Source organism: Amblyraja radiata, chromosome 11 (genome assembly GCF_010909765.2).
Source record: "Amblyraja radiata isolate CabotCenter1 chromosome 11, sAmbRad1.1.pri, whole genome shotgun sequence".
Lineage (NCBI taxonomy): Eukaryota > Metazoa > Chordata > Chondrichthyes > Rajiformes > Rajidae > Amblyraja > Amblyraja radiata.
In genome coordinates, this window is record NC_045966.1 from 62,768,704 (window position 1) to 62,837,868 (window position 69,165).

Here is a 69,165-nt window from a genome sequence, read left to right on the forward strand (position 1 = left end):
AATCTTTCTTCAAAGGGAAAAAAAATTCCAGCCCGGCCAATATATTCATAAATCGCCCCTGGATCCTCTCCAGAGCAATTGCACCCTTACACACACACACACCCTTACACAAACACACACACACACGCACGCACCCTTGTGACGGAAATCAAGGAATTGTAGCTTTGGAGGTGATTCATTCTCTCAAAGTTAGACATCCTGACAGATTGCCTCTCGCAAACCGCAGAAAAACGTATTTAGCTGACAAAGCAGACGTGCAGTTAATTAGTGAAAATAAGTCAGCTGCTTTACAAAGTAAACATGACCTTTGAAGCTATTTTGAGCTACGTTAATGAAACAAAGGACTAGTCACAAGGAGCCATCCTAATTGAGCAGTATAAATACTAGTGCTTTTCAAGCCTTCAGGACGAGGACGGCGGCAGCAGCTTTCGACAGGGGTCTTAAGGAACATAACTACCTAGAGTAGTTCTTCCATGCTACACTCCTAGAGAGGTAGTGAAGGCAAGTCCTGATACAGGCAACCTAGTGTTATATTTGTATTTACCCCGTACGGCTACCCTGCTCTCTGATATAGTCTCCTAGAGGGGCTGAGGCTCGGTAAAAGTCGGGGATCTTTTTAACTAAAAAAGTGTGTTAAATTCACAGTGCTTTTAAACACTGTTTGTTAGGCTTCATACGGACATCTGAACGGTAAGATTTTTGATATATACACGTACTGTATGTAGAGTAAGGATGTGCGTATGAATTGTACCAACTGCTTGATTTATTATACCTTTGACAAATTGAATAAAAACCATTGTTTGATTTAAATTCAGTCAACGCCCTATCGTCATCTTACTACTTATAGTGTAGCAATAATATATAGGATATAAGTAAATGCGAGGAGCAACATTTAACACTTAATAGCTTTTAAATTCCCGAGACGTCGACACGTATCAACGGCGAACGACCGACGACCCAGACCGGAAATAAGGTATTAGTTTATCTTTTGCGCTTTCTATAATGAATACGGTCTTAGTTCTATTGACATAACTAACCGGTATACAAGGAAAAAGGACTAGTCAAGATCCCGGAAAAAGGGGGAGTTAGTCTTAGTATTCTAGTGGGTTCCTTGTCAGGATCTAGGATAATTGTATAGAAATCTGTAGCAATTGGCGCCCAACGTGGGGCTCTTTGGAGTTAATTTGAAGAGCCTCACTAAAAATCCTAAACTGCCTATAAGTAGGTAAGAAAATAGGTACACAGCCGTTAAAATAGGTAAAACAGAAGTATAAGGACCTCGAAGAAATCAGTACTGAGTCTAGAGTTTAAAAGTCGATAAAAAGACTCTTTAGATAAACCGGGGATGGCTGCTCCAGCCTCTCACCCTGCTGCATGGCGAGACCTGCATGCTCAGGCAGATCGAATAAACGGATGGGGAAACCAAAGATTTGTAGTCCCAGACGGAGGAGATTTTCATGCAGACATAGCCGGCCACAATGGGAATGCAGCCCCTGCTCCAGGTTCCCGCTTTGTAGTCGAGATAACGGACCAAGGAACCCGACATCGATATGATTGTAAGGTACCCGTTAATGCAGGAGACCCCTGGTATTTAGGGTCAAATGTCCAAGATCCGAACCATGTGGGTACAGTTGTAGTCAACATAAACGACTTACCAGTGAATATTACAATAGTAAGTCCCGGATTATCCAGGTTTGCCTGGCCAGACGATCCGGGAGAAACTTTGATAATAAGGCCCTCAGAAATTAGGAAAATACTAGCAAATATGAGACTAGATGCTTCCATAAGATTGGCCGAACATAATCATGCACGTATTTTATGGGAAAGAACTCACCCTCAGGGAATACCACGTCCTGCTCCAGTCATGACTGTATATGGCCCATGCACGGTAAAAAGTTTTAATGAAACCTTCCCTGATTTTCCTAAAGAAAACAGAGCGGCTATTAAATATTTAGTCCAGAAATTCGATAGAATAGAAAACATGACCAGACCTTTGACACCTGAAGATAGAAGGCATCTGTTGGGAAATCTGGGTGCGCCTTGTCTGGTATTAGATGTAGCACACACCGGAAGTCTGACCGATGTGCTTAGACAAGCTCACGTCCTTGTATGGAAATCAGATGATTATTCATGCTTTTATGCATATATAAATATAGAGAAACAAAAACATAGAAACAAAGCTAGAGGAGTCAGACTTCCATCACTGTTCTGCACAAATAAATCAATCAACCTTCCCCTTTGACAATAGAAACAAGATGAAAATAATGCCACATATTCAACTGTTCAATGAAATTAAGATATATATGTAAAACATATATATGGAAACAGGCCCTTCGGCCCACCAAGTCCACACCAACCAGCCATCTACCATACACCAGTTGTATTCTACACGCCAGGGACAATTTACAGAAGCCAATTAACCTACAAACCTGCACTTCTTTCGGATGTGGGAGAAACCGGAATATCCAGAGAAAACCATGTGGTCATAAGGAGAATGTACAAATACTGTACAGACAGCACCCCTAGTCAGGATCAAATCTGGGTCTGTGGTGCTGTAAGGCAGCAACTCTACTGCTGCACCACCGTGCCGCCCCATTAAATTCTTTTTTTCTGTTATATATTTATTATGGTGTCACGTCAATAAAGATGAACACATGATTCTGATTTCTGCCCTTAATTGGACAACACACATCTCCAGTCATTGTGTTTTATGGCTGGTTTTCAGCCTCTTCAGTCTGAAGGTCTCAACCCGAACCATCACCTATTCTTTCTCTCCAGAGGTGCTGCCTGCCTGCTGAGTTATTCCAGCTTTTAGTGTCTATCTTCAGTTTAAACCACCATCTGCAGTTCCTTCTTACACTCTTTGTTAAGCAAAACAGGTCCTATTTTCATAATATTATTCACCTCAACTAAGTAGTTTCTTCACCTCTGTTGCTGCAGAGAATACAATTCCAGTTATCAAATCTTTCTTCAAAGGGAAAAAAAATTCCAGCCCGGCCAATATATTCATAAATCGCCCCTGGATCCTCTCCAGAGCAATTGCACCCTTACACACACACACACCCTTACACAAACACACACACACACGCACGCACCCTTGTGACGGAAATCAAGGAATTGTAGCTTTGGAGGTGATTCATTCTCTCAAAGTTAGACATCCTGACAGATTGCCTCTCGCAAACCGCAGAAAAACGTATTTAGCTGACAAAGCAGACGTGCAGTTAATTAGTGAAAATAAGTCAGCTGCTTTACAAAGTAAACATGACCTTTGAAGCTATTTTGAGCTACGTTAATGAAACAAAGGACTAGTCACAAGGAGCCATCCTAATTGAGCAGTATAAATACTAGTGCTTTTCAAGCCTTCAGGACGAGGACGGCGGCAGCAGCTTTCGACAGGGGTCTTAAGGAACATAACTACCTAGAGTAGTTCTTCCATGCTACACTCCTAGAGAGGTAGTGAAGGCAAGTCCTGATACAGGCAACCTAGTGTTATATTTGTATTTACCCCGTACGGCTACCCTGCTCTCTGATATAGTCTCCTAGAGGGGCTGAGGCTCGGTAAAAGTCGGGGATCTTTTTAACTAAAAAAGTGTGTTAAATTCACAGTGCTTTTAAACACTGTTTGTTAGGCTTCATACGGACATCTGAACGGTAAGATTTTTGATATATACACGTACTGTATGTAGAGTAAGGATGTGCGTATGAATTGTACCAACTGCTTGATTTATTATACCTTTGACAAATTGAATAAAAACCATTGTTTGATTTAAATTCAGTCAACGCCCTATCGTCATCTTACTACTTATAGTGTAGCAATAATATATAGGATATAAGTAAATGCGAGGAGCAACATTTAACACTTAATAGCTTTTAAATTCCCGAGACGTCGACACGTATCAACGGCGAACGACCGACGACCCAGACCGGAAATAAGGTATTAGTTTATCTTTTGCGCTTTCTATAATGAATACGGTCTTAGTTCTATTGACATAACTAACCGGTATACAAGGAAAAAGGACTAGTCAAGATCCCGGAAAAAGGGGGAGTTAGTCTTAGTATTCTAGTGGGTTCCTTGTCAGGATCTAGGATAATTGTATAGAAATCTGTAGCAATTGGCGCCCAACGTGGGGCTCTTTGGAGTTAATTTGAAGAGCCTCACTAAAAATCCTAAACTGCCTATAAGTAGGTAAGAAAATAGGTACACAGCCGTTAAAATAGGTAAAACAGAAGTATAAGGACCTCGAAGAAATTAGTACTGAGTCTAGAGTTTAAAAGTCGATAAAAAGACTCTTTAGATAAACCGGGGATGGCTGCTCCAGCCTCTCACCCTGCTGCATGGCGAGACCTGCATGCTCAGGCAGATCGAATAAACGGATGGGGAAACCAAAGATTTGTAGTCCCAGACGGAGGAGATTTTCATGCAGACATAGCCGGCCACAATGGGAATGCAGCCCCTGCTCCAGGTGCCCGCTTTGTAGTCGAGATAACGGACCAAGGAACCCGACATCGATATGATTGTAAGGTACCCGTTAATGCAGGAGACCCCTGGTATTTAGGGTCAAATGTCCAAGATCCGAACCATGTGGGTACAGTTGTAGTCAACATAAACGACTTACCAGTGAATATTACAATAGTAAGTCCCGGATTATCCAGGTTTGCCTGGCCAGACGATCCGGGAGAAACTTTGATAATAAGGCCCTCAGAAATTAGGAAAATACTAGCAAATATGAGACTAGATGCTTCCATAAGATTGGCCGAACATAATCATGCACGTATTTTATGGGAAAGAACTCACCCTCAGGGAATACCACGTCCTGCTCCAGTCATGACTGTATATGGCCCATGCACGGTAAAAAGTTTTAATGAAACCTTCCCTGATTTTCCTAAAGAAAACAGAGCGGCTATTAAATATTTAGTCCAGAAATTCGATAGAATAGAAAACATGACCAGACCTTTGACACCTGAAGATAGAAGGCATCTGTTGGGAAATCTGGGTGCGCCTTGTCTGGTATTAGATGTAGCACACACCGGAAGTCTGACCGATGTGCTTAGACAAGCTCACGTCCTTTGCTATGGCATAGGACTAAGAGAAGCCTCTCTCCCAATAATAAAAAGTCTATTGTCAGGCACCATTAATTTAGTCAGATGCTTACAAGTAGCAGTTTTCTTGGGGTTAGACTGGGACCGCTGTAAAAGACATTTGTTTGATCTCATACTCGATCCGGCAGTAAGTGAAAGAGTACGGGGTCGGGTGAGAAACCGCCAACCCCTAGACAATCCTTTTGAGATATTCGGTACTGCTTTAGGAGAATGTGCCACTGACCGAGATGTTTGCATAGGCGAGCTTTTGAAAAAGGCTGATCAAGGGGGAGAAATCTCCCGTAAATCAGCAGGAGTAATTCCAAAAAAGGAAAAAACCCGATCATCTGACACAACCACTTCCACCAGCCAAGCCACTCCTCAAAGGGATGGACGAGGCAGAGGAAGAAGAGGGAGTGGACGACTGAGAGGGCATACACAGTATAGAGAAGCAGCACAAGGATCACCCAGGAGATCAGACCAGAGAGATTATCAAAATTATCGCCAGGATCAGGGTAGGCAACAGGATAGAGAATATGATCAAAGGGATAGATGTGATCAAAGGGATCAAAGAGATCAAAGAGACGGAGGCGGTTACCCGCAACAGAGAGGTTATATTTTAAGACCTAGAAATCAAGATGGGTATGCACAAACTTCAGGTAGAGGTAGGGCCCGAGCTGAGGGAGAAACCAGCTACCAAAGGGATAATAGACCGAGAGGTAGAGGAACACAAAACAAACCTCACAATGTGGGAATAAACAGGGCATTCCACAGTCCCGAGGAACAAGAGCCCAGGGAAGGACACAGTAGTAAGTGGCAGGACCACCACACAAAGTTCCCATTTTGCAAGGTGAACCTACAAGGTAGAAAACCACAATAGGGGTGGACCCGAGGACAGATTGATACTGGAGCCGATGTCACCTGTATAGATACAGCCATAGCCCAGCGTTTAGACTGCGACCCTCAAGGGCAGGTTTGGATACAAGGTGCCACCGGTCACATAGAAGAATGTACCAATTACAAAGTTAAAGTAAAAATGGCGAACGGGAGAGAATTCACCTCAATAGCCGCCGGCATAGATAATTTACAAAAACGATTACAAATTGGGATTTTGATCGGGGTGCGAGATATTCAAAAATACGAGCTATTAAAGACCCCCCGAGACGATAGAAATTCACACCTCGAATTACAAATAGAAGCAGAACCAGATCCAACGATAAGGGCTAGAATAAAACATTTAGTCTTTAGTAATTGGGGAGTCTGGCAGATGCACAAAAATCATTGCGGATCGATCACACCCGACGGAGATACCGTCACCGGTATGAACGAATTCCCCAATCCAAGCCAGTATCAAATCAACAAACCTGAAGCCAGACGAGCTATTCAAGAAGTCATTAATGATTTAATTGAACAGGGAGTCTTGGTGGAAAGGAGTTCTAAGGTCAACACACCAATTTTAGCAGTCGCTAAACCCGGTAAACCGGGCGAATACCGCTTGGTATGTGACTATCGCGCCTTAAATAAAGGCTCCGTGAAATTCGCGGGAACTCTATTTAACATGGCGAGTCAGACCATGCAGATTCAAAGACATATATATAAAACCACTTTCGACTTAGCCAACGGCTTTTGGAGTCATCCAATTCCCGAGCATGATTGGGACTATACAGCAATCACTTCCCCTCAGGGAGTCCAATATTGCTGGACCAGATTGCCCCAAGGATTTGTAAATTCCCCGCAGATTTTTTCGGCCCAAGTCCTACGAACTTTAGATTTTCTAAGAAACGAACACATAATTGAATGCTATGTGGATGATATATTCACTACACACGCGACTCTAGATGATCACTTCAATTGTCTTCATAAAATACTCCAAGTCTTACGAAATTTGGGGTACAGAGTAGGGCTCAAAAAATCAGCAATATCCAAGACAACTGTGAAGTTCTTGGGGATTGAGATAGCCGAAGAAGGACGTGGCTTGACTTCCGCGTTCAAAGAAAAACTGTCAGAATTCAAATCACCCACTAACGTAAAACAATTGCAAAGCATTCTGGGATCCCTAAATTTCGCTAGAGGTTTCATTATAGGATACGCTGAGTTAGCAGCTCCCCTATACAGACAGATAGTAGCCCCAAACGAAAGATTTGTATGGGAACCAGAACACCAGGAAGCACTAAACAAACTAGTTGAAACAATAGTTGAAAGCGCCTGGTTAGCCACACATACACCCGGTGCAACCATAGAGGTTACTCTGATACTCTCAGACTCCTCTGGAACCGTGGTATGCAAAGATGAAGGGAAAGCTACCCCCTTCCAATACTATTCCATGAACTTCTCCACTACGGAATTAAAATTCCCAAAACTTGCCAAAGCCCTGACTGTCTTAACACACGGGCTTTTACACTTAAGAAGAGTACAATCCGAGGCTCCTATAAAAGTACTCACACATTTCCCAGAACTAAATGAGTCAAGGGAAAGCATTGTCAGGGATCGCCGCGTCCACAACGTCCGATGGGACAAATGGGACATCATAAGGGCAGACCCGACTATCCTCTGGCTAAAAGATCCCAGTGAAGAAATGAATACCTGGGCTTTACCCGAATTAGCCGAGGAAGGAGAAAAACCCGATCGAGCAGACATAGTCATATATTGCGACGGGTCATCTCAAGAAACTAAGAACCCTGATGGTTCTACAACCAGGAAAGCAGGAGCTGGTATAGTTAAGGGTACCTGGGTACCGGAAGGTTTTATCCCAGACACCACGAAATCAGTCTTTTTAGGGACAGGTATGACGGCACAGTTAGCCGAAGTGGAGGCCCTGACTGCCGCTCTAGAGCTTGTAGCACCTGGAGATAGAAGTAAAGCAATCTTGATTTGTACCGACAGCAACTATTGCCATGGTGGCTGTAACGGATTGCTAAAAGACTGGGCGAATAATGGTTTTAAAACAGCTAGAGGCAAACCCATCCAGCATGCTGGATGGTGGAAAAAGATAAATGCATATCTAGAAAACATGCCTAGACTGATTGTAAGACATGTACCTGCTCACCAAAAAACAGGTGAGCATGCCGTAGGAAACAATATGGCCGATTCACTGGCTAAACAAGCACTTGGTACAAATCTGCCTAGACACACAATTGTTAATATTGTAACACGCCAATCAATAAAAGATAACACGGATAAAGAGTTGATGGACCTGGTGGCTGGTAAGACCATTCCAGGATATCCCAAATACTACTCGTACATATTAAGTCCTGACGGGACGGTCCGCTGCCTGAAAAAAGGAGACCTAAAAGGGAAAATCATAATCCCTAAAAAAGACAGGCATCGGTACATCAAAGAAGCACATCAAGGATTGGGTGCAGCACATGGAGGAGCAAAAACCACCTGTGCCCACCTATCGCTTCAATACTGGTGGCCATTTATGTTGTCTGAATGCCGAAAGTTTAAAGCCAACTGTGAAACCTGTATGAAACACGACAAAGGAGGGGGGGGTAACTAGACCTGGATACACCGTACGGGAGAAACCCGAAGCCCCTATGAAGCAATGGCAAGTTGACTTCATTGGTCCGTTGCCCGAATCCCGAGGGGATCCTCCCTTTAACCGTAAAAACAGGTACATACTTGTGTGTGTTGATGAATGTACATCTTACACTTGCCTATATCCCACTGCTAGTTGCACGTGTTCAGACGCTATCGAAGCTCTTGAGGAAGCGATAAAAATACTAGGTCCTCCCTTAATCATTCACTCAGACCAAGGTCCGGCCTTCGTAGGCACGGCCTACAGAGAATGGTGTAAATTTAAGGGAGTACGGACCGAATACAGTAGCCCCTTGCACCCCGAATCAGCGGGAGTTGTGGAGAGGAAAAATCAGGACGTCAAGAGGGCCATAGCTAAGATGTGTACTACCCGAAGCGGATCATGGGTTAGAGCTGTTAACTTTGTACAAATGGCAGTCAACAACACCCCCATAGACAGCGAAGGACCAAATAGACATATCACTCCATACTTTCTAATGTTTAGTGTACAAATGAACACTAAACTAAGTATAGGAGACGAGCAAAGACGTTTGTCCCTTATGCAGGAATATAGGGAACTACGACACGCAGAGTCGGTCTTACTTAAAGCAGAAAGAGCCAAACAGGACGAAGGGAAAAATATATGGTTACCTAAAGTAGGTGATTGGATCTTAGTCAAGACTAACTACACCAAGGGTAAATCACTGAAACCTAAATTTGGCCCTGCTCAACAGGTAATAGCTGTTGGGGAGCGGACTGTAACATACCTTAGGAAAGGTAAACAACAGATCATATCGGTTGACAACTGTAAACCCGTAAGTAAAGACTTTGTTCCTCCTATAAATGAGTTGGATAGATCAGTTAGAGATGGAACCGCTCCCGGAGGAAGAGCCAATGCTGAGTCAAAAACCCAGCAAGAAGTACGAGGAGCCAGGCCTAAGACTAGGTCTATGGGCCCGGCGAACCCATAAAACACATAAACAAATCAAACCCACTAAAACAAAGAAAAATAAGAAGGGGGACGAGGTTAAACTAGTTATAGATCCTCAGGGATCAGGATATAAGGAAGGATGTAAAGCTTGTGGACGGATTACATGTAATTTTCTGTTTGCATTCTTTTTCATAATTTTCACCCTCCTCGGCGCAGGAGTGATCCTTTTAGTTAACCTAACTAGCTCCTCATGTCACCTCATGGAAAGTGACTTGGTTAAGAATAACTCCCTTACTTCAGGAATAGAACTAAGTAAATGGGGAATTATAGGAGGTTTAGGCCTAATCTTGGGTCCCAAGGGACAAATGATAGCCCTGACCGCATTAATCCACTTCTCCATGGCCAAGCCCCAAGACAAGGTGGAAGTAGAACCACTCCGAAACGGGATGATTTGGATTAAAGAGCCATATCCTTTCCGTTTAGACACAGGGAAAATATTGGTACCTCTAACTCTGGTACTGGATTCCCAGGCCATGTTGGATGATATGGACTTAAATCGTAATGGGGCCGGGGACGGCCTTATCCTGGTTAGTGAACTAGAACAGTTTTACAAAACCATGTTACAGATCAGTCCCCAGATTACAGACCCCTCCATCTGGCAGGAAGAAGAAATGAGTAAATACAGAGATTGTTATATCACTCAAATTAATACAACGATTCCGTCCAAAACTGTGACCAGGGCAGACTGCACTTGGCCCTACAGGGATGTTAGTAACAGTGGCTTCCATGACTTAGCCAGCTATCACCCCATCCTGGTGTGGAGTGCCTTTGCAAATTGCCAATCAGCCCTTAACCACCAAACCAAATACCTTCGCAAGGATTGTTCCTATGACAATGGTTCCAAAGTCTGGTTTACCACAGAGGACGAAAGTAAGTTAGGTCCAAGTGAAATACCTTACACATTCAATTTACCCGCCATACCACCAGGATTCCATATGATTTGTAGTCCCAGAGTATACGGCCCGTGGTTCAGACGAACCAAAAATAAGGAGGGAGAAATTAGGAAAAAATGGAACGAGACACAGATGGGAGACATTTTTGCACCCATCGACCCTTCCATATGTAACCTCCCTATCTTTTCCTTATTAAACCAAACCAAAATTGGAAATTACACCTGTGTTAATGTCGCCAGATATACACCCGGTAGATGTGGGGATATATGGGCCAAAGGAGACGAGAAATGGCAGAGAATTGAATTCCCCTGGAAGACATATAAAGATTACCCGGAAAAAAGAAAGGAGGTTTTCAAGGAAGGGGATACAACCAATGACCCCACCAGCGATACTAAGGCCGGTTTTCAAGAATGGAAATCGGTTTATCAACTGATACAAAACAATGAGACATGGCGAGGGGTAAACGGGTCCCTCATAAAGGAAGAAGTCCTCAATTTTAATTTTACGAGGACCCAATTTAAGGTCTATCTTAATCTTACAAGCAAGACTTTTACACAACAACCGACAGACATTATCTGTTGGCTTTGGGGTTATATGAAATGCACAAACATAACAAGACAGCGTACGGTTGAACCTGCTACCGTAAAGTTCTTTGAATTACCTTCCCCTTACAGGTGGTTACATTTTAACACCTCGGGGGAAGAGTAACTTAGACTTGCCGGTAAGATGATTTTCTTTATTTTTCTGCTCCTACGCTTCTCCAGTATAAAAGGAAATGTAGCCAGCAAGTTAAAAGATTCCCAATTGGAGACTATTGAAATATTAAATAACATGAACAAATTCTCAGAGGAGCTCAAGAATAATCAGAAAAACATCGTTGAGTTTACCAGGTTTTTACACAAATCGCAGGTAGAAACTACTATGGAAACAATGAAGGCTCTAACCCATATAGACCAAGCCTTCACAAGGGAAAATCTTAAAACCACGTTAATGGCGCTAGCCGCACTTTTGAGTACCGGAAGGGTTAAACCTTCTTGGATCCCAAAGCAGATTTTAAGCAAAGAACGCTGGATTACTAGCACCCAGCTACTCGATTCATCCAGTCGTCTTTACTACATCAAACGAGCAGGGGCACCTCCCACATATAGGAGCCCCTCCTTAAAATTAACCCTAAACAATTTAACCACTGTTCCTTGGATAACAGATACCACAGCTGCAAACTATACCCTCAGATTATATAATCCTGGTATAGTGCGTTGCCACCATTATTGGAACAAAGGCTGTTGGAAAACAATCATCAAAGTCCCATATAAATATGGCCTGTTGCGGAATAACACGCTCCAGGTATATCAGGGCATTCCACGTCAAGATAGGACAGGACTGACCCTTACAAATTTCGAGGAAACAACTGAATGTATCAATCATCATTGTCCCGTTATAGAGGAGAGAATAAATATACCCAAAGATTCCTTATACTCTATGGGAAATGGTTCATACATAATTTCCAAAACTTCGCCTGGCTCCTGCAATGACTCCTGCAAAATTAGTGAGGGCACATACTTAGTCTCTTCTTTTGCACTTGACAAAACCACTTGCTGTAACCATACAATATATGGTCAGCCACAGGAAAGGGAAATAATTTTTCACGTTCCCAGTAAAGATCAGACCCTTCAAATCATTCTTTCCAAGCTCGGAGACATACTTGTCAACCTTGAGGACAATGAGCTGATAGTTACCTATACAGATTGGGACATCAATACCCAACTTAGGAACTTGAGATCAAAAGTTAGCAATATTGATACAAGTTATGGGAGACAGATTCAGGATGTTTTTGAGGCCCTGGCCGAAACTCTCAAAGGGATTTTACCAGAAGGATTAGCAGCCCTAGGAGGATTAATAGGAGGTCTCGGCAGCCTTATGGGTGATGTAATGAACTTCCTCGCCGACCTTTGGGGTCTTGGCTCGTATGCCAAATATGGAATATACTGCGTAGTAGGCTTAGTCCTCTACCGCGTCTTGCGAACCTTTTTGTCTTCTAGAAACCCAAATGAGTTCTAACGAGGCAAAGGACCAATACCGGGAGGCGATTTTGGAACATTTAAGGGAAGATTTACAGGCACACCCAGATCACGAGGAACAAATGGAACTAATTGCCAGATACAGGGCTGCCAGTTGTTTAAGCATGGAAAATATACATTTATTCTGCATTAACAGTCTTACCAAAACCTCAGATTTATCCATGCAATCAGGCCCCTATATTAGGGGTCATCCTATCATTGAGCCTGACCCTCTCACGGGAGATTTCACTTTCAGAAACGTTTTTATCCGATGTAATCTATGCCACCAATGGTGCCCAGGTCATTGCCTCCTGAGTGGAGGTTATGATAGACTCCCATTCCATAAAAATCACAAGAATCCTCGTTACTAAAAGGTAAGAAATGGATCATAAGATGATGGCCATGGGATTTATCCTCAGTATTGCCTGCCTGGCATTACAACTAATATACATGCTAAAGTTCTTTTACTCTAAATTACGACACAGACGGTGGCCTCTCGGACCTTTTCTAATCGCTCTCATATACCCAATTAGCATTGCAACAGTCATTTGCAGCATGTTAGCCCAAGGAGGGGGAGAGGATTCCGACATCAAAACCACCACCGAAATTAACAGCACAACCACTGATGTCAAATACGAGTCATATACAGAGTTTAATATTTTAACTTTCTTTTCTACGGCTCATTTATTATTTGGGCTAATCAACCTGCGACATTACAGATTCACTGATCCCCAGAAGGGGGAGCGAACATCCCTTCTAAAGAAACACAAGGAAGTTATCTTCTTTGTCTTTATACATCTGACTATGACGCCATACCTAGCTTTTTGGTTTATTACACTTACACCCACCATTATTTACATCTTAGGAGCCCTACTATTGATATTAGCAGTAGTAGATGCTTATGTCTTGTTTTCTATTACAGAACAGAGACCATGGATGCAGACAGATAACAAACAGAAATATAGATGGTGGTTAGTTTTAATCCTGTTATTATATACAACAGGATTGGTAGTCCAAGGAAAAACACCCTGGATAGGACAGGCTATATGCACCCTAGCTATTGTAACTATAGTATTAGATTGTATATTTGTTTACCTTTCAGCTCTCTCTTCCGAACGACTACCCCGAATTTCAACACCAATTGTAAAACTATGTCATCCTCGAAAAAGCGTCAGTTGCAATATTGCAATACCTGACATATATTCCCAAACCCCGACAACGGGACCAATTCGAACACCTTTCGTAATATATTACCAAAACCTCCCGCATCTAGTGATCAAGACCGACCAGCAGGGTTGTCCCACCAAGGTCCAGTTAATGAGGGAAGTGCACCTGCATCCCGCAGCGACAGCCCCCCCAGAGTCAGATTCCCAGGTTTACATAGGAATGACTGGAACCCAGGAACAAAACAATGGGGACCTAGCTGGCCAGAACAGCTACGATACCCACTGTTAACCTGCCTAAATTACAGACCGGTCGTTAAAGTTTTCTCCAAACAGGATACTTTTCCCGCCTTTGGAGGAAACGTGATAGATCGAGAAAAGGGGAAATGGGAATGTATATACAAACCGAGATTAGAATTACCTATTAAAGTATTAGCAAGAATCTACACAACCCAGAATAAAGAGGGGAACAGGTATACGGCCAAAACCACTGGAGGCACACTCCAGTGGATCCTCCGCTGTAACAGTTTTGAATGACAGTATTTGCGTAATCAAGTATTCAGTTCATACTCCCGAAATGGCTAAATAAATAAAGTCTGAGTATCCTAGTGATCCTGACTAAACCGAAATGGCTAAATAAATAACGTCTGAGTATCCTAGTGATCCTGACTTATGGTACAACCACCGCAAACCAGATACCCATAACCCTAGTGGATGGGACCAGACCGAGGGTTTCCTTCTGGCCTTGAAGGAACTAGCCGTCTGGGGTCCTAGAGACAACATACTAAATATTCAAGTCCTTATCACCCCCGTGCCTCCAACAAGAAGGACACAGATACCGCCTCAGAAGAAGGGGAGGATAAGGAAGAAGATATTCAGAGGGAAATGGAAGCTCTAGCCGTTTGGAGTGACCAGAACCACTTCTCCGACGACACCGACGAAGAGGAAAACTCTAAAGCTAAGGGTCCCAGCGAATTGACCCACCAGGTGTTGGGAAATACAGAAGAAGGACCAACTGAGATACCGGCTGATGAAATAGTGTGCTTGCCTAGTGCTCCACGGCAGCTATGGATCTCAGAAGAATATCCCGAGGAAGAAACTTTCATAATCCCTGTCGAGCGTGACAGTGAAGGAGAGGATGCTGAGTGGAGTCATCCATTCGATGAGTTGATGTACCGTTTTTTCGGACACAACTGTGATGACCCAGAAATGGAATAAAAACTATTGAGTAGCTAGACTCTCAATATTTTCGCCTTATACCCACGGACACATGAAAAATAGAAATCATTGCAAGAATATTAATCAACACAACTGCCAAGGGGCCGAGAATAAACCTCGAATCCAAAGCAAGTCTTCAGGAAAATATCAACGCTTCTTCTCTGAAGACGGAAAATTTATTGAAATCTGTTTTGTAATACTTTGTATTGTATTATGACTAAAAATAACTTTTTTGCTTTCACCCGCAAAATCATGCGACAATTTAGAATAAGATGCTGTTTGTTGTGTATTGAAATAGTATTAATATTAATCTAAAAATATACTTAGGATGTTTTCTTGCTATGATATGCCTAGAGCAATTTTATTATAATATGTTTGAGCATAAGATCATTATGTATGACTAGAAGGAAGAAGTTAGGCAGTCCACATCCCCGGACGCAGAGAATGGTTCACTCCAAGGAGGGGGTGTGACGGAAATCAAGGAATTGTAGCTTTGGAGGTGATTCATTCTCTCAAAGTTAGACATCCTGACAGATTGCCTCTCGCAAACCGCAGAAAAACGTATTTAGCTGACAAAGCAGACGTGCAGTTAATTAGTGAAAATAAGTCAGCTGCTTTACAAAGTAAACATGACCTTTGAAGCTATTTTGAGCTACGTTAATGAAACAAAGGACTAGTCACAAGGAGCCATCCTAATTGAGCAGTATAAATACTAGTGCTTTTCAAGCCTTCAGGACGAGGACGGCGGCAGCAGCTTTCGACAGGGGTCTTAAGGAACATAACTACCTAGAGTAGTTCTTCCATGCTACACTCCTAGAGAGGTAGTGAAGGCAAGTCCTGATACAGGCAACCTAGTGTTATATTTGTATTTACCCCGTACAGCTACCCTGCTCTCTGATATAGTCTCCTAGAGGGGCTGAGGCTCGGTAAAAGTCGGGGATCTTTTTAACTAAAAAAGTGTGTTAAATTCACAGTGCTTTTAAACACTGTTTGTTAGGCTTCATACGGACATCTGAACGGTAAGATTTTTGATATATACACGTACTGTATGTAGAGTAAGGATGTGCGTATGAATTGTACCAACTGCTTGATTTATTATACCTTTGACAAATTGAATAAAAACCATTGTTTGATTTAAATTCAGTCAACGCCCTATCGTCATCTTACTACTTATAGTGTAGCAATAATATATAGGATATAAGTAAATGCGAGGAGCAACATTTAACACTTAATAGCTTTTAAATTCCCGAGACGTCGACACGTATCAACGGCGAACGACCGACGACCCAGACCGGAAATAAGGTATTAGTTTATCTTTTGCGCTTTCTATAATGAATACGGTCTTAGTTCTATTGACATAACTAACCGGTATACAAGGAAAAAGGACTAGTCAAGATCCCGGAAAAAGGGGGAGTTAGTCTTAGTATTCTAGTGGGTTCCTTGTCAGGATCTAGGATAATTGTATAGAAATCTGTAGCACCCTTACACACACACACACCCTTACACACACACACAAACCCTTACACGCACACACCCTTAAGCGGCCTTTTCACGGGGCGACTTGACGCAAGAGTTAACCAGAGTTTAACATCGTGGGAACCTCGTGCGATAACAGTACGGCATTCGTGGACCACTGTGGACCACCGTAGCGCTAACGGCAGGTAGTCGTGTAACTTGGTCACTCGGGAGAAAATTCAAGAAAGTTTGAATTTCTCCAAGAGTGACTTGTACACTTGTGGTTGAGCATTGCAACATTATATGGACGTAGTGGCCAGTGCGATATCCGTAATAACTCTTGCGGGTACCGTGGGAACTCCTGCGAACGGTGAACCCGGAAGCTGGACAGAGGTGAGTAAAAATTGTCTTCTGTGGGATTGAATTTAAAAAATAAATAAAAATAAAGATTTGCATCCGCATATGGACATCAACTTATTCATGAGTTATGTTAATGAGATTCAAGAAAATAACTATAATCTTTAAAAGGGACTTTAAAAGGGACTTTACTGAAAGGTTACGCATTTTTATGGTCCGTGAGAAATTTTTCACATGTACTTCTTTGAGAGATACAGGTCGGAGTCCTCGCCGACTAGCGATCGATGCCTTTCCGAAGCAGGGTCCGGAACGCTACCAATCAATGTTGTACAGAGACCCGTGTAAGGAGTGAACTGCACATGCTGGTTTAAACCGAAGACAGACACAAAAAGCTGGAGTAACTCAGCGAGTCAAGCAGCATCTCTGGAGAAAAATAGCTGATGTTTCGGGACGAGACACATCTTCAGACTCAATTCCGATTAGGCTGTCTGAAGAAGGGTTCCGATTCGAATCGCCACCTATTCTTTTTCTCCAGAGATGCTGCCTGACCCGCTGACTTACTCCAGCTTTTTATGTTTTTCTTCCCAGATCTGACTTACCTGCTGAGTTACACCAACATTTTGTGTCCTTCTGTGCGTATTAACCAGCATTAACCAGCGTCTGCAGTTCCTTTAGACATTACCTAACTTCAGATTTTAGAGATATAGCGCGTGGGAACTCCTGCGAACGGTAAACCCGGAAGCTGGACAGAGGGGACAGAAGGTGAGTAAAAAAGGTGGTCTCAATATCGACAAGGGAACATGTGTCCTTCGAGGGCGTCCCACCTAATTGTCATTGTTGGATAATCTTTTTAACAGGAACACTTGCAGAGATGGCTCCCAGAAAATCTCAAAGAAAGGGGGTAAAGCGTGTCAGAGATGTTTTTGCCATGTTGCTCTATTCAGTTTCTATATTGTTTCAGTTTCTATATCTATATTGTTGCTCTATTCAGTTTCCCAGGGGTCGGGACGGGACTGGAGTTGGGAGGGAAAGGTGGGGGAGTCGAGGGAGAGGAGGGGGAGTAAGATGGGGGTGTCTTCATTTACTGGCGGCGGGTGTCTGTCACTGAAACAGGCAGGTGAGATTTCACATCCACCTTGTGTGTGCCTCTCTCTCTCTCTCCCTCCCTCTTACACAGGCTGAGAGACTCTGCCTCTGTGAGTGTACGTCTCTTTCTCCCCCTCTCCCACACACAGTAAGACCGAGGTACTGTGCTCAGTCCATCTGTGTCTCCCACATACACAGTAAAACATGTCTCCAAATGAGCCAATTCAACCAAGGGAGGATATTTATAGTGTGTGAAAAAAAAAGTTACATCATTTGTGTCACGTGTAGTTCACGATGTTCATTCAAGATTTAACGCGAAAGCTCGGGAGACGGACAAGTCACTCGCACAAATAACAGAAATGCCGAGTACCGTGGGAACTCTTTATCTACCCCCCGTTATATCTTGCGAGACTCGTGCTGGACCACGACCACTTCACTCTGGTGACATCTTGCGTCAACTCGCCCCGTGAAAAAGCCCCATTACACACACACACCCTCACACACACACACCCTTACACACACACCCTCACACACACACCCTTACACACACACCCTTACACACACACACACCCTTACACACACACACCCTTCACACACAGACACCCTTACACACACAATCTTACACACACACACACACACACACACACACACACACACACACACACACACACACAATCTCACACACACCCTTACACACCCACACTGGCACACACACACACAATCACACACAATCTCACCCATACACACACATCCTTACACACACAATCTAACACACACCCTTACAAACACACCCTTACACACACACCCTTACACACCCACACTGGCACACACAAGGTTTAAAGGGATATGGGTCAAATGCAGATAAATGAGACTAGTTTAGATGGGGCATCATGATCTGTACGGACATGTTGGGATGAAAGGCCTGTTTCCATGCTGTAAGACTATGGCACATTGTGGACAGAGAGAGACAGATAGAATGTGCTGGATGACATTTTGGGTCGAGTCAAGTCAAGTCACATTTAAAAAACTCTCGTTGGCCAAAGTGCTTTACATTTGTTATAAGAATAGTATAAACAAACAAACTACATACATATATACATATACATATATGCCAGGGCAAGATTCAGTATTTCAGACAGAGAGACAGAGAGAATGTGCTGGAGGGATGTTTTGGGTCGAGACCCTTCTTTGGTTTAGTTTAGTTTAGAGATGCAGCGTGGAAACAGCGGAGTCCGCGCCGACCAGCGATCACCCCGTACGTATACTAGCACTATCCTAAGAACATTAGGGACAATTTAACAATTTTGCCGAGGCTGATTAATCTACAACCCTGAACGTCTTTGAAATGTTGGAGGAAACCGGAGAACCCGGAGCAAAAACCCACACAGGTCAAGGGGAGAACGTGCCAACTCCGCACAGATAGCACCCGTAGTCAGGATCGAACCCGGATATCTGGCGGTGAGGCAGCAACTGTACCGCTGCGCCACTGTGCCACGCAGAATTATATAACGGTTTCCTCCGCCATAAACGCACCCGATATGTGCTAGTAATATCCTGTTTGCCAGTTTGTTGACCCTCTGTGTTCCTCTCCTGCAGGGTTTAGGAGCCGCTGCTGTGGACGGAGAGACGGGGACGTGAGCGGCCATTGAGGGCGGCCAGGGTGCAGGTGAGCCCCCACCCCTCCATCTACTCAGTGTGCGGGCTGAGCTTCGAGGGGCTGCGCTTCGGTGGAGGTCCACATGATGGGGCACAAAAAGGAGAAGTGTTATGAGTGTGACGTGTGTGGTAAGGCCTGGGAGAGCCCGAGCGATCTGGAGATCCACCGGCGGGGTCACACGGGAGAATGCCCGTTCGACTGCTCAGAGTGCGGCAAGAGCTTCAAGATGGCGAATGTCCTGAAGACACACCGGCAGGTGCACACGGGCGAGATGCCCTATGGCTGCTCTACCTGCAGCAAGAGCTTTGCCCAGTTGTCGGGGCTGAGGAACCACCAGAGGGTGCACAGCAGTGAGCGGCCCTTCACCTGCTCCGACTGCGACAAAGGCTTCAAGTCGTCGCCAGAGCTGAAGCAGCACCGGTACACCCACACCGGGGAGCACCCCTACACCTGTGCCCAGTGCAGCAAGGACTTCACCCATTCCAGCAGCCTGCTGCAACACCAGCGCCCCACATCGGGAAGCGCCCCTATACCTGCACCCAGAGCGGCAAGGGCTTCACCTCCTCCAGCAACCTGCTGTCCCACCAGCACATCCACACCGGCGAGCGCCCCTACACCTGCGCCCTGTGCAGCAAGGACTTCACCCAGTCTAGTCACGTGCTGGAGCACCAGCACATCCACACCGGCGAGCGCCTCTACATCTGTGCTGACGTGTAGTAGCAATGGAGCGGAACCTGGGCCTTTTGTTGTCCATTTCTGTGCCCAGTGCGGCAAGGGCTTCAACCAGTCCCATAGGCTGCTGTTGCACCAGCACACCCACACTAGCGAGCGCCCCTTCAACTGCGCCCAGTGCGGCAAGGGCTTCACCTGCTCCACCAAGCTGCTGTCCCACCAGCGGGTGCACATCGGCGACCGTCCCGTCCCCAACCTGGTGTGTGAAGAGCGCTTTGCCATGGCCTTCCATGCCCTGTCTCACCAGCGTGTGCACACCAGTGGCCAGCCCTACGACTGCCCGTACTGCGGTGAGGGGTTTGACAGCTCGCAGGGTTTGCGGCAGCACCGGCGGACCCACACCGGCGAGCAGCTTCTCCCACTGTGACAAGAGAGCACGGGGGCTGTGGGAGCACCAGCGGATACACACTAGAGAGAGACTCTTTGTGTGCGCTGAGTGTGGCAAGGACTACACCCGCATGTCCAGCCTGTGGCAGCACCAGCATACCCACAGCGGTGAGCGTCCCTTCCCCTGCCCGTCCTGTGGTAAGGGCATCACCCGCCTTGACCACCTGCTGGAGCACCGGCGAGTCCACACCGGCCAGCGCCCCTTCACCTGCCTGCTCTGTGGCAAGGCCTTTGCCCACTCCTCCAGCCTGCTGGCACACCGCCACGTAGATAGATAGGAGCTGTTTAGGTAAACACAAAATGTTGGAAGGAATGGGTAACGTTTCGGGTAATTTCTTCAATCACCCATTCCTTCTCTTCAGAGATGCTGCCTGTCCCGCTGAGTTACTCCAACATTTTGTGTCCTGTTTTGCAAACCAGCATCTGCAGTTCTTTGTTTTTAATCCATTCTGGTTAACCATCTCTGCACCTTCCACAAAGCCTCCACATCAGTCCTGTAATGGAGTGACCAGAACTGTATGCAATACTCCAAATGCTACCTGACCAATGCCCCATAAAGCTGCACATATACAGTCCACTCTCTCCCCCCTCCCCACTTTCCCTCCACTCGTACACAAATTCTCTCCACTCCACCATCTCGTGCCCCCCTCCTCTCTCACACTCCCTCCCGCTCCGTCTCTCTCACACACTCCCTCTCTCGCTCCCTATCTTACACACAACTTCTCTCGCTCCCTATCTCACACACTCCCTTTTTCTCTCCCTCTCTCACACACACACACACACCCTCTCTATCTTGCTCTCTCTCACACACACACATTCGCTCTCACACACACACACTCACCCACACACACCGAACACCTCCGCTCAGTCCGCGTTAACCAACCTGATCTCCCGGTGGCTCAGCACTTCAACTCCCCCTCCCATTCTGAATCCTACCTTTCTGTCCTGGGCCTCTTCCATGGCCAGAGTGAGGCCCACCGTAAATTGGAGGAGCAGCACCACATATTTCGCTTGGGCAGTTTGCAACCCAGCGGTATGAATATTGACTTCTCTAATTTTAGGTAATCCATACCAAAGTTCCTATAGCAGAGCAAGATAGGCCACTCCTGCGAAATGCAATGGGCTGACGTGTAGTAGCAATAGAGCGGAACCTGGGCCTTTTGTTGTCCATTTCAGTAACCGGAACCTACCTGACTCGCAGTGTAATCAACATTGCGGGGGAACAGTTTGTGTGTGTGATATAGGGTTAGTTCATAATTCTGTTCCTTCATAATTCTGTTAATTCCGATTCAGATTCATTCAACTTTATTGTCATTGTGCAGTGTACAGTACAGAGACAACGAAATGCAGTTAGCATCTCCCTAGAAGAGCGACATAGAATATGAGCAATAAATAAATATATTTACGAGCATACAGTCATAGTAGTGCAATTAATTTTTTCCTGGTGGAAGGAGTGTCCGGGGGGGGGGGGGGGGTTTATTGGCAATCACCGAGGTACATTGTTGAGTAATGTAACAGCCGCAGGGAAGAAGCTGTTCCTGCAACGGAGAGACCTGTAGCGCCTCCCGGATGGTAGGAGGGTAAACAGACTGTGGTTGGGGTGAGAGCAGTCCTTGACGATGCTGAGCGCCCTTCGCAGACAACGCTTGCTTTGGACAGACTCAATGGAGGGGAGTGAGGAACCGGTGATGCGTTGGGAAATTTTCACCACCCTCTGCAGTGCTTTCCGGTCGGAGACAGAGCAGTTGCCATACCATACTGTGATACAGTTGGTAACGATGCTCTCGATGATGCAGCGGTAGAAGTTCACCAGAATCTGAGGAGACAGATGGACCTTCTTTAGTCTCCTCAGGAAGAAGAGACGCTGGTGAGCCTTCTTGACCAGAGTTGAGGTATTGTGGGTCCAAGAGAGGTCCTCGGAGATGTTGACCCCCAGGAACCTGAAGCTGGAAACACGTTCCACCTCTGTCCCGTCAATGTGGATGGGGGTGTGCGTGCCGCCCCTAGACTTCCTGAAGTCTCCAATGAGCTCCTTGGTCTTCTTGGAGTTAAGGGCCAGGTTGTTGTCAGCGCACCATTCTGCTAGGAGCTGGACCTACTCCCTATAGGCCGACTTATCATTGTTGCTGATGAGGCCAGTCACCGTTGTATCATCTGCATACTTGATGATGGTGTTAGTACCATGTACAGGTGTGCAGTCGTAGGTGAAGAGGGAGTAGGGGAGGGGGCTCAGGACACAGCCCTGTGGAACGCCGGTGTTCAGGGTGAGGGTTGAAGATGTGTGCTTGTCTAACCTAACAGACTGGGGTCTGTTGGTTAGAAAGTCCAATATCCAGTTGCAGAGGGTGGGGTCGATGCCCAGGTCACCGAGTTTGGTGATCAGTTTTAGATTAGATTAAACTTTATTAATCCCCTTATTCAGGGGAAATTCAGATGTCCTTGCAGCACACTAATAAAAATACAACATGAAGAAATTCAACACCAAAACATAAAAACATCCCCCCACAGTGATTCCCACTGTGGGGGAAGGCACAAAGTCCAGTCCCCATCCTCTTGTCCACCCAAAGTCGGGCCTATTGAGGCCTCCACAGTCGCCGCCACGGCGCCCGATGTTCTCGCCGGGTGATGGTGCTCCGGCGTCGGGAGAACCCCCAGCGGTTTGGGGTGCCAGGAACGGCCGCCTTCCCACCGGAGACCGCGGCTTCCAAGCCAACAGACCGCGCCGGATGGAGCTCCGCACACTGGCGATCTCAACAAGAGATCCCAGGCTCCGGGATGTAAAGTTCAGCGCTGCAGCTGGCCGCTCCACAGAACCGCGGCTCCACGATGTTCTCATCGGCGGTCCCAGCATACTGGAGTCCCAGCGCGGCGACCCAGGAAAGGCATCGCCCGCTCCGCAATAGCGCTCCAGCGCTGCTCCGCCGCCAAAGCCGATGTACTGCGCCGCAGCCAAAGCCGATGTTCTGGCCAGGTCCCCTCAGGGAAACGTCGCTCCAGGACCCGCTGGTAGGCCGCAAGGACAGGTCGAAGTCGCTGCTCGGAGGAAGGCAACCCCTCCGACCAGGTAGGGACTCGAAAAGCAGTTTCCCCCTTCCCCCCCACCACCCCCCACACATAAAGAGATTAGGCCCCCTGACTGCACACTTAACGTACTAATAATAATAAAAAAGAAGGGAAAAAAAACGAGGGTATAATGGTGTTGAATGCTGAGCTGTAATCGATGAACAGCATTCTTACGTAGGTTGTAGAGGTGGGAGAGGGCGGAGTGAAGTGCCGTTGAGATGGCATCCTCCGTACTCCTGTTCTTGCGGTAGGCGAATTGATAGGGATCCAATGTGGGGGTAGGCAGCCTTTGAGGTGCGCCAGGACCAGCCTCTCGAAGCACTTGGTGATGATGGGAGTAAGTGCAACTGGGGGGAATCTACCCGACTCGCAGTGTAATTAACGTTGCGGGGGAACGGCTTGTGTGTGTGATATAGGGTTAGTTCATAATTCTGTTAGTTCATAATTCTGTTAATTCTTGTTAAAGAATAAAATGTTTATAAATTTTGACTGGTAATTTTCTTTTTTAATGTTTTTTAAATCATTTCTTTTAAATGGCTCATATGCTGTGTTTGAGTTGATGTTTGTATTACACTTGCACTCTGCATTCATTCATCTAATCACACTGTTCACAACTGCAGTATTTGGGAAAATAATAACAACATGAAGATTCCATTGCTCTAGCCCTGGAATGTTACTTAATGTTATTGTGTCGATGGAGCTGTTTCTCAACAATAAAATGGGTCCGGTCTTCCCAATAGCCAGAGAGTGGAATGAGATCTGTCTGTAATGGTGAGGTTATCTAAATTAAGTGTTTCACAAAATTGAATTTGTTTTGAGCAAAATTTACAAATGATGTATAACTTAAGGATGGTTTTATTCAGCGAGCATACAACTAATTAGATTGTGCTGGAAAGAACACACATATATGAATGTGATATAGATGTATATAATAATATAACACACATATTTACATTTCTACCGATTTTTATATCCAATGATGAACTTTATTTCAGACTAGACAAGGAACAACATTAAATTTAAAAAAATTGTAAACCTTCCCGCAACTTCACTTTGGTGCCTTGGCCGTGCTGAACCGGGCCAGACTCCTCGCACACTGTGGAAGGAATGTCTTTTCGCTTTTATTGTGATTTATTTCTCTTTTTAACACTGAATATCTGATAACGACACATTAGCAGCATATGGCACCAATATTGCACCAACACACTCAATTTTAAATAATTCATAATAGAAATCCATTAACATAGAAACATAGAAAATATGTGCAGGAGTAGGCCATTCGGCCCTTCGAGCCTGCACCGCCATTCGATATGATCATGGCTGATCATCCAACTCAGTATCCTATCCCTGCCTTCTCTCCATACCCCCTGATCCCTTTAGCCACAAGGGCCACATCTAACTCCCTCTAAAATATAGTCAATGAACTGGCCTCAACTACCTTCTATGGCAGAGAATTCCACAGATTCACCATTCTCTGTGTAAAAAATGATTTTCTCATCTCGGTCCTAAAAGACTTCCCTCTTATCCTTAAACTGTGACCCCTAGTTTTGGACTTCCCCAACATCGGGAATAATCTTCCTGCATCTAGCCTGTCCAACCTTTTAAGAATTTTGTAAGTTTCTATAAGATCCCCCTCAATCTTCTGAATTCTAGCGTGTACAAGCCTCAGCCCAGTCACACTCCACTTTGCATCAACAACTCAGCAGTGGAGCAGGTGAAAAGGATCAAGTTCCTGGGGGTGCATATAACGGACACCTTAAACTGGTCCACAAACATTACATCTCTGGCAAAACGGGCACAGCAGCGGTTGTACTTCCTCCGCTGGTTGAGAAGTTTACACCTCCACCCTCCCATCCTTGCCACTTTCTACAGAAGCACAATTGAGTCGGGCATGACCAGCTGGATCTCTACGTGGTGCGGCAGCTGTACAGCTGCGGACTGGAAGTGCCTTCAGAGAGTGGTGAGGACAGCGGAAAAAATAATTGGGACTTCTCTTCCTTCCATCATGGACATGGGGTACAAGCGCTGTCTGATTAGAGCTAAGGGCATTACCAGAGCCCTCACACACCCACAATTGGGACTGTTTATACTGCTTAACTCTGGGAGGAGGTACCGCAGCATGAAGAGCGGGACAACCAGGTTCTGCAACAGCTTCATCCCCCAGGCCATAAGATTACTGAACAATCAACAAAACCGAGGCTAGAACTTTTTAAATATCGACACTTTTAAAAAACTTTTTATATATATTTATTTTATAGAACCATGCACGTGAGGCATTTTTATGGACGCACCTAGCACTTTTACTTTTACTTTTAACCTGATTTGGAGAGTCAAATGCAACGAAATTTCGTTCAAGGTGCACTGTGTCTAGGTGTATATCTGAATGACAATAAAGTTTTCATTCATTCATTCATTCATTCATTCATTCATTCATTCATTCATTCATTCATTCATTCCTTCATTCATTCATTCATTCATTCATTCATTCATTCATTCATTCATTCATTCATTCTATCCAGTCTTTCTTCATATGAAAGTCCTGCCAACCCAGGAATCAGTCTGGTGAACCTTCTCTGTACTTCCTCTATGGCAAGAATGTCTTTTCTCAGATTAGGAGACCAAAACTGTACGTAATACTCCAGGTGTGGTCTCACCAAGACCCTGTACAACTGCAGTAGAACCTCCCTGCTCTTATACTCAAATCCTTTTGCTATGAATGCTAACATACCATTTGCTTTCTTCACTGCCTGCTGCACCTGCATTCCTACTTTCAATGACTGATGTACCATGACACCCAGGTCTTGTTGCATCTCCCCTTTTCCTAATCGGCCACCATTCAGATAATAGTCTACTTTCCTGTTTTTGCCACCAAAATGGATAACCTCACATTTAACCACATTATACTACATCTGCCATGCATTTCCGCACTCACCCAACCTATCCAAGTCACCCTGCAGTCTCCTAGCATCCTCCTCACAGCTAACACTGCCCCCCACTTCGTGTCATCCACAAACTTGGAGATGTTGCATTTAATTCCCTCATCCAGATCATCAATCTATATTACTAAAACTCTGTTCTTGACCGGTTTCGGCTTACTGTGCTGCGGTTTCCGAGAGTACGCCGCCACCTACGGCCGTCATTTTTGGCCACCTCGCTCAGAGCCCCCCTCCGCCGCGTGTGTGCCGAGGATTTTTTTTCCCGTCAATGAAAATTGACAGAGATATTAATGTTTTTACAACATTCCCCATTCTCTCTGCTGCCCCTGCTGGAGGGAGGGGGAGCGACTATAAAACCAGGAAGTGGTGTGCCTCAATCAGTTTCTGCAAGTGGTGTGCCTCAATCAGTCTCTGCAAGTGGTGTGGCTCAATCAGAGCTTTGAATGACACTGACAAATGTCTACAGCACTGTGAATACCCTTAATTTGGTTTGAAAATGAAAATATGGTTAGAGGTAAAAAAGCACTGCCTGCAAATAGTTGTTTAGGTTTGGGTTGAAGTAAAAAGGCACTCTCTCTCCCCCCCCCCCCTCCCTTCCCACCTCCCTCTACTCCCCCCCCTCCCTCTCCTCCCCCCCTCCCTCTCCTCTCCCCCCTCCCTCTCCTCTCCCCCCTCTCCTCTCCCCCCTCTCCTCTCCCCCCCCTCCTCTTCCTCCCCCTCTCCTCTCCCTATCCTCTCACTCCCCTCTCCTCTCCCCCTCTCCTCCCCTCCCTCTCCTCCCCCCCCCTCTCCTCTCCCCCCCCTCTCCTCCTCTCCCCCCCTCTCATCTCCCCCTCTCCTCTCTGCCCATCTCTCCTCTCCTCTCCTCCCCCCCAGCCTCCTCTCCTCCCCCTCCTCTCCTCTCCCCCCTCTCCTCTCCCTCCCCCCCTCTCTCCCTCCACCTCCCCTCTCTCCCTCCACCTCCCCTCTCTCCCTCCACCTCCCCTCTCTCCCCCCCTCTCCCCCCCTCTCTCTCCCCCTCTCTCTCTCCCCCTCTCTCTCCCCCCCCTCTCCTCCCCCCTCTCTCCTCCCCCCCCTCTCTCTCTCTCTCTCTCTCCCCCCTCCTCCCCTCCATTAGCGTGAGTGCGGGAGGGTAGTTAGTGTGTGACGCTGCATGCCGCCTCCCCCCCCCCACAACCACACATTGGGGGAACAGACCCAACGGGTCTGCACTTGGTCTAGTATATATTGTAAATAGCTGGGGTCCCAGCACTGAGCCTTGCAGTACCCCACTAGTCACTGCCTGCCATTCTGAAAAGGACCCGTTTACTCCTACTCTTTGCTCCCTGTCTGCCAGCCAGTTCTCTATCCACATCAATGCTGAACCCCCAATACCATGTGCTTTAAGTTTGTATACCAATCTCTTATGTGGGACCTTGTCGAAAGCCTTCTGAAAGTCCAGATATAACACATCCACTGGTTCTCTCTTATCCACTCTACTAGTTACATCTTCGAAAATTTCTATAAGATTCGTCAGACATGATTTACCTTTCATAAATCCATGCTGACTTTGTCCAATGAATTCACCACTTTCCAAATGTGCTGCTATCTCATCTTTAATAACTGACTCCAGAATTTTCCCCACCACCGATGTTAGACTAACTGGTCTGTAATTCCCCGTTTTCTCTCTCCCTCTCTTTTTAAAAAGTGGGGTTACATTAGCTACCCTCCAATCCTCAGGAACTATTCCAGAACTTAAAGAGTTTTGAAAAATTATCATTAATGCATCCACTATTTCTGGGGCTACTTCCTTAAGTACTCTGGGATGCAGCCTATCTGGCCCTGGGGATTTATTGGCCTTTAATCCATTCAATTTACCTAACACCACTTTGCGGCTAACCTGGATTTCACTCAGTTCCTCTATCTCATTTAACCCCCGGTCCTTGCTATTTCCGGCAGATTATTTATGTCTTCCTTAGTGAAGCCAGAACCAAAGTAGTTATTCAATTAGTCTGCCATGTCCTTGTTCCCCATGATCAATTCGCCTTTTTCTGACTGCAAGGGACCTACATTTGTTTTAACTAATCTTTTCCTCTTCACATATCTTTAAAAACTTTTGCAGTCAGTTTTTATGTTCCTTGCCAGTTTTCTTTCATAATCTATTTTCCCTTTCCTAATTAAAGCCTTTTGTCCTCCTCTGCTGGACTGAATTTCTCCCAGTCCTCTGGTAGGCTGCTTTTTCTGGCTAATTTGTATGCTTCATCTTTTGTTTTGATACTATCCCTGATTTCCCTTGTTACCCACGGATGCACTACCTTCCCTGATTTATTCTTTTACCAAACTGGGATGAACAATTGTTGTAGTTCATCCATGCAGTTTTTAAATGCCTTCCATTGCATATCCACCATCAACCCTTTAAGAATCATTCGCCAGTCTATCTTGGCCAATTCACGTCTCATACCCTCAAAGTCACCTTTCTTTAAGTTCAGGACCCTTGTTTCTGAATTAACAATGTCACTCTCCATCCTAATGAAGAACTCAACCATATTATGGTCACTCTTGCCCAAGGGGCCAGGCACAACAAGACTGCTAACTAACCCTTCCTCACTTCTCAATACCCAGTCTAGAATAGCCTGCTCTCTCGTTGGTTCCTCTACATGTTGGTTTAGAAAACTATCCTGCATACATTCCAAGAAATCCTCTTCCTCAGCACCCCTGCCAATTTGATTCACCCAATCTATATGTAGATTGAAGTCACCCATTATAATTGTTTTACCTATGTTGCACGCATTTCTAATTTCCTGTTTGATGCCATCCTCAACTCCACTACTACTGTTATAGGGCCTGTACACAACTCCCACTAGCGTTTTCTGTCCCTTAGTGTTTCGCAGCTCTACCAATATCGATTCCACATCCTCCAAGCTAATGTCCTTCCTTTCAATTGCGTTAATCTCCTCTCTAACCAGCAACGCTACCCCGCCTTCTTTTCCTTTCTGTCTATCCCTCCTGAATATTGAATATCCCTGGATGTTCAGCTCCCAGCCTTGGTCACCCTGGATCCATGTCTCCGTGATCCCAACTATATCATATTTATTAATAACTATCTGCCCATTCAACTCATCCACCTTATTAAGAATGCTCCTTGCATTAAGATACAAAGCCTTCAGGCTTGTTTTTACAACACTCTTACCCCTTATACAATTATGTTGAAAAGTGGCCCTTTTTGATTTTTGCCCTGGATTTGTCTGCCTGCCACTTTTATTTTTCACCTTGCTACCTATTGCTTCTACCCTCATTTTACACCCCTCTGCCTCTCTGCTCTTGCACCCACCCCCCTGCCACATTAGTTTATATCCTCCCCGACAGCACTAGCAAACACTCCCCCAAGGACATTGGTTCCATTCCAGCCCAGGTGCAGACCGTCCTGTTTCTACTGGTCTCACCTCCCCCAGAACTGGTTCCAATGTCCTAAAAATTTGAATCCCTCCCCCTTGCACCATTTTTCAAGCCACGTATTCATCTGCAATATCCTCCTATTTCTACTCTGACTAGTTCGTGGCACTGGTAGTAATCCAGAGATTATTACCTTTGAGGTCCTACTTTTAAGTTTATCTCCTAGCTCCCTAAATTCACCTTGTAGGACCTCATCCCCTTTTTTACCTATATTGTTGGTGCCAATGTGCACCACGACAACTGGCTGTTCACCCTCCCCCTCCAGAATGTTCTGCAGCCGTTCAGTGACATCCCTGAACCTTGCACCATGGAGGCAACATACCATCCTGGAGTCTCGTTTGCGACCGCAGAAACGCCTATCTATTCCCCTTACAATTGAATCCCCTATTACTATTGCCCTTCCACTCTTTTTTCTCCCCTCCTGTGCCGCAGAGCCACCCATGGTGCCATGAACTTGGCTGCTGCTGCCTTCCCCTGATGAGCCATCTCCCCCAATAGTATCCAAAATGGTATACCTGTTTAGGAGGGAGATGACCGCAGGGGACTCCTGCACTACCTGCCTACTGCTATGCTGGCTATTGGCCACCCGTTCCCTTTCTGTCCTCTTACCTTTTGCCTGCGGTGTGACCAACTTACTGTACGTGCTATTCACGACATTCTCAGCATCGTGGATGCTCCAGTATGAATCCAACCGCAGCTCCAATCGTTCTGCCTCAGTGGGCGGTTCTCTGGATGCTTTCTAGAGAGTGCTAGATAGGGCTCTTAAAGATAGCGGAGTCAGGGGATATGGGGAAAAGGCAGGAACGGGGTACTGATTGTGGATGATCAGCCATGATCATATTGAATGGCGGTGCTGGCTCGAAGGGCCGAATGGCCTACTCCTGCACCTATTGTTTATGTTTCTATGTTGTCCAGATATGACAGCCCCTCCAACCCAGGGATCAACCTGGTGCCTCGCTGGCTTAACAGCTGCGGCCCACCTGCAGTCCGTCTGTTTTTTTTTTCTTTCGTTTTGTTCCTTGTCATGTTTTAGTTAATTTTGTTTTATTAAGTTGTGTATGTGTGTGGGTGGGGTGGGAGAAACATGCTTTGGTCTCTTCCTTCGGGGGATGCAACTTTTTCTTCGGTCGTATTCCCCGTCCCCATCTCCGTCTGCGCCGAGGCCTAATGGCGGAGCTGGCGGCATCGGAGCTGTAGCAGCGGCAGCAGCGGCGGAGACCCGACTCGGCACCAAAGCTGTGGCGGCGGCAGCGGCAGCGGAGACCCGACCCGGTCCTGGAGCGGCGGCAGCGGCAGCGGAGACCCGACTCGGCCCTGGAGCTGTGGCGGCGGCAGCGGCAGCGGAGACCCGACCCGGTCCTGGAGCGGCGGCAGCGGCAGCGGAGACCCGACTCGGCCCTGGAGCTGTGGCGGTGGCAGCGGCAGCGGAGACCCGACTCGGCCCTGGAGCTGTGGCGGCAGCAGCGGCAGCGGAGACCCGACTCGGTCCTGGAGCTGTGGCGGCGGCAGCGGCAGCAGCAGCGGTAGCGGAGACCCGACTCGGCCCCGAAGCTGTGGCGGAGGCAGCGGCAGCGGTGACCCGACTCGGCCCTGGAGCGGTGGCGGCGGCAGCGGCTGCAGCAGCGGCAGCGGAGACCCGACTCGGCCCTGGAGCTGTGGCGGAGGCAGCGGCAGCGGAGACCCGACTCGGCCTCGGAGCTGTGGCGGAGGCAGCGACCACCCGCGGAGTTTGAACTGTCGCCTCGGCGCAGAGGGAGAACAAAGAGGGAAGAGACAGAGACTTTAAGATTTTGCCTTCCACCACAGTGAGGAGGTGTTTGGTGAACTCACTTTGGTGGATGTTAAATTTGTGTTGATTGTGTTTTTGACATTTTTTAAATTATATGTATGACTGCAGGGAAACAAAATTTCGTTCAGACCAAAAGGTCTGAATGACAATAAACGAATCTAATCTAATCTAATCAATCACAAGGATGTCCAAAACTGTAACACTCCAGATGTCCCTCTAACCCTCCGTCCATTGGCCGGGCCGTCTGTCCGTCTCGCTCCTCCTCCAATGAGCAACGATCAACTCCTCCGCACATTGGCCAGGGCCAATGTCCGTTGTCATTTCATCCTCCAATCACTGCCTGTGGGAGGCGGGAGTACCGGCAACTCGTTCCCTCCCCCCCATTGGATGATCTAGCTGCCCATCACCTATCTAATCAGCTACGTCTAGAGGCGGGACAGGACCCAACTCCCCCGCCCATTGGCCCATCCATCCCTCAGACCCACCCCCCCTCCTCATTGGATGGTCCGTCCGCCCCTCTCCCCTCTCCATCCAACCAGCAACGACAGGGAACGGGACAATCTGCAACCCCCGCACATTGGCTGATCCTTCCGTCCGTCAACCCGTCCTTAGCCCATCAGCCCACCCATTGGACGATCCGTCCGCCAATCACACAGTCCCCATCCAATCAGAGCCTATAGGATGTGGGATGTCCCTCTAAACCTCCGCCAACTGGCCGGGACCTCCGTCAATCTCCTCGTCCAATCAGCGCGGAAGGGGGCGGGATTTTCGGACGGTTGGCGCATGGAACCGCCGCCATCTTGATGCATGGAGCCGCCGCCATCACCGTCTCCCCTCAGTGAGTCTCTCTCTCCCCCAGCATTCCCGCCCCGCTACCTTGGTGCCGGGGGTGAAGCGCTGCCGCCCGCCGGGCTCGGGGCCGCCGTGGGTGATGCGTTTGAACACCCCGTCCAATTCCGCCAGCGCTCACTCGGGCGTTTCCGGCGGTGATCACGCGGCTCAACTCGGACTCGGGCGTTTCCGGACTCGGCTCGTGGATGTCAGGTCCAGATTGAGTGTTTCAGACACAGAGAGAGAGAGAGACAGAGTATGTGCTGGGTGACATTTTGAGTCAAGTCACATTTAAAAAACAACTCTCGTTGGCCAAAGTGCTTTACATTTGTTATAAGAATAGTATAAACAAACAAACCACATAATATATACATATATGTCAGGGCAAGATTCAGTATTTCAGGCAGAGAGACAGAAAGAATGTGCTGGAGGGACATTTTGGGTCAAGACCCTTCTTTGGTTTCGTTTAGTTTAGAGATGCAGCGCGGAAACAGTTCTTTCAGCCCGCGGAGACCGCGCCGACCAGCGATCACCCCGTACGTGCACTAGCACTATCTTACGCACATTAGGGACAATTTAACAATTTTGCGGAACTAGTTTGTTGATCCTCTGTGTTCCCCTCCTGCAGGGTTTAGGAGCCGCTGCTGTGGACGGAGAGACGTGGATGTGAGCGGTCATTGAGGGCGGCCAGGGTGCAAGTGAACCCCCCCCCCCCATCTACTTAGCGTGAGGGCTGAGCATCGAGGGGCTGCGCTTCGATGGAGGACCACATGACGAGGCGCAACAAGGAGAAGCGTTATGAGTGTGACGTGTGTGGTAAGGACTGGGAGAGCCCGAGCGATCTGGAGATCCACCGGCGGGTTCACACGGGAGAACGCCCCTTCGACTGCTCAGAGTGCGGCAAGAGCTTCAAAACGGCGAATGAACTGAAGACACACCGGCAGGTGCACACGGGAGAACGCCCCTTCGACTGCTCGGAGTGCTGCAAGAGCTTCAAGACGGCGAGGGCCCTGAAGATCCACCGGCAGGTGCACATGGGCAAGATGCCCTATGGCTGCTCCACATGCGGCAAGAGCTTTGCCCTGTCGTCGAGGCTGTGGGTGCACCAGCGGGTGCACAGCAGTGAGCGGCCGTTCACCTGCTCCGACTGTGACAAAGGCTTCAAGTCGTTGGCAGAGCTGAAGCAGCACAGGCGCGTGCACACCGGGGAGCGGCCCTACACCTGCTCCCAGTGCGGCAAGGGCTTAACCTCCTCCAACAACCTGATAAACCACCAGCGCACCCACAACGGCGAGCGCCCCTACACCTGTGCGCAGTGCGGCAAGGGCTTCATCCAGTCCAGCAGCCTGCTGATTCACCAGCGCGCCCACACCGGCGAGCGCCCCTACACCTGTGCCCAGTGTGGCAAGGGCTTCACCTCCTCCAGCCACCTGTTGTCCCACCAGCGCACCCACACTGGCGAGCGTCCCTACACCTGCATCCAGTGCGGCAAGGGCTTCATCTCCTCCAGCAACCTGATGAAGCACCAGCGCACCCACACTGGCGAGCGTCCCTACACCTGTGCCCAGTGCGACAAGGGCTTCACCTCCTCCAGCAACCTGCTGTCCCACCAGCGCACCCACACCGGCGAGCGCCGCTACACCTGCGCCCAGTGCGGCAAGGGCTTCACCAGCTCCACCAGACTGCTGGCCCACCAGCGGGTGCACACCGGCGAGCGCCCCTACATCTGCGCCCAGTGCGGCAAGGGCTTCACCCATTCCAACGTCCTGCTGATGCACCAGCGCACCCACACCGGCGAGCGCTCCTACATCTGCGCCCAGTGTGGCAAGGGCTTCACCCGCTCCGGCTACCTGCTGCAACACCAGCTCACCCACACCGGCGAGCGCCCCTACATCTGCGCCCAGTGCGGCAAGGGCTTTACCCGCTCCTCCAAGCTGCTGTCCCACCAGCGGGTGCACGCCGGCGACCGTCCCGTCCACAGCCCGGTGTGTGAAGAGAGCTTTGTCAGGGCCTCCCATGCCCTGTCTCACCAGCGCGTTCACACCAGTGGCCAGCCCTACGACTGCCCGTACTGCGGTGAGGAGTTTGACAGCTCGCGGGATTGGCGGCAGCACCGGCGGACCCACGTCGGCGAGCAGCTGCTCCCACTGTGATAAGAACGCATGGGGGCTGCGGGTGCACCAGCAGATGCACACCGGAGAGAGACCCTTTGTGTGGCTAGGGTTTCACCAACATGTCCAGCCTGTGGCAGCACCGGCGTACCCACAGCGGTGAGCGTCCTTTCCCCTGCCCGTCCTGTGGTAAGGGCTTCACCCGCCTTGACCACCTGCTGGAGCACCGGCCAGAGCCCCTTCACCTGCCCGCTCTATGGCAAGGCCTTTGACCGCTCCTCCAGCCTGCTGGCACAATGTCACGTGGATAGATAGGCGCTGTTTAGGTTCACACAAAATGCTGGAAAGAATGGGTAACGGTTCGGGTAATTTCTTCAATCACCCATTCCTTCTCTCCAGAGATGCTGCCTGTCCCGCAGTTACTCCAGCATTTTGTGTCCTTTTTTGTAAACCAGCATCTGCAGTTCCATGTTTTTAATCCATTCTGGTTAACCATCTCTGCACCTTCCCCAAAGCCTCCACATCAGTCCTGTAATGGAGTGACCAGAACTGTATGCAATCCTCCAAATGCTACCTGACCAATGTCCCATAAAGCTGCACATATACATTCCTCACTCTCCCCAATTTCCCCCCACTCGTACACAAATTCTCTCCACTTCACCCTCTCATGACCCCCTCCTCTCTCACACACTCCCTCTCTCGCTCCCTCTCTCACACGCATACACACACGCTCTCTCTCTTGCTCTCTTTCACACGCACACTTTCTCACACACACTCACCCACACACACCGAACACCTCCGCTCGGTCCGCAATAACCAACTTAATCTCCCGGTGGCTCAGCACTTCAACTCCCTCTCCCATTCTGATTCCTACCTTTCTGTTCTGGGCCTCCTCCATGGCCAGAGTGAGGCCCACCGTAAATTGGAGGAGCAGCACCTCATATTTCGCTTGGGCAGTTTGCAACCCAGTGGTATGAACATTGACTTCTCTAATTTCAGGTAATCCCTACCAAAGATCCTATAGTGGAGCAAGATAGGCCACTGCTGCGAAATGCAATGGGCTGACGTGTAGTAGCAATGGAGCAGAACCTAGGCCTTTTGTTGTCGATTTCAGTAACCGGAACCTACCCGACTCACAGTGTAATCAACGTTGCGGGGGAAGAGTTTGTGTGTGTGATATAGGGTTAGTTCAAAATTCTGTTAATTCTTAAAGAATAAAATATTTATAAATATTGACTGGTAATTTTCTTTTTTAATGTTTTTTAAATCATTTATTTTTAAATGGCTCACATGCTGTGTTTGAGTTGATGTTTGTATTACACTTGCACTCTGTAATTCATTCATCTAATCACACTGTTCACAACTGCAGTATTTGGGGAAATAATAGCAATTTGAAGATTCCAGTTTCTCGAGCCCTGGAATGTTCCTTAATGTTTTTGTGTCTATGGAGTTGTTTCTCAACAATAAAATGGGTCTGGTTGAAAAAGCTACTTTTCTTAACAACTAAACCAGGTTCGCTTCTTAATAAACAGACACCACACAAACTGTTTGGTAGACCAGTTCACAACTTTACTTATTATCGGCCGATAATTAGCTCATTCCACAGACATTAGTCATGGTCAGAGGTACAGGAAAAGGTTTCCACAGAATGCATCACATTAAAGGCATTTTGTTTACATAGTACAAGATAACATTGGCCATTTGGTTTACGACATTTTATCTTCAAAGAGATCACCCTAGCTCTTTCGCTGCTTCCTCTCTCACTTGGTCCCTCATAAAAATAGGCCATTTGGTTTACGGCATCTTACTTCACAGATATGACTAGCTGTTTCTCTCTTCCTTTCTCGCCTCCTCCCCCATAACATTGGCCATTTGGTTTACGGCATCTTACTTCAAAGAGATCTAGCTCCTCTCTGCTTGTCACTTGGGAGACAATGTTATGGTATTTATTATCTCACACACCGCAACCTGAGGCAAGCCTAATTTGACAATAAAGATAAGCTGTAAGCTAGCCCAGAAACCTATTTTAATATTTTCTTATTTTTGTAACTTTATTCGGCTTCATCATTCCATCCTTTTATCAAAATTTTGATAACTACAGTCCTTGCTGAGTACATACGAAAGACCATAAGCATCTCATCAGACAAATTAATAGTACACTAGTAACACAATCATTTCATAGTGGACAATCGTTCCACAAGTCCCTCCAAACATTTTAAATGGCCACCAACCTCCCCCGGACGTGACACTAAGATACTACCATAGGACTGGAAAAGGATCATAAAAATTGCTCAGCCTTTATTCGGCTTCGCTTGGAACTCCCCGTGTGCTGGTGTAACTGGTTCGTACTTCTCTTGTGTGGCACTGCAATGCAACATAACAATGCCCTGTCACAAATATACTGTTTCCTTAAAATATACCAGTGCCTTGGTTGTGGCAAAAACAGGTAGATTTAACTGGCCTTTGCAGACCTCTTACTGTCTGTAGTCAGGGTATCTTTGCTGCGCTTGTCATGTTTGACTCCAATCTTGTTTAACAGGAGGTGTGTACCATCCTTTAAATGTGGGTTAGTCCGCAAGCTTGCCATTCTGAAGAAAGTTCAGTCCATGTGGGCTGGGCCACCCCAGAATAAAGGGAGCATCGTCCTTGTTTCCACAAACTGTTCAGTCAATCAAATGTATCCAGCGACGATGATCTTCAATCTTTACAGCAGTTCATGTTGTTAGCAACACTTGGTTGTTCTTTTCAACACAATCTCAATTTCTTCTTGTCCCAGCACCATCATCGTATAGCTTTTATGGCCTTGGTCACTGGTTTCCAGCAAAAACTCCTCCAACCTGGGAATGTAGTTCTGGCAAGACATGGGTTAATTGCTGTCCATACATAATTAGTTAATTGCCCAGGTTAGTTAATTGTAGATGGCTTCCCCCCACTCTCCAGGGGGTGGACACAGCAGCTTTTCCTGTATCAATAAAAAGTTGTAAATCTTGTTCACCAGCTGAATTTCTCCAGCACTTTTGTCCACCTTTGATCCGCCAGCATCTCCAGTTCCTTCCTAACACTTCCCTTTGAATTTATTCTTTAATTCGATTATATCCGAAGAGGCTCTCTCCACCTGAATATTCAATTCTCCAAATATGTTCTCTTCCCCAATCTACTTTATCTTCTCACCTTTTATCCCTCATTGTGAGTTCCCTCAAACCCCCTTTTGTAAGTTATAAGACAATTTTTCATCTACCTTCATTTCCCTCACACAGCCCATGCTTCAACATCTTTTTGTTTGCTTGCAAACAGTAATCTTGCTTCATTTGCGTTTTAAAAGACAACCTCTGTTATCATATCAAAACAATCTTTCCCAAAAGAACTCACTCAGAATCAGTAATCAATAATACATTTTCTTTTTCTCTGTAATTTTGACATTTCCAATCTCATTTAACACTTTAATCGGGATGCGTCTTTTTTTTTAAAACTTGGTTCAAAAGATTTATAATCAACCAACATTTTATCATTCGAGTATAGCTCCGCCCCCCATTCATGCCTGTTTCTTAACGGAGCACACCATAAATTGTCCATTTGCATTTTAAAGGACAAACTTCTTAAAGCGACACACAACTTTGCTCATTGCTCTGAATTTCACACATTCCACATACAAAAAACATTGCTTTACAATCAGTACATATACAAAAACATTGTTTTACCAGCAGTATATAATTTCATCTTCAAAGACGTCTCTTTGTAATTTACTTTCCCTTTTTCTGACAAGACTTCTGTTTACCAAAATCCTGGTTACCTAACCCTAATTGGACATTGATCCAGATCATGATTAGTCAGACTCCCCTTGACTTTTCAGTCTCCCTAGCTCTTTCCTCATTTCTCCATCAAATTTCCCTTCATCCCCAATTTTTTTATAACATAGTTGCCTGTCAGAAAAAGGATTTACCTCCGGGGTAATTTTGTTTTGCAATCCCCATTGACTCTTTCCACCATCCCAGATGCCTGTGGGTGGTGTACACAGTGAAATTGCAGTTGAATATTAAAATGTGCACATTTTTCCTTATTAATAGTGGTTAAAATGAGGACCATTGTCTGAACTTATGACAGTAGGTAGGCCAAACCTGGGAATAACTTCTCTTAACAACAATGTTACCATAGTTTCAGCAGTATTATTAGTGGTTGGTAGAGCTTCACTCCACCTGCTAAATAAATCTAAAATCACTAAGCAATATTTATAACACTGGGCCCTTGGCATTTCAATAAAATCAATCTGTATGCATTCAAACGATCGTGATGGCATTGGCGTCACCGCTGAGGGTATCTTAATTGATTTGCCTGGATTACTTTGTTGGCAAATTTTACATTCAGAGGCCTGCCATCACGTTTCCTTTGTTATCCTATCATTCCCTCCTTACCAGCATGGGTAAGACGGGTAAAAATGTAGTGTACACCAACTTGTCCAAGCGGGGTGTGCTGAATCAATGGCACAGCCCTCTTGTTTCCATAGTTATTATTATATATGAGAGGCGTCCCTCTGTAATGTACATACCTCCCTCATGTTTGGCAGGACCGTTCTATTTGCTAGCATCTGTTTAGCTACTGTCACTACGCATTTGGATGTACAGGCTGCACTGTTTGGATACACTATCAGCAACCTATTGCCTTTTGCTATAGGGTCCCCAGCACCAGTGTGTGTAGTACATTTAATAATGACCAGCTGTTCTGGTAGCATCAATGCCTTAAACAAATTACGCACAGAAAGGCATTCCCCTGCTCCCAATCCTGGGGAGCTTTGTAAGGTCAGAACTTCGAGGTATAGGGATGTTACTGATGGAACTGTCACAGGTAAAGATGCCATTGCTACTGGTAGGGCATAGGGAGGTGGACATCTCCCAAGATTATCTAACTCCTCATCTTCATTACCAAATAGGGTCGTCATGCCAGACATGAAGTCTCCTCCAGAGGATTTACCAGTACTGGGTTTATTTTTACTAACCATCACCTGTTTCTCACCTCCTGTTTGTCTTTTAATTCTTTTCTCTTGTCCCTCTGCCCACTGGCATTCTAGTTGCAATACGTTCCATCCTTTCCGAGTGCTATCCTTGTTTCTTAACTCTATCCCCTTCTTACATACAGTATCCATCCAACTTCAAGCTCTATACTCTCCTCATGCTTCTTCACTGCTTCTGCTTCCCATGTTTTAATTCCTTTCTTCCATTTCTTTCCTGTCTTACTTTCCCATATCAACACCTCTGCTTTTTTTAATTGTCTCGACATTCCATGTGCCCCCTCACACAGGCCAGGCTTCATCCCCTAACCGTTTGGTCAACTTGTAACTTAACATTCTAAATTTCTTATTATACTTAGGATTCAAATAACACATATGTTGGACTGTTATCCAGAGCATTCCCCATAGATAGATAGAAAGAGAGAGAAAGAGAAAACAGACTTCTTAATTCCGAATCGTTCCAAATATATCAACCAGGCCGACTCGCTACTCGAGACCCCAGTTTCTCAATTTGGCTGACTTTTTAACTCTTTAATATACGACCCAAGTGTCTCAACGAGGCCAACTCGATAACCGAGACCCCAGTGTCTCAACCTGGCAGACGTTTTAAACTTAATATACAATGCCACTTATTTCTCAATCCAACAACTCTGCGGATGTCTCAATAAGCCAGACGCACACCTCACCCCCCGTATCACAACCCAACAAATCACGGATTTCTCAATGAGGCCGATGAGCCCTTAGTAGAGAGAGATAAAAAAGAGAAAACAAAGAGAGTCAGAAAGAGAAACCGCTCAAGTCCTTCTTAAAAATATACACAAGCCCTTCTTAAAAATACATAATAATAATAATGATGGATGGGATTTATATAGCGCCTTTCTAATACTCAAGGTGCTTTACATCGCATTATTCATCCACTCCTCAGTCACACTCGGTGGTGGTAAGCTATTTCTGTAGCCACAGCTGCCCTGGGGCAGACTGACGGAAGCGTGGCTGCCAATCTGCACCTACGGCCCCTCCGGCCACCACCAATCACTCACACACATTCACACACAGGCAAAGGTGGGTGAAGTGTCTTGCCCAAGGACACAACGACAGTATGCACTCCAAGCGGGATTCGAACCGGCTACCTTCCGGTTGCCAGCCGAACACTTAGCCCATTGTGCCATCTGTCGTCCCAATGCACAATTACATGCACAATTCTGTCTTAAAAATACATACACAATCCCTTCTTAAAAAAAACATATAGAGCCCAACTGGTCTTACCTTTGTCTGTTTCTAAGAACCTCGGCAGGGAACCTGGATCAATCTCTGATGAAGGATCACAGACGTTTCCGGGAGTTTCTAGGGAGTCGGTCTTACAAGGGGGCCGATAGAGCTCAGTTATCTCCCTTCCAATCCTGGCAACCTCTGCAACCTCTTGCACAGTCAGCTGTTGATGTGGTCCCAGCGAGGCCTGCATAACTACGCCAATGATAAAGCTACTTTTCTTAACTACTAAACCAGGTTCGCTTCTTAATAAACAGACACCACACAAACTGTTTGGTAGACCAGTTCACAACTTTACTTATTATCGGCCGATGGAAGGGAGGGAGAACTCCAGTCAAGTGACCAATGTAGACACTCGACTGTCCTCAGTCCACTTCTCTGAACAACCGAATTACATTGCATTAAATAGGGTTTTTTTGTCCCCTTAGCACATTCCACAGACATTAGTCATGGTCAGAGGTGCACGAAAAGGTTTCCACAGAATGCATCACATTAAAGGCATTTTGTTTACATAGTACAAGATAACATTGGCCATTTGGTTTACGACATTTTATCTTCAAAGAGATCACCCTAGCTCTTTCGCTGCTTCCTCTCTGTCACTTGGTCCCTCATAAAAATAGGCCATTTGGTTTACGGCATCTTACTTCACAGATATGACTAGCTGTTTCTCTCTTCCTTTCTCGCCTCCTCCCCCATAACATTGGCCATTTGGTTTACGGCATCTTACTTCAAAGAGATCTAGCTCCTCTCTGCTTGTCACTTGGGAGACAATGTTATGGTATTTATTATCTCACACACCGCAACCTGAGGCATGCCTAATTTGACAATAAAGATAAGCTGTAAGCTAGCCCAGAAACCTATTTTAATATTTTCTTATTTTTGTAACTTTATTCGGCTTCATCATGGTCTTCCCAATAGCCAGATAGTGGAATGAGATCTGTCTATAATGGTGGGGTTATCTAAATTAAATATTTCACAAAATTGAATTTGTTTAAGCAAGATTTACAAATGATGTATAACTTAAGGATGGTTTTATTCAGCGAGCATACAACTGATTAGATTGTGCTGGAAAGAACACACATATATGAATGTGATATAGATGTATATAATAATATAACACACACATTTATATTTCTTCCGATTTTTATATCCAATGATGAACTTTATTTCAGACTAGACAAGGGACAACATTAAATAAAAAAACATTGTAAACCTCCCTGCAACTTCACTTTGGTGCCTCGGCCATGCTGATCCAAGCCAGACTCCCCACATGCTGTGGAAGGAACATCTTTTTGCTTTTATTGTGATTTATTTCTCTTTTTAACACTGAATATCTGATAACGACAAATTAGCAGCATATTGCACCAACCAACTCAATTTTAAATAATTCAAATCGAAATCCATTAACATGGTTAACACTTTATTTCTGACATGCATAGTAAGATTTACATAATTCACATTATTCTGTGCGCGAGATATACAGGGTTGCAGTGTTCAGCATATCAGCTAACTAGTGAAAGTGATGTACAATTCAATGTATGTAACACAATTATAGCCCCACCCCTGCTTCACCAAAGAACAAAACGTCCAACGTAGATACAATAATAAATAAATCGCCATTTGCATTGTTTTGCGCAGCTAACAAATCACAATTTCACACAATGTACATAAGACGGCAGTTATTTGACAAATATTCCACAGTTCGGTGTAGGAGATCATGTCGGCGAGCATTCTGGACCCACTGCCGACATCTGGAATTACAGAAAATATGCAGTCAATATGTTCTTATTCTGCATTAAATAACAGAGGTAGAAAGAAAATGCTCTTGAGAACATTTTTACAAGGATATTGCCATGAGGCAACTAGCACCTATTTCAGCATTATCAAAATGGCGTGAAGTTGGGAAAAGGGGAAGTACAACGGGAGGTACACAAAAATGCTGGAGAAACTCAGCGGGTGCAGCAGCATCTATGGAGCGAAGTACAACGCGATCTGGGGTTCCTTGTACATCAGTCTATGAAAGTAAGCATGTAGGTACAGCAGGCAGTGAAGAAAGCGACTGGCATGTTGGCCTTTATAACGAGGAATCAAATATAGGAGCAAAGAGGTCCTTCTGCAGTTGTAGACCACACCTGGAGTATAGTGTACAGTTTTGGTCCCCTAATATGAGGAAGGACATTCTTGCTATTGAGGGAGTGCAGCGTAGGTTTACAAGGTTAATTCCCGAGATGGCGGGACTGTCATATGCTGAGAATGGAGCGGCTGGGGTTGTACACTCTGGAGTTTAGAAGGATGAGAGGGAATTTTATTGAAACATAAGATTGTTAAGGGCTTGGACACGCTAGAGGCAGGAAACATGTTCCTGATGTTGGGGGAGTCCAGAACCAGGGGCCACAGTTTAAGAAAAAGGATTATGCCATTTAGAACGGAGACGAGGAAACACTTTTTCTGACAGAGTGGTGAATCTGTGGAATTCTCTGCCTCAGTGGAGGCCGGTTCTCTGGCTGCTTTCAAGAGAGAGCTAGATAGGGCTCTTAAAGAGAGCGGAGTCAGGCGATATGGGGAGAAAGCAGGAACGGGGTACTGATTGGGTATGATCAGCCATGGTCACATTGAATGACGGTGCTACCCTCCAGTCCACAGGAACTGATCCTGAGTCTATAGAACATAGGAAAATTATCACCAATGCATCCACGATTTCTAGAGCCACTTCCTTAAGTACCCTGTGATGCAGACCATCAGGCCCTGGGGATTTATCAACCTTCAGTCCCATCAGTCTATCCAACACCATTTCCTGCCTAATTTCCTTCAGTTCCTTTGTCACCTCAGATCCTCTGGCCACTAGTACATCAGGAGGATCGTTTGTGTCCTCCTTAGTGAAGACAGATCCAAAGTATCTGTTCAACTCAACTGCCATTTCATTGTTCCCCATAATAAATTCACCTTCTACTAAATTTCTTCCTCCTACTTTGGTGGCAAAAACAGGAAAGTAGACTATTACCTGAATGGTGGCCGATTAGGAAAAGGGGAGATACAACGAGACCTGGGTGTCATGGTACACCAGTCATTGAAAGTAGGCATGCAGGTGCAGCAGGCAGTGATGAAAGCTAATGGTATGTTAGCATTGATAGCAAAAGGATTTGAGTATAGGAGCAGGGAGGTTCTACTGCAGTTGTACAGGGTATTGGTGAGACCACACCTGGAGTATTGCATATAGTTTTGATCTCCAAATCTGAGGAAAGACATTCTTGCCATAGAGGGAGTGCAGAGAAGGTTCACCAGACTGATTCCTGGGATGCCAGGACTTTCATATGAAGAAAGACTGGATAGACTCGGCTTGTACTCGCTAGAATTTAGAAGATTGAGGGGGGATCTTATAGAAACTTACAAAATTCTTAAGGGGTTGGACAGGTTAGATGCAGGAAGATTGTTCCCGATGTTGGGGAAGTCCAGAACAAGGGGTCACAGTTTAAGGATAAAGCGGATATCCTTTAGGACCGAGATGAGAAAAACATTTTTCACACAGAGAGTGGTGAATCTCTGGAACTCTCTGTCACAGAAGGTAGTTGAGGCTAGTTCATTGGCTATATTTAAGAGGAATTTGGATGTGGCCCTTGTGGCTAAAGGGATCAGGGGGTATGGAGAGAAGGCAGGTACAGGATACTGAGTTGGATGATCAGCCATGATCATATTGAATGGCGGTGCAGGCTCCAAGGGCCGAATGGCCTACTCCTGCACCTATTTTCTATGTTTCTTTGGTTTTATCTCCAAAATTCGAGCTAGATCATTTGGTTTCTGAAAGGTATTCGCAAGGGCTGTTAAAACTGCCTCTTCCCTTACACAACTGTCTGCTATTACATCTGCCCATGCTGCATGTGTTGGATTTCCTTCAGGGTCTGTACCACTGACGCGACTTTACAGCGAGTGTCTTCAACCTTCAAGCTCTAGGGCAGTCGCCTGGAAAACCTCGAGCTGGATCTACCGTCAGCGATGAAACCGCGAGCTGGATCGACCGACCGCACACATACACAAACACATGGCAAAGACGGGGGCCAGGGAAAGTGGGGGAGCGCTGTCTGAAATTCACATCCGCAATGAAGAGGAAGGTAAAAGACGGCTGCACAGCGTACGGTAAGTCCTTTAGAGAGTCCGGGGGGGGGGGGGGGGGATAGAAAGAGAAGGAGGGGGGGGGGAGAAGGAGTGTAGACATTTTTAAGAAGCCAGACAAAGTTTAGCGGGCATTTAACATTAACGGTCGGTTTTCCTTAGTCCTGAAAACTCCAATGAGCCAATTAAAAAATGCCCGGTCAGCGGAGGAGATTGCCTACGGCTGCCCTCGACTGCCTGTAACTACATATCGAAAGACATGTAATTTCTGTTTGTGCCTGACAGACGTCTTTGTTATGATTAAATTCTCAAGATTGGTTAAAAGCATTTTCTGCCAATTATACTTTAACCTCTGAGTTCCCAGTACCTTCACGAGACTCTTCCCCCTTGTTTTCAGTTCCAGATACCACTCACACAGGCGAGGACTCAAACCCTCATAGGCTCACCCATGGGCTTCTTCCTTTCTACCTGCTTGATACCGGGCGTCAGCGCGTGTCCGCTTCACGCTGGAAGTCGATGCCAATCTTTAAAGTGCCTTTCCAATTTGCACCCTAAGCAACGATGCAGTACTTCACCTCATGGTACTGTTACGACCCAGTGCTGAATATTCAAATATCCCGCCAATCAGATATCCAGCCAATCAGACGTCCAAAACCCCTCAGGTACTTTTTGGATATCAGCACAACTTAATGATACCTGACTTTGGATTTTGCAACAGCTGTTGACTAATTCTGAAGGGCCTTTCACCCCAAAAGGCAAAGATGCCCTCATCGCTTGCTAGACTACTGTTCTCAGATCTCGTTGGGATCCCCAACACAAGCGAGCGAATGATCGATCCGCTCTGACAAGCAAAGTGGGAAAACCGCACCGTGGCGCTGACTTCTCCCCTCGCAATCTGGAACGGCTCAACGCCCCGATCGCAAACTTATGTCTGGGGGTCCATTGAGATCCCGGACGAGCCCCCAATGTAATTATGTTCCTAGGGCTAACCCCCCTTAGTCTAATTTAGTAAAATATTGAGTCAAGCACTGGACCACTAAACTTTATTTTTTGAAACAATAACGAACTCCGCGGGTTCGATCCTTGTCTCTACTTGTCCGAGTCCATCAGCCTCAGGCAAGCAGACATCTCAAAAAGGTTACGCAGTCCCAAATGCCTCTCCAGAAGATCGACAACGATCCTAGTGGGGATCACTTTTTACAGGTCATCGGACCCTGTGGGGCCTATCAGCAGAGGCCACAAGGAAAATAACTCCTAGCATCCATCCAGCCAACTGAGACAAAAGCACACTGGATAGCCATCCAGCCACACAGGATAGCACACTGGAGTGGAAGGCAACCTCATCTCCATTACACAGCTATATCTATTCACCAGATAAAAGCTGTCCAGGGTCTGACCTCCCCAGAGGAGCATAGATGAAGCTCAACAGACTTGGTACTGGAGTTGGGCATTTCAATGCCAGCGTGTGGAGATGGGGGCTCCGCCAGAGCCCAGTCTGTGAATGCGGAGCAGAACAACAGACAGCCAACCATGTTATCTCTGGGTGTCCGCTCTACCACCCACCAAATGGAGCTCAGGGCCTGGCAGACATTGATGCAGAGACAACAAACTGGCTGCTCAACACCCGGCTTGAGATCTAACTATTCCTTTGGTTTATGTTTCATTTGCAAGAAGAAGAAGAAGGACCCTGTGGGGCAGAGCTACATGGGGGTGGCACCCCCTACAAACCAATCACACATATCGATCACCTTGTGCAGTAATTGACAGTTCCCCAACCCAATTACAAAGTGCCCCATTACAATGTTTCTACAGAAGCTTCTGGAAGGAAGTCAGTTGAATGCAACTCAACTCATCTGGACCTCATCTTATCTGACATATCAATCTAGGCACCTACTGTTCCAGGACACTTATATATCGGCGAGACCAAGTGCAGGCTTGGCGATCGTTTCGCTGAACACCTCCACTCAGTCTGCCTAGATGTGCCTGATCTCCCGGCACTTTCTGACACCGGCTCGCAGCTTGTAGCTTTTCACAGAGAAAGACCAAGCAGGCCTTGCAAATGCAAAGCTCCTCCATTTTTTAATAACTCTAATTTGGCCGATATTACCACTTCTCTCCAGAGATGCTGCCTGACCTGCTGAGTTACTCCAGCATTTTGTGTCTATCTTTGGTGTAAATCAGCACCTGCAGTTGCTTCCTACACATGGGTTTCCTCTGGGTGCTGGTTTCCGCTTTCATCCCACACCCTAAATGTGTGCGTGTTAGATTAATTGATATTCTCCAGTGTGTGGGTGAATGGGAGAATCTGGGGAGAGTTGATAAGAAAGTGGGGAAAACAAAAGAGGATTAATGCGTAGGAGAGAAGTGCAGATGCTGGTTTAAACCGAAGATAGACACAAAATGCTGGAATAACTCAGCGGGACAGGCAGCATCATGGAGAGGAGGAATGGGAGACATTTCGAGTCGAGACTCTTCTTCAGACTGATGTCAGGGGAGAGGGCGATATATAGACAAGGAAGTGTAACGTGTGATAACAGGACAAAAAGAATGGAGATCAAGGAACATGTGGAACAGATCAATGTTAGCAGGCGGAAATTCACAACAACAAAGCAAACAGAGATAAAATGTAGTCGGAGACAGTAAGACTGGTGGGTGAACTGGGTAGGGGGAGGGGATGGAGAGAGAGGGAAAGCAAGGGTTAATTGAAGTTAGAGAAGTCAATGTTCATACCGCTGGGGTGTAAGCTACCAAAGCGGATTATGAATGCTGTTCCTCCAATTTGCGCTAGGCCTCACTCCGACAATGGGGGAGGCACAGGACAGAAAAGTCAGATTGGGAATGGGAGGGGAGTTAAAATGTTCAGCAACCGGGAGATCAGGCACATATAGGCAGACTGAGTGGAGGTGTTCAGCGAAACGATCGCCAAGCCAGCGCTTGGTCTCACCGATATATAGGTGTCCTGGAACAGTAGATGCAGTAGATGACGTTGGAAAAGGTGTTAGTGAATCTCTGGTTCACCTGAAAAGACTGTTGGGGTCCTTGGACGGAGTCGAGGGGGGAGACAAAGGGACAGGTGTTGCATCTCCTGTGGTTGCAGGGGAAGGTACCTGGGGAGGGGGTGATTTGTGGGAAGGGACAAGTTAACCAAGGAGTTGCGGAGGGAACGGTATCTGCGGATAGCGGAAAGGGATGGAGATAGAAAGATGTGGCTGGTGGTGGGATCCCGTTGGAAGTGGTGAAAATGTTGGATGATTATGTGCTGTATGCTACGGCTGATAGGGTAGAAGGTGAGGACCAGGGGGACTCTGTCCATGTGATGACTGGGGGGGGAGGGGGAGCAAGAGTGCTGTGGGATATTGAGGAGACCCTGGTGAGGGGCTCATTTATGATGAAGGAGAAGAACACCCCATTCCCTAAAGAGTGAGGACATCCCCGAGGATTGAGATAGGATTATGTAAGTGAAAGTTGGTGGTTGTCCCAGACTTAGTGAGCTGAAAGGCCTGTTTCCTTACCGCATGCCTATATCTCTTTGACAATCTAAGCATTAATAAAACGAGATTATTTGTCTATAATCACATTTTTGGTGGGAGCCTGCACTGTGCAATTTGGTTCTATTCCTGACATAGCAGGGAATGACGTTCTCATAGGTAGCAGGTCATAGAGAAATACGACAATACAATATTGGGGCGGCCTAGTAGCGCAGCAGTAGAGCTACTGCCTTATCCGGGTTCAATCCTGACCATGGCTGCTGTTTGTACGGAGTTTGCACGTTCACCCTGTGACTTGCATGGGATTTCTCAGGGATCTCTGGTTTCCGCCTATACTACAAATAAATACAGGTTTGTAGGTTAATTGGCTTGGTACAATTGTAAATTGTCTCTAGTGTGTACCGGATAGTGTTAGTATGCGGGGGATCGCTCGTCGGCACGGACACGGTGGGCCGAAGGGCCTGTATCTCTGAACTAAACTAAATTAAAAGATTTCAGCCAGGAGATTTATGAGCACCATCGAGCATCCATTTACAAAAATCCTACACCAATCTCATTTTATGGTCCCCACATTCACATCAACTCCCCCCAGCTTCTTCCATTTATTTACATATCAAAGGCAATTTACTGTGGCTAATTAAGCCGCTAATCTGCACAAATGAGCAAAATGAAGCACCCGGAGGAAACCCATATGATCACCATATGATCACCGGTAGAATGTGCAAACTGCACACTGACAGTGGAGCAGCAGTAGAGTTGATGCCTTACCAGAGACCCGGGTTCAATCCTGACTATGTGTTGTCTGTATGGAGTATGCATGTAGTTTGTACATTCTCCCGATGACCACGTGGGTTTTCTGCTGGTGCTTTTGAGGTTAATTGGCTTCTGTAAACTGTAAATCATCATAAGATCAAAAGGTCATGTGAGGAACAGAATTAGGCCATTAGGCCTATCAAGGCTACTCCGCCATTCAATCATAGTTGATCTTTCTAACCACATTCTCCTGCCTTCTCCCCATAATCTCTGACAACCGTACTAATCAAGAATCTATCTATCTCTGCTTTAAAAATATCCATTGCCTTTGCCTTCCTGATGAAGCCGAATAAAGTTACAAAAATAAGAAAATATTAAAATAGGTTTCTGGGCTAGCTTACAGCTTATATTTAGTGTCAAATTAGGCTTGCCTCAGGTTGCAGTGTGTGAGATAATAAATACCATAACATTGTCTCCCAAGTGAGGAGGTGACAGAGAGGAAGAGAGAAACAGCTAGTCATATCTTTGAAGTAAGATGCCGTAAACCAAATGGCCAATGTTTATGGGGGAGGAGGCGAGAAAGGAAGAGAGAAACAGCTAGAGTCATATCTTTGAAGTAAGGTGGCATAAACCAAATGGCCAATGTTTTTAATATATCTTGTACCATGTGACAAAATGCCTTTGATGTGATGCCTTTTCCTGTACCTCTGACCATGACTAATGTCTGTGGAATGTGCTAAGGTGACAAACATACACTATATAATACTATGTAATTCTGTTGTTCAGAGAAGTGGACCGAGGACAGTCGAGTGTCTACATTGGTCACTTAGCTGGAATTCTCGCTCCCTTCCATCGGCCGATAATAAGTAAAGTTTTGAACTGGTGTACCAAACAGTTTGTGTGGTGTCTGTTTATTAAGAAGCGAACCTGGTTTAGTAGTTAAGAAAAGTAGCTTTTTCATTCCCTGTGGCAAAGAATTCCACTGATTCACCATCGTCTGACTAAAGAAATCCCTCCTCATCTCCTTCGTAAAGGAACGTCCTTTAAATCTGATGCTGTGACCTCTATTCCTAAACTCTCCTACTGGTGTAAACATCCTCTCCACATCCACTCTACCCATGCCTTTAACTATTCGGTACGTATAGTAACACATCCCTAGTGTCCAGGATAGTGCCAGTATACAGGGTGATCGCTGGTTGGCATTTTTCAGCTTGAAATTGTGCAATCTGGTGCATACTGTAGCGAGTCTTTTAACTTACACTTGAATGCAACATTTATGCTTCAATTTGAATTAGGTATGAATAAGGTTAGGCTAAATTACATTCCTAATAACATTCCACAATAGAGCCAGGCTCTGATCAACAGGTGCAGCACATGAATGACCTTAGTATATTCGTATAGAAATCAGATTATAATTCATGCTGTCATGCATATATATAGAGAAACAAAAACATAGAAACAAAGCAAGAGGAGTCAGACTTCCATCACTGTTCTGCACAAATAAATCAATCAACCTTACCCTTTGACAATAGAAACAAGATGAAAATAATGCCACATATTCAACTGTTCAATGAAATTAAGATATATATGTAAAACATATATATGGAAACAGGCCCTTCGGCCCACCAAGTCCACACCGACCAGCAATCTACCATACACCAGTTGTATTATACACGCCAGGGACAATTTACAGAAGCCAATTAACCTACAAACCTGCACTTCTTTCGGATGTGGAAGAAACCGGAATATCCAGACAAAACCATGTGGTCATAAGGAGAATGTACAATTACTGTACAGACAGCACCCCTAGTCAGGATCAAATCTGGGTCTGTGGTGCTGTAAGGCAGCAACTCTACTGCTGCACCACCGTGCCACCCCATTAAATTCTTTTTTTCTGTTATATATTTATTATGGTGTCACGTCAATAAAGATGAACACATGATTCTGATTTCTGCCCTTAATTGGACAACACACATCTCCAGTCATTGTGTTTTATGGCTGGTTTTCAGCCTCTTCAGTCTGAAGGTCTCAACCCAAACCATCACCTATTCTTTCTCTCCAGAGATGCTGCCTGTCCTGCTGAGTTATTCCAGCTTTTAGTTTCTATCTTCAGTTTAAACCACCATCTGCAGTTCCTTCTTACACTCTTTGTTAAGCAAAACAGGTCCTATTCTCATAATACTATTCACCTCAACTAAGTAGTTTCTTCACCTCTGTTGCTGCAGAGAATACAATTTTTTTGTGTTTTTATGTGGGGGAAGAGGGTAAGGTGCGGGGGATACCGTCCTTCAGCCGCTTCCTGGTGAAGACGCGACTATTATTCCCCCTATTATTACACCCCCCCCCTCCCCCCCCAGCGGCCTACCTACTGGATTGGCACGGCCTTTCCTGCCGGAATCGACCAGAGCTCCAGCAGCGGCGGGACAGCGCTGTAACATCGCGGGGCTGGCAATGCCTTACCGGGGATCGCCGTCTGGAGCCCGGAGTGCTGGACCTGCTGCACCGACATCATGGAGCTGCGATTTGCGGGCTCCCAACGCGGGCGGCGCTGATGGACAGCGCGGGGCCCTGCGACTCTGGCAAGCTCGGGAGCTGCGGACTCGGGGGCTGCGGACTCGGGGGCTGCGGGCTCGGGGGCTGCGGACTCGGCCTCTGCGGACTCGGGGGCTGCGGACTCGGGGGCTGCGGACTCGGGGGCTGCGGACTCGGGAGCTGCGGACTCGGGAGCTGCGGCCTCGGGAGCTGCGGACTCGGGAGCTGCGGACTCGGCCTCTGCGGACTCGGGGGCTGCGGACTCCGGCTGCGGGAGGCGGCTGATCAGGAGGTCAGGGCCGCTGAGGAGGATGATGTTCACCGTCGGGGTTCGGCGTCGGCGTTCCACCAGCCCGGCGTGAGGGCCTGAACATCGGGCCACCCGGGGCGGCGACTGCGGGTGCTAGGAAGGCCTCGACCACGAGTGAACGTCTGGGAAGTAGGTAGGGGAGGCTGGCTGGACTATGGTGCCTTCCTCACCTTGGTGCCACTGTGTTATGTTGTGTCGTGGACTTTCAGTGTTTGTGCTTTTTTTTAAATTCTATTTTATTTTTAATATGTTTTATTATTTATTATTATTTATTTATTTTTATTTTTATGATACTGCCTGTAAGGGAAATTCATTTCGTTGTCTCTAACTGAGACAATGACAATAAATTTGAATACAATACAATACAATCCCAGTTATCAAATCTTTCTTCAAAGTGAAAAAAAATTCCAGCTTGGCCAATATGTTCATAAATCGCCCCTGGATCCTCTCCAGAGCAATTGCACCCTTACACAAACACACACCCCTATACACACACACACACACACCCTTACACACACACACACACACACACACCCTTACACACACACACACACCCTTACACATACACACACCCTTACACACACACCCTTACACACACACACACCATCTAAGACACACCCTTACACACACACCCTTACACACACACCCTTACTCACACACACACACACACACACCCTTGCGCACACACACTGGCACACACACACACACATACACCATCTAACACACACCCTTACACACCCACACTAGCACACACAAGGTTTAAAGGGATATGGGTCAAATGCAGATAAATGAGACTAGTTTAGATGGGGCATCTTGATCTGTACGGACAAGTTGGGATGAAGTGCCTGTTTCCATGCTGTAAGACTATGGCACACTGTGGACAGAGAGAGACAGCGAGAATGTGCTGGGTGACATTTTGGGTCAAGTCACATTTAAAAAACAACTCTTGTTGGCCAAAATGCTTTACATTTGTTATAAGAATAGTATAAACAAACAAACTACATATATACAATACAATACAAATTTATTTGTCATTTGAACCTCGTTGAGGTCCAAATGAAATGTTGTTTCTGCAGTCATACATACAAAAAGAAAAGACCCAAGACACAACACAATTTACACAGACATCCATCACAGCGCATCTCCTCCTCGCTGTGATGGAAGGCAAAAACGTATCTCTCCCCTGCACTCCCCTCTCCCCCCCGATGTCAGAGTCAAAGCCCCCGGCGGGCGATGGTAATTGTCCCGCGGCCATTTACGCCGCGCCGGGTGGCGCAAGGCCGCACTCCGGGTCTTGTTGTTGGAGCCCCCGGCGGGCGCTAGCAAAGTCCCGCGGTCATTCCAAGCCGCGCCATGCGATGTTAGGCCCCGCTCCAGGTAATCTTCAACCCCGCAACTCGGGCGGGAGAAGTCGCCGCTGCAGAAGCCCCGAAAAGGGGTCTCCCAGCAGGACCCGCGGGCTCCCGGTGTTCCTGTCTGCCAGACCTGCGGTTGGAGCCTCCGAATCTCCGGGGTCGGGTCGCAGCAGCGCGCCACCACCGCTCCACCCGCTCCGGATCGGCCAGCTCCGCGATGGTGAGTAGGTCCGCAGGCTCCGCGACTGGAGCCCCAGGCCGTTCCTGCTGGAGGCCGCTCCACGTTGCTAGGCCCCAACAACAACGGAGACCCGACAGAGAAAAGGTCGGGTCTCCCGTGCAGGGGAAAGATTTTAAAGTTTCCCCCCCCCCGCCCCCCACACACATACCCCGTAAAAAAAATAAATAAAAACTACATTAAAACGAGACAGAAAATAATAAAAAGACAGACGGACTGCAGAGGCCGCTGCGACGAGAATCGCGCCGCCCACCGGGATACATATACATATGCTAGGGCAAGATTCAGTATTACAGACAGAGAGACAGAGAGAATGTGCCGGAGGGACATTTTGGGTCGAGACCTTTCTTTGGTTTAGTTTTGTTTAGAGATGCAGCGTGGGAACAGGTCTTTCAGCCCGCGGTGTCCGCGCCGACCAGCGATCACCCCGTACGTACACTAGCACTATCCTACGCACATTAGGGACAATTTAACAATTTTGCCGAGGCCGATTAATCTACAACCCTGAATGTCGTTGAAATGTTGGAGGAAACCGGAGAACCCGGAGTAAAAACCCACGCAGGTCAAGGGGAGAACGTGCAAACTCCGCACAGACAGCACCCATAGTCATGATCGACCCGGGTCTCTGGCGGTGAGGCAGCAACTGTACTGCTGCGCCACGGTGCCTCGCAGAATTATATAACGGTTTCCTCCGCCATAAATGCACCCGATATGTGCTAGTAATATCCTGTTTGCCAGTTTGTTGACCCTCTGTGTTCCTCTCCTGCAGGGTTTAGGAGCCGCTGCTGTGGACGGAGAGAGGGGACGTGAGCGGCCATTGAGGGCTGCCAGGGTGCAGGTGTGCCCCCCCCCCCCCCATCTACTCAGTATGCGGGCTGAGCTTCGAGGGGCTGCGCTTTGGTGGAGGACCACATGATGGGGCACAACAAGGAGAAGCGTTATGAGCGTGACGTGTGTGGTAAGGCCTGGGAGAGCCCGAGCGATCTGGAGATCCACCGGCGGGGTCACACGGGAGAATGCCCCTTCGACTGCTCAGAGTACGGCAAGAGCTTCAAGACGGCGAATGTCCTGAAGACACACGGCAGGTGCACATGGGCGAGATGCCCTATGGCTGCTCAACCTGCAGCAAGAGCTTTGCCCAGTTGTCGGGGCTGAGGAACCACCAGAGGGTGCACAGCAGTTAGCGGCCCTTCACCTGCTCCGACTGCGGCAAAGGCTTCAAGTCGTCGCCAGAGCTGAAGCAGCACCAGTACACCCACACAGGGGAGCGCCCCTACACCTGCGCCCAGTGCGGCAAGGACTTCACCCATTCCAGCAGCCTGCTGCAATACCAGCACCCCACACCGGTGAGCGCCACTATACCTGCACCCAGAGCGGCAAGGGATTCACCTCCTCCAGCAACCTGCTCTCCCACCAGCGCATCCACACCGGCGAGCGCCCCTACACCTGCGCCCTGTGCAGCAAGGACTTCACCCAGTCTAGTCACGTGCTGGAGCACCAGCGAACCCACACTGGCAAGCGCCCCTACACCTGTGCCCAGAGTGGCAAGGGCTTCACCCGCTCTGGCACTCTGCTGGAGCACCAGCAAACCCACACCGGCGAGTGCCCCTTCACCTGCGCCCAGTGCGGCAAGGGCTTCACCCAGTCCAGCAACCTGTTGTTGCACCAGCGCACCCACACCGGCGAGCGCCCCTACACCTACTTCCAGTGCGGCAAGGGCTTCACACGCTCCTCCAAGCTGCTGTCTCACCAGCGGGTGCACACAGCCGAGCGCCGCAACACCTGCGCCCAGTGTAGCAAGGGCTTCACCCAATCCCACAGCCTGCTGTTGCACTAGCGCACCCACACCAGCGAGCGCCCCTTCACCTGTGCCCAGTGTGGCTAGGGCTTCACCCGCTCCTCCAAGCTACTGTCCCACCAGCGCACCCACACGGGCAAGCACCCTTACACCTGCACCCAGTGCGGCAAGGGCTTCACCTGCTCCACCAAGCTGCTGTCCCACCAGCGGGTGCACACCGGCGACCGTCCCGTCCCCAACCCGGTGTGTGAAGAGCGCTTTGCCATGGCCTACCATGCCCTGTCTCACCAGCGCGTGCACACCAGTGGCCAGCCCTACGACTGCCCGTACTGCGGTGAAGAGTTTGACTGCTTGAGGGGGTTGTGGCAGCACAGGCGGACCCACACCGGCGAGCAGCTGCTCCCACTGTGACAAGAGAGCACGGGGGCTGTGGGAGCACCAGCGGATACACACCAGAGAGAGAGCCCTTGTGTGCGCTGAGTGTGGCAAGGACTACACCCGCATGTCCAGCCTGTGGCAGCACCAACGTACCCACAGCGGTGAGCGTCCCTTCCCCTGCCCGTCCTGTGGTAAGGGCATCACCCTCCTTGACCACCTGCTGGAGCACCGGCGAGTCCACACCGGCCAGCGCCCCTTCACCTGCCTGCTCTGTGGCAAGGCCTTTGCCTGCTCCTCCAGCCTGTTGGCACACCGCCACGTGGATAGATAGGAGCTGTTTTGGTAAACACAAAATGCTGGAAGGAATGGGTAACGTTTTGGGTCATTCCTTCAATCACCCATTCCTTCTTTTCAGAGATCCCGCTGAGTTACTCCAACATTTTGTGTCCTTTTTTGCAAACCAGCATCTGCAGTTCCTTGTTTTTAATCCATTCTGGTTAACCATCTCTGCACCTTCCACAAAGCCTCCACATCAGTCCTGTAATGGAGTGTCCAGAACTGTATGCAATACTCCAAATGCTACCTGACCAATGCCCCATAAAGCTGCACATATACAGTCCCCACTCTCCCCTCTCCCCACTTTCCCTCCACTTGTACACAAATTCTATCCACTCCACCCTCTCATGCCCCCCTCCTCTCTCACACTCCCTCTCTCGCTCCGTCTCTCTCACAGACTCCCTCTCTTGCTCCCTATCTTACACACTCCCTCTCTCGCTCCCTATCTCACACACTCCCTCTTTCTCTCCCTCTCTCACACACACACACACACCCTCTCTATCTTGCTCTCTCACACACACACTTTCGCTCTCACACACACACACTCACCCACACACACCGAACACCTCCGCTCGGTCCGCCTTAACCAACCTGATCTCCCGGTGGCTCAGCACTTCAACTCCCCCTCCCATTCTGAATCCTACCTTTCTGTCCTGGGCCTCTTCCATGGCCAGAGTGAGGCCCACCGTAAATTGGAGGAGCAGCACCACATATTTCGCTTGGGCAGTTTGCAACCCAGCGGTATGAATATTGACTTCTCTAATTTTAGGTAATCCATACCAAAGATCCTATAGCGGAGCAAGATAGGCCACTGCTGCGAAATGCAATGGGCTGACGTGTAGTAACAATGGAGCGGAACCTGGGCCTTTTGTTGTCCATTTCAGTAACCGGAACCTACGTGACTCGCAGTGTAATCAACGTTGCGGGTGAACAGTTTGTGTGTGTGATATAGGGTTAGTTCATAATTCTGTTCCTTCATAATTCTGTTAATTCAGATTCAGATTCATTCAACTTTATTGTCATTGTGCAGTGTACAGTACAGAGACAACGAAATGCAGTTAGCATCTCACCCAGAAGAGCGACATAGAATATGAGCAATAAATAAATATATTTACGAGCATACAGTCATAGTAGTGCAATTATTTTTTTTCCTGGTGGAAGGAGTGTCCGGGGGGGGGGGGGTGATTGGCAGTCACCGAGGTACATTGTTGAGTAATGTAACAGCCGCAGGGAAGAAGCTGTTCCTGGACCTGCTGGTCCGGCAACGGAGAGACCTGTGGCGCCTCCCGGATGGTAGGAGGGTAAACAGACTGTGGTTGGGGTGAGAGCAGTCCTTGACGATGCTGAGCGCCCTTCGCAGACAACGCTTGCTTTGGACAGACTCAATGGAGGGGAGTGAGGAACCGGTGATGCGTTGAGCAATTTTCACCACCCTCTGCAGTGCTTTCCGGTCGGAGACAGAGCAGTTGCCATACCATACTGTGATATAGTTGGTAACGATGCTCTCGATGGTGCAGCGGTAGAAGTTCACCAGAATCTGAGGAGACAGATGGACCTTCTTTCGTCTCCTCAGGAAGAAGAGACGCTGGTGAGCCTTCTTGACCAGAGTGGAGGTATTGTGGGTCCAAGAGAGTTCCTTGGAGATGTTGACCCCCAGGAACCTGAAGCTGGAAACACGTTCCACCTCTGGCCCGTTAATGTGGATGGGAGTGTACGTGCCGCCCCTAGACTTCCTGAAGTCTCCAATGAGCTCCTTGGTCTTCTTGGAGTTAGGGGCCAGTTTGTTGTCAGCGCACCATTCTGCTAGGAGCTGGACCTCCTCCCTATAGGCCGACTTATCATTGTTGCTGATGAGGCCAATCACTGTTGTATCATCTGCATACTTGATAATGGTGTTAGTACCATGTCCAGGTGTGCAGTCGTAGGTGAAGAGGGAGTAGAGGAGGGGGCTCAGCACACAGCCCTGTGGAACGCTGGTGTTCAGGGTGAGGGTTGAAGAGGTGTGCTTTTCTAACCTAACAGACTGGGGTCTGTTGTTTAGAAAGTCCAATATCCAGTTGCAGAGGGTGGGGTCGATGCCCAGGTCGCTGAGTTTGGTGATCAGTTTAGAGGGTATAATGGTGTTGAATGCTGAGCTGCAATCGATGAACAGCATTCTTACGTGGGTGTCTCCGTTGTAGAGGTGGGAGAGGGCGCAGTGAAGTGCCGTTGAGATGGCATCCTCCGTACTCCTGTTCTTGCGGTAGGCGAACTGATAGGGATCCAATAGGCAGCCTTTGAGGTGTGCCAGGACCAGCCTCTCGAAGCACTTGGTGATGATGGGAGTAAGTGCAACTGGGCGGAACCTACCCGACTCGCAATGTAATCAACGTTGCGGGGGAACAGTTTGTGTGTGTGATATAGGGTTAGTTCATAATTCTGTTAGTTCATAATTCTGTTAATTCTTGTTAAAGAATAAAATGTTTATAAATTTTGACTGGTAATTTTCTTTTTTAATGCTTTTTAAATCATTTCATTTAAACGGCTCATATGCTGTGTTTGAGTTGATGTTTGTATTACACTTGCACTCTGCAATTCATTCATCTAATCACACTGTTCACAACTGCAGTATTTGGGAAAATAATAGCAATATGAAGATTCCAGTTGCTCTAGCCCTGGAATGTTACTTAATGTTATTGTGTTGATGGAGCTGTTTCTCAACAATAAAATGGGTCTGGTCTTCCCAATAGCCAGAGAGTGGAATGAGATCTGTCTGTAATGGTGGGGTTATCTAAATTAAGTATTTCACAAAATTGAATTTGTTTTGAGCAAGATTTACAAATGATGTATAACTTAAGGATGGTTTTATTCAGCGAGCATACAACTAATTAGATTGTGCTGGAAAGAACACACATATATGAATGTGATATAGATGTATATAATCATATAATACGCACATTTACATTTTCTACCGATTTTTATATCCAATGATGAACTTTATTTCAGACTAGACAAGTACAACATTAAATAAAAAAACATTGTAAACCTCCCCGCAACTTCACTTTGGTGCCTTGGCCGTGCTGATCCGGGCCAGACTCCCCGCACACTGTGGAAGGAATATCTTTTCGCTTTTATTGTGATTTATTTCTCTTTTTAACACTGAATATCTGATAACGACACATTAGCAGCATATGGCACCAATATTGCACCAACACACTCAATTTTAAATAATTCATAATAGAAATCCATTAACATGGTTAACACTTTATTTCTGACATGCATAGTAAGCTTTACATAATTCACATTATTCTGTGCGCGAGATATACAGGGTTGCAGTGTTCAGCATATCAGCTAACCAGTGAGCCTGCACCGCCATTCAATATGATCATGGCTGATCATCCAACTCAGTATCCCATCCATGCCTTCTCTCCATACCCCCTGATCCCTTTAGCCACAAGGGCCAAATTTAACTCCCTCTAAAATATAGTCAATGAACTGGCCTCAACTACCTTCGGTGGCAGAGAATTCCACGGATTCACCACTCTCTGTGTAAAAAATGATTTTCTCATCTCGGTCCTAAAAGCCTTCCCTCATATCCTTAAACTGTGACCCCTAGTTCTGATCTTCCCCAACATCGGGAATAATCTTCCTGCATCTAGCCTGTCCAACCCCTTAAGAATTTTGTAAGTTTTTATAAGATCCCCCCTCAATCTTCTGAATTCTAGCGTGTACAAGCCGAGTCTATCCAGTCTTTCTTCATATGAAAGTCCTGCCATCCCATGAATCAGTCTGGTGAACCTTCTCTGTACTTCCTCTATGGCAAGAATGTCTTTTCTCAGATTAGGAGACCAAAACTGTACGTAATACTCCAGGTGTGGTCTCACCAAGACCCTGTACAACTGCAGTAGAACCTCCCTGCTCTTATACTCAAATCCTTTTGCTATGAATGCTAACATGCCATTTGCTTTTTTCACTGCCTGCTGCAACTACATTCCTACTTTAAATGACTGGTGTACCATGACACCCAAATCTTGTTGCATCTCCCCTTTTCCTAATCGGCCACCATTCAGATAATAGTCTACTTTCCTCTTTTTGCCACCAAAATGGATAACCTCACATTTATCCACATTATACTGCATCTGCCATGCATTTGCCCACTCACCCAACCTACCCAAGTCACCCTGCAGTCTCCTAGCATCCTCCTCACAGCTAACACTGCCCCCCAGCTTCGTGTCATCCGCTAACTTGGAGATGTTGCATTCAATTCCCTCATCCAGATCATTAATATATATTGTAAATAGCTGGGGTCCCAGCACTGAGCCCTGCAGTACCCCACTAGTCACTGCCTGCCATTCTGAAAAGGACCTGTTTACTCCTACTCTTTGCTTCCTGTCTGCCAGCCAGTTCTCTATCCACATCAATACTGAACCCCCAATACCGTGTGCTTTGTTTGTATACTAATCTCTTATGTGGGACCTTGTCGAAAGCCTTCTGAAAGTCCAGATATAACACACCCACTGGTTCTCCCTTATCCACTCTACTAGTTACATCCTCGAAAAATTCTATAAGATTCGTCAGACATGATTTACCTTTCATAAATCCATGCTGACTTTGTCCAATGAATTTCCAAATGTGCTGCTATCCCATTTTTAATAACTGACTCCAGAATTTCCCCACCACCGATTTCCCCACCACCGATGTTAGACCAACTGGTCTGTAATTCCCCGTTTTCGCTCTCCCTCCCTTTTTTAAAAGTGGAGTTACATTAGCTACCCTCCAGTCCTCAGGAACTACTCCAGAATCTAAAGAGTTTTGAAAAATTATCACTAATGCATCCATAATTTCTGCGGCTACTTCCTTAAGTACTCTGGGATGCAACTTATCTGGCCCTGGGGATTTATCGGCCTTTAATCCATTCAATTTACCTAACACCACTTCGCGGCTAACCTGGATTTCACTCAGTTCCTCCATCTCATTTAACCCCCGGTCACTTGCTATTTCCGGCAGAATATTTATGTCTTCCTTAGTGAAGACAGAACCAAAGTAGTTATTCAATTGGTCTGCCTTGTCCTTGTTCCCCATGATCAATTCGCCTTTTGCAGTCAGTGTTTATGTTCCTTGCTAGTTTTCTTTCATAATCTATTTTCCCTTTCATAATTAAGCCTTTTGTCCTCCTCTGCTGGACTGAATTTCTCCCAGTCCTCTGGTAGGCTGCTTTTTCTGGCTAATTTGTATGTTTCATCTTTTGTTTTGATACTATCCCTGATTTCCCTTGTTATCCATGGATGCACTCACTACCTTCCCTGATTTATTATTTTGCCAAACTGGGATGAACAATTGTTGTAGTTCATCCATGCAGTTTTTAAATGCCTTGCATTGCATATCCACCGTCAACCCTTTAAGAATCATATGCCAGTCTATCTTGGCCAATTCACGTCTCATACCCTCAAAGTCACCTTTCTTTAAGTTCAGGACCCTTGTTTCTGAATTAACAATGTCACTCTCCATCCTAATGAAGAACTCAACCACATTATGGTCACTCTTGCCCAAGGGGCCACGCACAACAAGACTGCTAACTAACCCTTCCTCATTTCTCAATACCCAGTCTAGAATAGCCTGCTCTCTCGTTGGTTCCACTACATGTTGGTTTAGAAAACTATCCCGCATACATTCCAAGAAATCCTCTTCCTCAGCACCCTTGCCAATTTGATTCACCCAATCTATATGTAGATTGAAGTCACCCATTATAATTGTTTTACCTTTGTTGCACGCATTTCTAATTTCCTGTTTGATGCCATCCCCAACTCCACTACTACTGTTAGGTGGCCTGTACACAACTCCCACTGGCGTTTTCTGCCCCTTAGTTTTTCGCAGCTCTACCAATATCGATTCCACATCCTCCAAGCTAATGTCCTTCCTTTCTATTGCGTTAATCTCCTCTCTAACCAGCAACGCTACCCCGCCTCCTTTTCCTTTCTGTCTATCCCTCCTGAATATTGAATATCCCTGGATGTTCAGCTCTCAGCCTTGGTCACCCTGGAGTCATGTCTCCGTGATCCCAACTATATCATATTTATTAATAACTATCTGCACATTCAACTCATCCACCTTATTACGAATGCTCCTTGCATTAAGATACAAAGCCTTCAGGCTTGCTTTTACAACACTCTTACCCCTTGTACAATTATGTTGAAAAGTGGTCCTGGATTTGTCTGCCTGCCACTTTTATTTTTCACCTTGCTATCTATTGCTTCTACCCTCATTTTACACCCCTCTGCCTCTCTGCTCTTGCACTCATCCCCCTGCCACATTAGTTTGAATCCTCCCCAACAGCACTAGCAAACACTCCCCCAAGGACATTGGTTCCATTCCAGCCCAGGTGCAGACCGTCATGTTTCTACTGGTCCCACCTCCCCCAGAACTGGTTCCAATGCCCTAGAAATTTGAATCCCTCGCCCTTGCACCATTTTTCAAGCCACGTATTCATCTGCAATATCCTCCTATTTCTACTCTGACTAGCCCGTGGCACTGGTAGTAATCCAGAGATTATTACCTTTGAGGTCCTACTTTTAAGTTTATCTCCTAGCTCCCTAAATTCACCTTGTAGGACCTCATCCCTTTTTTTACCTATATCATTGGTGCCAATGTGCACCACGACAACCGGCTGTTCACCCTCCCCCTCCAGAATGTTCTGCAGTGACATCCCTGAACCTTGCACCAGGGAGGCAACATACCATGCTGGAGTCTCGTTTGCGGCTGCAGACACGCCTATCTATTCCCCTTATAATTGAATCCCCTATTACTATTGCCCTTCCACTCTATTTTCTCCCCTCCTGTGCCGCAGAGCCACCCATGGTGCCATGAACCTGTCTGCTGCTGCCTTCCCCTGATGAGCCATCTCCCCCAACAGTATCCAAAATGGTATACCTGTTTAGGAGGGAGATGACCGCAGGGGACTCCTGCACTACCTGCCTACTGCTATGCTGGCTATTGGCCACCCGTTCCCTTTCTGTCCTCTTACCTGTTACCTGCAGTGTGACCAACTTACTGTACGTGCTATTCACGACTTTCTCAGCATCGTGGATGCTCCAGTATGAATCCAACCGCAGCTCCAATCGTTCAATGCGGTCTGCCAGGAGCTGCAGCTGGACACACTTCCTGCAAATGTAGTCACCAGGGACACCGACCATATCCCTGATCTCCCACATGTTGCAGGCTGAGCAAACCACGGGGCCAATCTCCATTGACATAGCTTACTCCCAAATTAACTCAACTCCCTCATACTATAAAAATCTTTATCCTTTAAACTGTACCTTTACTAATAAATACTGTACCCTTAACTCACAGAACCCTTAACTCACCGAACCCTTAAATCACTGAACCCTTAACTCACTGAACCCTTAACTCACTGAACCCTTAACTCACTGAACCCTTAACTAGCTTGTGAGATGCAAATGTGAGTGCTCACAATCACGATGCTAGAGACAAATTCAGAGAAACAATTATATTTTATTAACAAGTCTGCAGAGTCGGGTGTCTCCCCTGTTTGAGACACCCCGATGTCGGGAAAGTCCCTTTCTTTTATTCACATAATTTTACAATTGTCGCACCTTTAATTCCTCCCCTTCGGGCTCCTTCCAATCGGAGCACTAAGGTGCAAAATCTACAGGTACCTCCCCGGTGCCGCCCACATCATACATCGCATGTGCATTTAAATGAGACATCTTGTCATGCTGGGCGTTTTTGCAATATTCATTTATCTTATTAAGCAAGTACTGTACAGAGTAGCTCATGCCCTTTCCCCCAGTTCTCGTTATGTTCTTGCCTGACTGTGGTTATCTTCTGACTCTCATCCTTGAAATGTCAACATCTGTGCTTGCTGCTATTATCTAGCCGAATACTATCTAGCCGAATATCTAGTCGGGTGTACGTGCTGAGAGCTCATCATCACCCTTCCTGCTTATCTAATCTCAGCTATTTCTCAGGGTCCTTAGTCTAAATCAATTATCCCTATTAACCCCTTCCTCACACACTGAACCCTTAACTCACAGAACCCTTAACTCACTGAACCCTTAACTCACTGAACCCTTAACCTGAAAACAGAAATGCAAACCTGGGGTTGCACCCAATCAGCTGCTTCCTCTGGTCCGCTTCCACCAACCAGACCCCTTCTCTTGAAGTGAGATGGAACGCTGCAGATTGGGTTCTCCTCCTTTCACCAACGGCTCCCCGGGCCTCTGTGAAAGCAAGCCCCGCGCTCGATTTTTAACTCACCGACAAGGTAACTCCTCCTCTCACCAACGGGCTCCCCGGGCCTCTGTGAAAGCAAGCCCCGCGCTCGATTTTTAACTCACCGCCCAGGTAACTCCTCCTCTCACCAACATGGTTAACACTTTATTTCTGACATGCATAATAATAATAATAATAATAATAATAAATACTTTATTGATCCCCTCAGGGAAATTCAGATGTCCAGAAGCTCCCAATCAACAAACCCACAGATTCAAAACGAACGCAGACAGAAAATACATAAAATACAATGTGGACACTACCTGAGAGCAATAAATACTTAAAAAGACCAATAATTAACAGTTAAAAATTAATAATTGCAAAATGCATCCCCCTACAGCCTAGCGGTCCGAATTATAAAATCTAATGGCTGCAGGGGTGAAGGATCTCCTGAACCGCTCCGTTCTACAGGGCAGGGAGAGGAGCCGGTTGTTGTTCCGAGTGCTCTTTTGACTCTCCAGAATTATATGGAGGGGATGCCCGGGGTTTTTCAGGATGACCTGCACCTTGTGCCTCATACGCCTCTCAAGCACCTCCATCCCAGAGTCTACTCTCCCCTCCAGCACTGAGCCAGCTCGATTAACCAGTTTGACCAGCTTCCTATTGTTTTTTGCACTAATGCTGTTGCCCCAGCAGACAACAGCGTAGAAAATAACGCTTGCAACCACTGTGTTGTAAAACATGTGCAGCATATCCTTACACACATTGAAGGATTTGAGCATTCTGAGGAAAAAGAGTCTGCTCTGGCCTTTTTTGTAGAGGGAGTCAGAGTTGACAGACCAGTCCAGTTTGTTGTCAAGGTGCACTCCAAGGTATTTATATGTCTGCACCAACTCAATGTCAGCCCCTGCAGCGTTGACCGGCTGAAGGGGGAGCTTGGACCTGCCAAAGTTAACCACCATCTCTTTAGTCTTTGTAGTGTTCAGGGTGAGACAGTTCTCTTCACTCCAGGCACAAAAGGCACTGGTCAAGTTCCTGTATTCCTCCTCCTGCCCGTTCCTTACACATGCCACAATCGCTGTATCATCTGAGTATAGTATAGTAAGCTTTACATAATTCTGTGAGCGAGATATACAAGGTTGCAGTGTTCAGCATATCAGCTAACCAGTGAAAGTGATGTACAATTCAACATATGTAACACAATGATAGCCGCACCACTGCTTCACCAAAGAGCAAAACGTCCAATGTAGATACAATAATAAAAAAATCGCCATTTACATTGTTTTGCGCAGCTAACAAATCACAATTTCACACAATGTACATAAGATGGCAGTTATTTGACAAATACTCCACAGTTCAGTGTAGGAGATCATGTCGGCAAGTATTCTGGACCCACTGCCGACATCTGAAAATGAAAGAAAATGCTCTTGAGAAGATTTTTACAAGGATGTTGCCATGAGGTAACGTACTCCTGCACCTATTCCAGCACTATCTAAATGGCGTCAAGTTGGCAAAAGGGGAAGTACAACGGGATCTGGGGTTCCTTGTACATAAGTCTATGAAAGTAAGCACGCAGGTACAGCAGGCAGTGAAGAAAGCGACTGGCATGTTGGCCTTTATATCAAGAGGAATCGAATATCGGAGCAAAGATGTCCTTCTGCAGTTGTACAGAGCCCTAGTGAGACCACACCTGGAGTATTGTGTGCAATTTTGGTCCCCTAATATGAGGAAGGACATTTTTGCTATTGAGGGAGTGCAGCGTAGGTTACAAGGTTAATTCTCGGGATGACGGGACTGTCATGCTGAGAGAATGGAGCAGCTGGGCTTGTACACTCCGGAGTTTAGAAGGATGAGAGGGCATCTTATTGAAACATATAAGATTGTTAAGGGCTTGGATACACTAGAGGCAGTAAACATATTCCTGATGTTGGGGGAGTCCAGAACCAGGGGCCACACACACAGTTTAAGAATAAGGGGTCGGCCATTTGGAACGGAGGAATTCTCTGCCTCAGAGGGTGGTGGAGGCCGGTTCTCTGGATGCTTTCAAGAGAGTGCTGGATAGGGCTCTTAAAGATAGCGGTGTCAGGAGATATGGGGAGAAGGCAGGAACGGGATATTGATTGTGGATGATCAGCCATGATCACATTGAATGGTGGTACTGGCTCGAGGGGCCGAATGGCCTTCTCCTGCACCTATTGTCTATGTTTCTATGTTGAAACTGTCCACATATGACAGCCCCTCCATCCCAGGGATCAACCTGGTGCCTCATTCACAAGGATGTCCAAAATTGTAACACTCCAGATGTCCCTCTAACCCTCCGCCCATTGGCCGGACCGTCTGTCCGTCTCCATCCTCCTCCAATGAGCAACGATCAATTCCTCCGCCTATTGGCCAGGACCGATCTCCGTCATCGTTTCCTCCTCCAATCACTGCCTGTGGGAGGCGGGTAAACCACCAACTCGTCCCCCCCCCCCCATTGGATGAACTAACTGCCCATCACCCATCTAATCAGTTACGTCTAGATGCGGGACAGTCACCAACTCCGCCGCCCATTGGTCTATCCATCCGTCAGTCTCCCATCCTCCAATGAGCTCGGTCGGGACAATCCTTAGATCCTCCTCCCCTCCTCATTGGATGGTCCGTCCGCCCTTCTCCCCTCTCCATCCAACCAGCAACGACAGGGAGCGGAACAACCTGCAACCCCCGCCCATTGACTGGTCCTTCCGTCCGTCAACCCGTCTTTAGCGATTCTGCCCGGCCATTGGATGATCCGTCAGCCCATCACTCAGTCCCCATCCAACCAGAGCCTATAGGAGGGGGGATGTCCCTCTAACCCTCCGCCAACCGGCCGGGACCACCGTCAGTCACCGCCTCCTCGTCCAATCAGCGCGGAAGGGGGCGGGGCTTGGGGACGGTTGGCGCATGGAACCGCCGCCATCTTGATCGCCGCCACCATCACCGTCTCCCCTCAGTGAGTCTCTCTCTCCCTCTCTCTCCCCCAGCATTCCCGCTCCGCTACCTTGGTGCCGGGGGTGAAGCGCTGCCGCCCGCCGGGGTCGGGGCCGCCGTGGGTGATGCGTTTGACCACCCCGTCCATTTCCGCCAGCGCCGCCATCTTGGCGCGGCGGCGCTCACTCGGGTTTTTCCGCTCACGCACTCGGGCGTTTCCGGCGGTGATCACGCGGCTCAACTCGGACTCGGGCGTTTCCGGACTCGGCTCGTGGATGTCAGGACCAGATTGAGTGTTTCAGACACAGAGAGAGAGAGAGACAGAGTATGTGCTGGGTGACATTTTGAGTCAAGTCACGTTTAAAAAACAACTCTCGTTGGCCAAAGTGCTTTACATTTGTTATAAGAATAGTATAAACAAACAAACCACAAAATATATACATATACTTATATGTCAGGGCAAGATTCAGTATTTCTGACAGAGAGAATGTGCTGGAGGGACATTTTGGGTCGAGACCCTTCTTTGGTTTAGTTTATTTTAGAGATGTAGCACGGAAACAGTTCTCTCAGCCCGCGGAGTCCACGCCGACCAGCGATCACCCCGTATGTCCACTAGCACTATCCTACGCACATTAGGGACAATTTAACAATTTTGCGGAGGCCGATTAATCTACAACCCTGAACGTCTTTGAAATGTTGGAGGAAACCAGAGCACCCGGAGTAAAAACCCACGCAGGTCAAGGGGAGAACGTGCAAACTCCGCCATAAACGCACCCGATATGTGCTAGTAATGTCCTGTTTGCCAGCTTGTTGACCATCTGTGTTCCCCTCCTGCAGGGTTTAGGAGCCGCTGCTGTGGACGGAGAGACGGGAACGTGAGCGGCCATTGAGGGCAGCCAGGGTGCCGGTGAGCCCCCCCCCCCCATCTACTCGGTGTGTGGGCTGAGCTTTGATGTAGGACCACATGACGGGGCACAACATGGATAAGCGTTATGAGTGTGACGTGTGTGGCAAGGTCTGGCAGAGCCCGAGCGATCTGGAGATCCACCGGCGGATGCACACGGGAGAACGCCCCTTCGACTGCTCTAACTGCAGCAAGAGCTTTGCCCAGCTCTCGGGGCTGAGGAACCACCAGAGGGTGCACAGCAGTGAGCGGCCCTTCACCTGCTCCGACTGCGACAAAGGCTTCAAGTCATCGCAAGAGCTGAAGCAGCACCGTTACACCCACACCGGGGAGCTTCCCTACACCTGCGCCCAGTGCGGCAAGGGCTTCACCTCCTCCAGCAGCCTGCTGCAACACCAGCGCACCCATACCGGGGAGCGCCCCTACACCTGCACCCAGTGCGGCAAGGGCTTCACCTTCCCCGGCAACCTGCTGTCCCACCAGCGCATCCACACCGGCGAGCGCCCCTACACCTGCGCCCAGTGCGGCAAGGGCTTCACCCTTTCCGGCACCTTGCTGGAGCACCAGCGAACCCACACCGGCGAGCGCCCCTACACCTGCGCCCAGTGCGGCAAGGGCTTCACCCATTCCAGCAGCCTTATAAAGCACCGGCGCACCCACACCGGCGAGCGCCCCTACACCTGTGCCCATTGCGGCAAGGGCTTCACCCAGTCCTGCAACCTGCTGTTGCACCAGCGCACCCACACCGGCGAGCGCCCCTACACCTGCGTCCAGTGCGGCAAGGG

The 69,165-nt window shown here is 47.2% G+C and overlaps 1 protein-coding gene and 1 long non-coding RNA gene across 4 annotated transcripts; one reads left to right on the top strand and one right to left on the bottom strand.

Moving 5' to 3' along the window:
• Positions 1 to 19,333: 19,333 nt before the first annotated feature.
• On the top strand, positions 19,334 to 36,148 carry LOC116978421 (zinc finger protein 239-like). Its single transcript, XM_033029542.1, has 3 exons — positions 19,334 to 19,892; positions 33,835 to 33,968; positions 36,123 to 36,148. The coding sequence occupies exons 1-3, from the start codon at positions 19,555 to 19,557 to the stop codon at positions 36,146 to 36,148; spliced, it is 498 nt and encodes a 165-aa protein (XP_032885433.1). The 5' UTR covers positions 19,334 to 19,554.
• Positions 36,149 to 54,941: 18,793 nt separating this feature from the next.
• On the bottom strand, positions 54,942 to 55,836 carry LOC116978697. 3 transcript variants are annotated; one of them, XR_004413507.1, is made up of 4 exons: positions 55,758 to 55,836; positions 55,590 to 55,673; positions 55,422 to 55,505; positions 54,942 to 55,337 (listed from the first exon to the last, which is right to left on the bottom strand). It is a non-coding gene; the product is annotated as an uncharacterized LOC116978697 (long non-coding RNA). The 3 variants fall into 3 exon arrangements; XR_004413508.1 differs by lacking the exon at positions 55,758 to 55,836 and having other exon boundaries at positions 54,942 to 55,253; positions 55,590 to 55,724; XR_004413506.1 differs by lacking the exon at positions 55,758 to 55,836 and having other exon boundaries at positions 55,590 to 55,724.
• Positions 55,837 to 69,165: the final 13,329 nt, after the last annotated feature.

Bases quoted from the DNA above. Each gene is read 5' to 3' on its own strand.
- LOC116978421 (XM_033029542.1), top strand. From the start codon at position 19,555: ATGATGGGGCACAAAAAGGAGAAGTGTTATGAGTGTGACGTGTGTGGT. The intron at 19,893-33,834 runs GTACACCCACAC...GAAGCAGCACAG, and splicing joins CCAGAGCTGAAGCAGCACCG to GCGCGTGCACACCGGGGAGC. The intron at 33,969-36,122 runs GCTTCATCCAGT...TCACAACTGCAG, and splicing joins CTGTGCGCAGTGCGGCAAGG to TATTTGGGGAAATAATAGCA.